We start from the raw sequence: 72,089 nt of genomic DNA, 5'->3' as shown, positions 1-72,089 counted from the left end.
CGGAAGAAGACTTTAACTATTACTTTTATATTTCTTATAACGAAACGTGAAGCAAAAATAAGAGGACTGACCATCTCGTTTCCCCCAATACCAATGGCGACAAAGACAAATAAATATGATTTGACATTTAAGCTGATGGTTGACAAATTTGCCAAACACAATTCGGGAGAAGCAGCGGACAGGAGCACCGCCACAAGCAAGCACTTCTAGCCCAAATTAACATGGCAATGTTGCCTATGACTAAAGTGTCTAAGTAGGCTAGTCCTACTAATATTACATTTGATTGGTAGCATGTTTGTAGCGCGCCAGTTTACCCATCCCCTACATCAGAACAGCTTAGAATCAATCAAAGAATCAGCTGTGTCGGCGTTAGGCTGTAGGCGATTTTCTATAACCATTTTCATTCATTTCAACAATGGTTTATTGAAACGTCGTTTGATTAATTTCGCCAGTCATCACCTTCATTTTAATGATTAAATGAGATTAAGGAGTCGACTATTGACGGATATGCGGTCTTCATCATTAAATGCAGCTGAAATGCGGGTTGAAACTTTCTGCCACCTGGTGGTTGTTTGGGTACATTGCCTTAGCCTCGAAAAAATCTCTTCGGGAGTCCCGCGGGAGAAGGTTCATTCTCAACCCGTACCCACTGTAACAAATAATCATATAGGCTACAGCTGTCGCCTATTTTGCCCCTTCCTGTTTTAACGTTTGCGAGAGGTTACTATTGGTTTTTATATTCACGTCACTATTTGCATGAGCCACGACTGAAAAGACTTCCGATAATATCAAACATGTTTGATAGTGTCGTAACGGCAAAACTAGAAAAAGACTGCCTCCGACGGACTTAAAACCGCTAAGATTGGCACCTTACACTAAACGATTTAGATGACGGGAGCGATTTTGGAAATGTAGTCACCGACTGTTAAAACAGGCCAATATCGTGCAATGTAAGCCAGCCTTAATGTGTTGAATGTGTTGAATCTTCACCGGGTTGAACAGTGAAAACGTATGTTTTTCCGTGAAATTAGGTCACGATATGAAACTGTAGACTGTATACTGTCGAATTATGTGAAAACGTGAAATTCAACATTTTAACCCTCTGCAGGCGGTTGCACCAGCTGAACATAAGGTCGATCGTAAGTTCCAGTGTAAAGTTGATCTTAACCTTACGTTCGACGTAGCTAGTTTCAAACTAGCGCTGCTCTAAATTCCAGTTGCACCACCATAACTTACGACGTAACTTAACTAGTAGTGCGTAAATGACCTACGGTCAAATAAGTGTAGCATATAATGACGTTTAGAATACATCAAGCCAATCATTAGTAGCTTACAATGTAAACAGGAAGTGTGGCAGTAGCTACACTTGCAGGGTTGCCAACTCTCACGCATTCGCCGTGACACTCACGATTTCAATCTCACGCTCTCACGCAGACTTAAAGGAGAATTCCGGTGTGATATTGACTTAAAGTGTGTTGAAATATGATACCGAGTGTGAGCGATTGTCTCAGAGCTGATCTCGACCTGTCAGCTGTTCTCCGAAACCCGGCGGGAGCTTAGAAATAGTCAACCAGGTTTTTAACGTTTGTGCCTCGGGCATCGAACTGCCGTGCAAATAAATCACTGTTTTACACCATTAATGAGGCTCAAAGTAGCTCCACACTTTATTGGTAGACTTCTGAGGGCCCTGACATTTAAAACGAGACATCGAGAACTTTGAAAAAGCACTGGTTGTTTACTTACATGACTGTTTATTCAGGCAGTCACTTTCGAAAGTTTAGCGGTAGCAGCCATCTTGAATCTAGTCACGTGACTGATTCGTGACTGGTTCACGTAATCGCTATGTCTATGCGTGCACTAGTCATGAATCAGTCACGTGACTAAATTCAAGATGGCTGCGACCGGTAAACTTTCGAAAGTGACTGCCTGAATAAACAGTCATGTAAGTAAACAACCAGTGCTTTTTCAAAGTTCTCGATGTCTCGTTTTAAATGTCAGGGCCCTCAGAAGTCTACCAATAAAGTGTGGAGCTACTTTGAGCCTCATTAATGGTGTAAAACAGTGATTTATTTGCACGGCAGTTCGATGCCCGAGGCACAAACGTTAAAAACCTGGTTGACTATTTCTAAGCTCCCGCCGGGTTTCGGAGAACAGCTGACAGGTCGAAATCAGCTCTGAGACAATCGCTCACACTCGGTATCATGTTTCAACACATTTAAAGTCAATATCACACCGGAATTCTCCTTTAAGCAATGTCACGCCAAAATCCATTCTTATTTTTCTTCAACCCGTTCGTTATCAGTTGGTGACTTGACCACATGCAGAAGATCATTGTGTAGGCAGTAGATGAATTTAAGGCATGTATAGGCTCTTTAGATGAACTGCAGGGATAGGTCTAATACCTGACTAACGTTCTCAGCGCAGAGAAATTATGTATATGGGATAATCAACGACGCGCCGTGGAAAATAATGCACGTTCGAAGTGGTAATAAGGACCCGACGCCGCAGGCGTGATTGCTCACGAAGTTCTAGTCACACTGATATGAATGAATGACTCTTGACAGAGCACAATCTTTTCGATGGTATTATAGACCTACTAGTTGCTGTGATAGACAGATCGCGAGAAAATCAACGTGAATTTAGGCTGTTGATGTACTAATTAATTTGTAGGCTAGGCTATAAGCCATTACCGAGTAATCCCGTTTTTAAATTTCACTAGGCTTTCTACTTGTTCTCCAACTTCAGGTTGTATGCGCCCCAAAATAATGAACTAGGCTACTGCTCTTCCACTTGTTTGGTCTTTTGACTACATAGAAAACAAAACATTTGGCTACTTCCACATATTAATAACTTTAGGATAGCCGAAAAGCATGACTGAAACCTATCACTCTCTTAAAGTGACAGGCATTAAATGACAATAAAGATAGGCTAAATGTAAGTGAGTATGACAATTGTGTCAAAATCTAAAATCAATATGAAATAGTCAACTTACTCTGTATTTTAGCTAATTACGCAGATCATAAATAATGTAAACTTAATATGAATTTCAAAATGTTTGAAATACAGACATGGAACCACCTTTTCACTGAGTGTGTTAGGGGCTTGTAATATCTTTGTGGGGGGGCTCCCAAATCAAATCAAGAAAATATCAAAATTCTTGACTGATTATCAATATCAAAACAATTGTGACACTACATTTCTTATCATGTATTTTTCATTGACTATGGCTCCTAACTGATAGCCTACATGAGATAGATAGGCCTAAATATATGGATGGATTGATGGATGGTTGTTTGGGTAGATAGCCAACTGTACAGAACATCTACACAGTATGATTCTGTAAATTACCTATTATTTTATTGGATGTGAGTTGTATCGGTCTACAACACCACTACAAATGACATTGGGAAAGCCATACTGGTAGGCCTATATTTTATTCACCTGGTTTAACAACTACCAGATGTTTATATGTAGTCTATGGTCTAGGCTATGGGCCCCGTGTGTCTGGCAAGGGGCCTGCACTTAAAGATTGTGCTGATATCTTCGGCACCCTTTTTTTTTTTTTTTTTGCGTGGCCCTCAAATATCTTCAAAATCTCACTCCAGCCAAACACCCGAAGTTGGCAACCCTGCACTTGTGTTGCATGAAAACTTCCAGCATCCAATCTGGAAGGATAAAAAAACATTTACATCGTTATTACTCAACGTTAGCTGTCCGATCACACACGTTTGCTGTAGGTTTGTGTTTTAAGATACTCGATGGTGTATATTTCACAATAAAGTGCTACTTAACATGAATTTGTTTTGTTAAAGCCATCTTATTGTCTGGGCTATCTAAGCTGTTAATTGTTTGTAGGCTACAGTGTGTTTTGTCTAGAACTAGAGTATGTTTTCTCTCGAGGTGATGAGTTTGGTTGTCTAGCAACAAATTTAACTGACTTATTAAAAACTTAACGTAATTTTTTTCCGAACGTTCACGCCGGACATAAGAGACGACTTATTTGCTACACTAAGGAATTATAATAGCTTAGGTAAGTTGATTGCACCTCTGACACTTTTACATCAGTAATACAAACTAGTTTAGTGTTGCTAACGTTACCATTAATGCTTGTGTGTTACATTTGTTACTTTTAGTGTGGCGTGAATGAAATGTTTGCTATGTTATCGATATTGATAATGCTAATCAGCTATAGCCTAACCCTGCTAGGATGACATTACTGTGTATCATAATCTTGCTTTTCAATATAACCTACGGTTCTTTCTGATTTAGTTTATGTGTCATGATTTAGGCTAGTTTTAGCAGTAGCCAAAACTAACGTCACGTTAGTTCAAGGCGAACTATAACCAGAGCCCGTCTACCCTTATTAGACATTCTCTGCTATAACTAACGTAGCCTATGTTGTCGTCATGTATTACAGGCCTGACTGACTGATCCAAGAAGGGTCAGGAAGAAAAACTTCACCCACGATGAAATTCTAATTCTAATCTCGAAATACAAAGACCATAAATCTACATTGGAGTCCAAATTTAATACATTCACCACAAACAAAAAAAAAAAAATATCAGACGTGGTAGGATATCACCGAGGCAGTTAATGCAAAAGGCATTGGGGTCAGAGAGGTGAAAGATGTCAGGAAGAAATGGAGCGACCTCAAAATGCAGGCGGCGGAGGACTTCCCAAAGACTGTTCCAACAGGGGGTGGCCCAAAGGCTTTGTTGGTTCTAGATATCATAGGGGAAGATTTGCCCTCTCTGATTGGTGTTGCAGGAGGTGGAGTGGAGAGTGGTATGGCTCACCAGCCAGATCCAACTGTCCGCCAGCTGGAGCCAGCAACATCTCTCCACCAGCCAGATCCAACTGTCCGCCAGCTGGAGACATCAACATCTCTCCACAGGCTGGAGCCATCAACATCTCTCCACCGGCTGGAGCCAGCAACATCTCTCCACCGGCTGGAGCCAGCACCTGCCTGCCTACTGGAGCCTACAACATCTCTCAGCCAGTCAGACCCATCACCACCTGCCTGCTGGCTGGAGCCTACAACATCTCTCCGCCAGCCAGACCCAACATCTGTCCACCAGCTGGAACAAACACCATCAGTCCACCAGCAACAAATGTTGGAACAAACATCGCCCGACATGCCGCCTCAACCGAAACGCAGGAGGGGACCCATAAAACCCAGCGGGAAGGAGGACATCGACTCCCTGAGATGCGAGTTGGTGAAAGCGGAGATCGAGAAAGTGAAACAAGAGACATTAAAATTAAAATCAGAAAAGGAAAAAAATGATTTGGAAAAACAAAAACTAAATTTAGAAATTTTTAAATTACAGGCGGAATTGAGAGTGCAATCTCCACCGAATTACTATGGAACTACTTTCCATGAGCTTTAATGTGACCAAATAGATACAGTCACACCATTTACATCATATTAACATAAAAATAACAATTTCATACTCTAGCCTATTGTTTTCTATTGAAAAGGTTCAACAGGACAAAAAAAATAGCCTACATTACATTTTATGATCGTTTAATGTAATTTCATGTAGGCTAATGTAGCCTCTCACTCTCTAGGTCTAGCCTACTAGAATTTCCTTGCTATAGGATCCAATCTTTTTAGTCTGTAGATGGCGCTAGCTGTGACTATGAAAAATGTAATCACCTCTATGCAGACAGGCCCAGTGCTTTTTAAGAACTCCTATGCACCTCTCCACCACATTTCTCGTCTTTATGTGGGCCGAGTTGTAGCGCTCTTCGTTGTTATTGGCTGGGTTGAGGTAGGGTGTCATCCATGGCGGTATTATAAGAACTGGAGAAAGTGAACAAGTCCCGTCCCCATTCATTTCAATGGGAATGCTAGGCTAGTGAAAAGTGCCAAAATTGAACGATTTTTTCAGGCTTCAACATGGCGTTTCAAGGGGCTTGTTTCCGGTGCCGTTTTACTTAGCCAATTAAGTGCCAGGTTACCGATTGACGTAAGGTACAGAAGGAGAGCTCATGCCCACACTAAGCTTGTGCATGAGCTGAGAGTGGAACAGTCACCAATCAGCATGAGGAGAAATCGGGAGAAATGGCACCAGACATGATGTATTTCTGGAAAATGGCGACGAGGAAGTGCCTTGCTAATCGGCGAAGCTAATCAGTCAAATCCTGACCCCCTGGTGTCATCAGCCATGGCCTGAGTGGATAGCCAGAGTCTCCCAACAGTCTACCTGGATAAATCCTGCCTCAAACTCGTTCCAGAGATTAGACTGCCTGAGCACATAGCTGTCGTGCTTAGACCCAAGCCACTTAATAACGCAGTTAGTGATTTTAAGATCAGCATCACACACGATCTGGGCGTTGATCGAATGATACCCTTTCCGGTTGACGAAGGCATTTTCGTGCTCTGATGGTGTTTTTATCCTGATGTGAGCCCCATCCACACATCCAAGTACATCGGGAAAGCCAGCAATCTGGAAGAACGCCTGGCGGGTGATGTTTTGTTGCACAGGCTGAGACGGGAAGCCAACAAAGGTGTTCATATGTCTGCACAATGATAATGCAACAGACCGAATTGCCCTACACACGGTGGACTTGTGCACTTGAATAGCGTCCCCAACTAGATTTTGAAATGACCCCGTGGCAAAATACCGTAGCGCTAGACACACCTGCAAGGATGGCGAAAGAGCCCCATTACTATCAGTGTTATGCCTCAAGTCATTGGCTATGAGGTCCGTAATTTTAACTATTTCGTTGCGCCGAAATCTAAAGCCACCTTCACATTAGCACAGTAGATACGGCTGCGAAATGACCGGAAGTCATTCATTTCCTATGGAGATTCGCAGACAGTGCGGTGCGAAAAGAATCGGGTCCGTTGGTCATCCGCATGCGTTAAAAAAATTGAACTCGTACGACAGCAGCGGACTGTTCCTATCCGACGGAAGTTAACGTTGCTATGGTACTGATAAACAAATTGAATTTCGCTTTTATAATATCATATTACATGCTTTTAAACGATAAAGTTTAAAACAAAAGTCATCGAAAAGGAACGTGTATGATCCATAGTGGTACACAAGTCCATCTTGTGAAAAATAAAAAGAACGGTTGGTGTAAAATAAATAATTATTTCCAAACAAAGTTTTTTGTCATGTCACTGTCTTACATGGTCTCTTAACAATATTAGGGCAGTTAGACAATTAATTTAGAAATAAAATAGCACTATTGTACATTTTACTCCCAAACTCGAAAAGCCTCCGACACTTCCAACGGTCAAGTCCGACGTCCGACGGGGGAGCACTGCGAATTACGGGGTGCCAATGTGAAGGCGACTTAAATCTCATATACATATCGACATCGTCATACAGGTCCAGTGGATTTAACCTGTCACAGAGAATGCGTGGTCTTTGCAAGATATATCGGTTTTCTTGTTTTGCAGGAGGTTTTCTATACGCTTGAAGCGAAAAGCCATCTTAACGGTTTATTTTTATATTTACGGCGGAGGTTACACCTACCTAGTACTAGGTGTAACTTAAGATGTAACTTAAGACTACGTTGAACGTAAATGGTGTGGTGCAACAGTGTAACAATTAGTAGATCGTAAACTCGAACGTAGTGCTCGAACTACAGTATTTAGCTCCTACAAGTCACACTGCACTCTGAAGGGGCTCATTGGGATCGCACCACATGGGCCAGTTACTTTTGTGTCCGCATTGTATGCTGGGTCTATCAGTGACAAACAAATTACCCGTGAGTCTGGTGTCCTCAGTGTGCTCAAACCTGAGATGGCCGTCATGGTAGATAGGGGTTTCCTCATCGATGACATTGTGCCTTGCAAGGTGTACAGGCCAGCCTTCCTCTCTGGCAGGCCTCAAATGTCTGCATCTGAGGTTATGGGGACCCAGGCCATAGCACGTCTAAGGTTGCACGTGGAACGCTCCATTCGCCGGGTCAAGGAGCACAAGATATTTGATTCAGTGATTCCCCTACGGGTTATTGGGAGCATCAATCAGCTATACACAGTGGCTTGTCTGCTTACCAACTACGAAAATGGGCCACTGGTAAAGGCTTGGGCAAAGAAGCCTGAGGTCTAAGGTCTCTCCAACAACAGAGTTGTTTTAAATATTTTGTAATATTTGTTTGTATACAGTTTAGGCCTTTGCATGCTACCTTGTTAAAATACTTCTTTGCTCAATCTGCTTTTGGTTGGTCTCATTCTTGATTACGGTCTCTTACCTTTTAAGACTTAAACCATACAAAACACTGAAATGCTGGGATCCAAGTAATGCATTAGTCATTGACCCTAAACATTACATTACAATCAAAAACACAATGTAGCAACATTTCACTGATGATGTTGTAATTTATTTCCTACACAGAAACTTCAAAAACATTTACAATGCAATCAATTCATTAGTTCGCCAAAAAGGCACTGAGGTAGAAATAAAAAAAGAAATAGTCAACTTTTTCTTTGATGGTTTGTATGACTTCCACAGGGAATTCTCTGTATAAACATGTCATCTTCTGTGTATATGACAAAGTCACACCCAGAAACCAACATTTGTCCCTGGACCTGCCAGTAATAAGGATGGGATTGTCTCAGTGTATGTGTACCCTCCTTTATCATAATGTAAGGGCAGTCCACATAGCTGGCTACATTTGTAATTTCTAACAGGCCAAACACTGGCTGCCCCACAGGATCGTACACAATCCCATCAGGTGTTGACCCCATCCATGGTGCCTCAGGGTGGATCAGGAACCCACATGGGTAGTGGTTGACCTCCCTTACCTTTCAGTACTCCTCTACTGCTATAGGCTCCAGGGCAAGACCCCGCCGCATGTCCGCAGTCTGATGACACGATCCCAGAAGTCTTTTTGCAAGGTTCTCAGCAGAGCTTTCCCCCCTGGTGTGGCAAACTTCTCTGAATTTGGTAGATGTGATGCGGCACCTCCTCAGCTGGTGCCACTCAACGGAGGAACTCTGTTCGCATGTGCTCTGTTCAATTTTGTGTGCAGTCTCCAAAGATGTCGCAAGGGATGCCAAATGATGGTGCTGATGTAGAGAAAAAACGAATGCACAGGTAGAGGGTCCCAGTCTGTAATATGATAGTGGCAGCTGTGGGGGAGAAGGGGCATCGGTGTGTGGACAGGTACTGGGGACTGTCCTTACTGGTAGCTGATAGGACAGCACACTTCCCTCCTGCACCGGACCGAACATGGACTCAACCAGAGGAACACCACTGGAGACAGCCATAACTGTGATCATGAGAGCTTCGTCTGAAACAAGCCCGTGGTACGCCTCCTTAACCTTCAGAGTGGAGATGTCTGGCAGAGGGCAGCTCACTCCTTTATACAAATTGCTTCTGTGGAAAAAAGACAAACGTGTTAGGCATGTACATAGTGTATACTGAATGTAACTAAATGAGTTTTGTGCATGTGACTGTGTGCGTGCACTCATGGTTTGCTTGTATGAAGGAGGGAGTGTGTGTGTGTGTGTGTGTACTTCCACAGAAGTACGGTAAGTATGATAGTGTGTGAGAGAGGTTACATATGCAAGTAAGCAGGTAAGTACTTCTCAGTGTGCGTAAATGTATGTGTGCAAATGGATTCGTTGTGTATTTGTGTGTGTGTGTGTGTGTGTGTGTATGTATATGTGTATGTGTGTGTGGTAGAGACAACACATGCCTGATTCCTTCTGCAAGCCTCCTCTCTCTTGGTCTGGCTGATATGATTACCATGTTATTAACCGGACCAGGTTTAATACCCTGCATCGAAATAAAAACATGTTTGAGAAACATTCAAGAGATATCCATACTTAAAATGAAAGTCATTAAAAGGCTTCCTACCATGGTCCTTGGTTTGTGCCACTTTTGTTCGGTCTCTGTGCAGCTGAACACTGGGGGAATTGATGTGAGCCTCAGCTGAGAGTAGTGCGCCGTCTGGTACAGTAAAGCTGCCACATGACAGCACAACGCTGTACCTGCCACACAGGTACACTGACATCTCTCCAACACCACCGGCTTTGAATCCCTTAGCACAATCTGTTATAACACCAAATATTGGTTAGAAGAAATGTACCAGTTAAAACTGCAATTAAAAAGAGACAGCCTTTCACACACTACATTTGTGAACTTTTGTTGGTGAAAATCTGTTAGTGAACTTTAAAATGTTTAGAGTGATACAGGGATCAATACAATTTGCCTAACCTACAGTTGACCGTGCCAAATATAATATATATCATGATTAATCTCATTTTACTGTTTTAAAAATAGCAGTACAGAATAAGTAACAAGAACTCTTCACAAAATCTTGCTTCTGTGAGAGCCATTCATTTAACATTCATTCTGGTATACACTAATCCAGCGCGAACTTTATGGGCGCTGCCATCTTGAATATCGCCATTACTGCGTGCCTGCGAGTGTGACGAGTGACACTTGTCTGTGCTTTTCAATGAAAGCATCCTGTCAGAGAATGTCTAACGAGAGGACTGCTAATGAATGAAAATGTCAGGTGAAAGGGAACATTGGATCAATGATGTCAGACTGTACCAAAACTTACCAATGAAGGTAATTTATTAACACCATAAGGTATTAAGACGTGTATTAATGACAGCTAACTTCTGCAACAGCCGCCTATGGAACCAACGGACTAATTTCTTAGCAGCCAGGCACGCAGTAATGGCGGTTTTGTGTTACTTCCGTGTTTCGCTGGATTAGTGTATACACTGTATTCATATGTCACATGATATCTCTACTATGATGGTGCAATGATGGTGTTTATCTGTATCTAATTCACAACAATGATATGGCTCACAGAAACTTGATTTTGAGAAAGAGGAACCTGTATTTTTAACCTGAACTGAACCTGCAGGATGGCTTTCCTTACACTCAGACAGTGAGGCCTCTGGCTTTTCCTCATAGATCGGTAGCACTCAGACCTAACTGTGACCTCTCCTCCTGACTCCTTGTTTGAAACTGTGATTAATATAAAGGTTAGGGTAACGCATTTTCAGAAACACAATCATTCATAACGTTAACCTATCACTTTGCTAACATTATACTATTTCCTCACTAACGCATTTTCAGAAAGGATTCATAACGTTAACCTATCACTCTGCTAACGTTATTATAAGACTTCCTGACTGTGTTAACGTTGGCTAGTAAAGAACCAAGGAGCTAGCAGCTAGTATGTACCTATCATCGTTTGGTAAACTGAAAACAGTGGCTTGTTAACTTACCTTCGTAGTTGTGTATGTAGCTGGACACATACAATTTAAAACCTTTATCTTTTTTGGATGTTGGTGTCTTTGATGTGGCCTGGACGATTCGATGAACGTCGTTTACAGTTATCCTCGGCAGATCCTGCAGCGATCTCGTAAAAAACGCCATAGCTAAGACTTAGCCCTTCTCCGATTCACTGGTTTAAGTTAGCGTCAACGTGAACCGGAAGTACTGCTGCTGGCTGACGAGTCCGGAAGCTCTAGAACGGAAGTCCGCGGCATATAGCGAATTCATACATTTAACGGTCTTGCTGTGCGTGCAATACATTAGAAATGCGACAGCACTTGTTGAAATTGCCCAAAAATGTTTTTATTATTCATTCCCATTGACCATACCCAAAAAGGGAGAATGAGGGACATTGTGTTCTAGACAAATGTCCAGCACTAAGAGACAGTTGCTGCCCTGGGGGGTATTCCATCAACCTAGCTTAAGGCTAAACCTGGCTCATTTCTATAAGCCTCGCTAATTTTAGAGAGATTTCGGTTCCATTACTCCCGCTAACAGGAATCTCAGCTGAGTTGCTGGGGTAACATATGCTTCTGAACTAACCTGGTCGGTGGCAGGCTAACTGCCGAACTAAATTAATCTGTGTTGCAAAAAAAAAAAAAAAACACCAGTCGGAAAACGACTCCCAAACCGTTGGTTCCGTCAACCTGTGCTTTCGTCACCTGTAGGTTACAACTTAAAAAATAGAAGGAGAAACTTTTTTCCGACAGTGTTGCAAGCATTGATTAAGGCTACCTATTCGCTAGTTTCAAAGAATTTCTGAAAATTATGCAACTTACATTGTTTGAACTTGATCTGTGTGTGGTCCAAGGATTCTTGCGGCTCTGCACAAAGTACGTCTTTCGTGGTGTCATGCGCAGCGTGACAGGACATCAGCCGAGATATGTTTTGCGTGTTCTCGGGTTCGGTTCCCATGCGATAAATTTACATAGGCTATGTTAACACATTAATATTGCCATGTTTAGTTACTCTTTAATGAAAGGCATCACTATTGATAAAGGGTCATGTACAGTAGCTTGTTCAGTGACAGTAGGCAGGCTGTCAGTGGGCTATACGATGAGTCAAGCCAGCCTACAGCCTAATTCTGTAAAGGCTATAATAATTAAAACCGCTTCATGTAGTCTATTGATTAGGCCTATAGTTCAGATATCAAACCAACTGTATTACGCAAATTATTCACTCGTTTTGTTCAGAGTGAAGACAATCAAAGTCCCAATTCAAACCATCATAATTACTGTTTAGCGATTTACAGTACGATTTCGTTATTCTCCTTTTTAGGCAACTATCTATTTTTTTCTCTCGTGTTCAATTTGATTACTTCCGATGAAAATCCTGTAGATGGCGCTTGTAAATCGAACTGAAATCTTCTAGATTGCCTTAATTTTACGACATGTATCCTCTTTTCGTCAATCTATGATTTTGGTCTACTTTTCTACCTCGTGCACGAGCATACATGAAGCTGATTTTAGCCTCGTTTGAATAAACGAGGGCAAGATGCAGCTAATTTGAGTTAATGAAATGAGTTTTAAAAAGCTAGACCTATTTCTAATTCATAATTTGTCAACAAAATATAGGCTACGTCACATCAACGTCAACATCCCGCGCCTTAACCTGCTGGCAGCTTTTAGAATTTGTGAACCCGTGCGAACCTGTGTGAGAAGTTGTGAACCCTGAATAGCCATGAAAAAAAAAAAAAAAAGGAAAGTTTCGGAAGAAAATAGAGAGTTTAATTCAGCGTGGACTTATTTATTTGCATTCACCGCCAACGACGCTGGCTTACCTGTATGCTTGATATGTGGCAAGAAAATATCGAACAACTAAAAATGTAACATTGAAAGACATTTTCAAAACAAACACTTAGCATTCACTGAGAAATACTCCGAGGATGAGCGAAAGAGAGCAATTTTGGAACTGCTACGAAAAGCTGAAGAGCGCAAACTATCTTTCAAGAAGTGGATCAGTCCTCCACAGTCAACTAGCACTGCTAGCTTTGTGGCAGCTCTGGAGATCGTAAAGAGGGGGAAGCCGTTCACAGATGGAGAGTATATGAAGGAGTCGTTCATGAAAATATCGGAGCATCTATTCTCCGACTTTAAAAACAAACGGGAAATTATTCAGAAAATTAGAGAAATGCCTCTCTCCGCAAAGACCGTCAGAGACAGGACCATTAAAATGGCAGAAAACATCAGCAGTAAGCAAATTGTTGACATCAATTCAGCTCAAGCATTTTCAATTGCCTGTGATGAGTCAAGTGATGTAAACGATGTTGAGCAGACAGCACTGTTATGCAGATATGTAAACTCTGATGGGCCGCAGGAAGAACTGATTGAACTCATACTGCTAAAGGGCCAAACACGAGGGCAGGACATTTGTGATGCTGTTTTGAGTTGTCTCGAAGCGAAAGGAATAAACATCACTCACCTGGTGTCAGTGTCTACTGATGGGGCACCCAGCATGAGAGGAGCACATAAGGGCTTTGTGAATTTGCTTCAAAAGTCACTGGATCAAGAGCTCATGACATTTCACTGCATCCTCCACCAAGAAGCGCTGTGCGCACAAACTTTCCCCCCTGACTGTGTGGAAGTGATGAACCTCGTTATCAAGATAGTGAACAAAATAATTGCTAACGGGTTAAGCCACTGACAGTTTTGTTCATTGTTAGAAGAAGTCGACCATGCATATTCGGATCTCCTGATGCACAACAAAGTCCGGTGGCTGTCCAGGGGAGAGGTGCTAAAATGCTTCGCTACCTGTATGGAGCATGCGAATACCTTCTTGGAAAGCAAAGGCCTCAGCTATCCTGAACTGGAAGACCTCGATTGGCTGAGTAAGTTCTACTTCATGGTGGATATGACAAGTCACTTGAACACGCTGAATAAAAATCTCCAAGGAAAGGGAAGCACAGCCCTGCAGATGCTGGAAGATGTTTTGGCATTTGAGCGCAAGATGACCGTGTTCACAAGAGATGCACAAAAAGGTACGCTCTCTCACTTTCCCTCCCTAAGAGAGTTCAAAAAAGCGAACAATCAAATAAATTATGATTATTTCCACCGTGCCATCATTACAATGCAAGCTGCATTTGGAGAAAGATTAAAGGTACATTATGTAGGATTTTAAGTGTTTTAGTACCTCAAATCAACGTCTTCATTCATAAATAGATCCTCTTTGGTGTAAAATAACATATGCCAATGGTCTGACTTGTCCTCCTGGCCGAAGAATCACTTCCCGGCATTTACATTGAGAGGGACGTTACCGGAAGTCTTCCATGTCTTTCCGGTGTATAGAAAAATATGAACTGCCGAGAGGGACATAAAACACTACCTGTTAATACCGCTAGGGAAAAACGCGTTTTTGAACACAGAGAAGCAGCGTGAAGACGGCCATTCGTACTTAACCTAGATAAGCACTGCACGTTTTGCCATCATGCAAGACCATACATATGCGGGTGCAAAGGAGAGCGAATCACCATCTAAAAAGCGGAAAAGAGAAGCTAAAAGAGAACGGGACCGGCGAAGTAACCTAACAAGGATAAACATAGGGGCCGTGTTTCCGAGGTGGAAAGCGCTAATGGCGGAGAAAGCTTTCGAAAGGAACTCAGAGCTTGCCTGCTTTCTTCTCGACAGGTAAGTCATGTTACATAGCATAACAGGCTAAATTGAAATGTGGCATTGTTTGATTGTGAAAATCATAACGTTAGCGGTATAATAGTACTGTGGGTATAGTTAAAAGCAAACTCGTTGCTGGCTGGTTACGTTTGATTAAATGCTAACAAGCTAGGGTATAGTATTTTCATATCATTGCCTAGCATCACCATCAGTATTATCTTTTTAGAAAACCGACAACATCCCGCTTATATTATTATGGTCTCCTTGAAGGGGTATTGTCAGAGACGGGTTAGTCAGTATCTTTGGTATTATTATTGTATATCCCTGAGACCTAATTTACGCTATTCAATCAAGATTGCTCCTGAATGCAAATGTATTGGGGGAGATGGATTGGGTCAAGTGCATAAAGTGCAAAGATTGACGTAGTACGTTTTAGAAAAGCAACAAGCCACTCGAGTCCGTGGTTCATAATGTAATCGAACAGAACATGTAGGGCTTATTGATGTATCATCTGTATGTTTAGTGTTATTTGTCTTATTTGGTGTCAACTTCTGGACTCAAGTTAATTGTTTGTAAAAGAAAATTCTTGGTCAATAAACCTGATATGATTTGTCCATCTAATTTGTCCAGTTATGAGAGAACTCTTGGGATTCGGAATACATCAACCCCTATGAAGTCAAACCGTTATGAAGTGCCAGGTGCTCCAATATTGTCTAGTATTTCCAGTGGAACAGAAAGGCAAGTCATAACATTGAATTAATGGTCATTGTTTGTTTTGAGTACCAGTTTCATATTAATCATGTACCTGTACCTGATAATGTGTTATGTTGTTTTTAGAGATGAGCATCTAAGCGCAATTGCAGAGGCCCCGGAAATGGACATCCTTGAGCAGAGGTAGCCCATAGACTTTCATATTGTTTTTTTTTTTTAGCCAATTGGTGTATTATATACAGTATTTCTTATCATATGCTTTTAAATATCAATTATGCTCCTAGCCTGCATGACATGAGCATTGTGGAAGAGGATCTGGATGAAGATGCCTTCAATGACCACATGAACAGTGTGTAAGTGGGCTTCTATTCTATTCTGTCATTGGTCTCTATTGAGTTGTGTAGGCTTCCCTCATTAAAGTCTGTACTGAATATGTTGTGATTAAGGATTGATTGGGCAGAAGAGGGGCCCAAATTTCACAGTGACCCGGAGGACAGCTCTGACGAGGAATACCTTCCACCAATTTCTTTGCGGTAAGTCCAAAGATGATGCTTTACCTTACTTTGTTTCACAGTTCAGGCATTGGCTCTCTTTGGGTGATGTTCCTATTTACTATAAAAGTAGAAACGTTTTACGTAAAAATTGAATTTCACCAGTGCTGTTAATAGGCCTAAATTGCTGGCGTTTTGTTGCTCGAGTGGGTGCTCACGGCTACAGTTAGAACCGTCTGTTCCCCGTCATACACCCTGTTGCCAAATTGATTCTCACCTATAGATCTAGTATGCTGTATACCCAATTCCCAATTCCCAATTCCCAGTGATGTGCCACACCCAGTGCAATGCTCTTTCATGTGGCTGAAATAAGTAATGACTAAATTAACCAAGTAAAAGGTGAACATAAATGTCTCCTACTGTTTTTACATGTAATCAGTGTGAAGTACCATTCTTCGGTGTATTTCTATTCTTGTTGACACAGACGTTTGGATTGTAGCTACAGTTATGTGCTGAAAAGTTATGGAATTTCTTTGATTGAACTGTCTATGATCCCAGATGTTCTGCTTTTCCAGAATGGGTGGTGCTCTGAAGGGAGCACAGGTAATTGATAATCTGCCAACTATTGGGATCGATGAGACTGTCCACGACCTGTGTGCCCCTGAAGTCCTTTCCAATGAGCCCTTGAGTCTTGAGCCAATTTTGCCAGGCCCCCAGAAGGTACTTCGTGAGGACGATATCGTTGGTGTGAGAGCAGCACTCCTCTATGAGAACAGCTTGAGGCAGCTGGTCTCATTTTTAACTCTGCCTGTGGACACATGCACTGGTGTCTTGAGGAATGGTGTGGTGTGTAACAGTGTTGCTCCCTTTCCAACTGTCATAAACATCAAGGGCACTGCAATGAGCGTTGAATGGGTAAGCCGTGACACTAACTTAAAATGAAAATGAATGTTGAAAGACCGCTCTGTATATGCATTGTGAATTTATAAGGTTTTTCTGACCATTAGATCTGCCCTAATGGACATTGTCTATGGCGGTGGAACTCCCAACCCATGCTAAATTTTGGCATGCAGGCTGGGGACTTTCTACTTTCCACAAACATCTTGCTGTCTGGAAACAATTATGCCAAGGTTGCCCTCCTTTTGAAATTTATGAACATCCGAATGGTCAACCCAACTACTCACTACACAATCCAGGACACATACTGTGTTGACGCTATTAAAGAATACTGGGAAGAGAAGAGGTTAGAGGTCATCAGCCGACTTCAAGGGAAGGATGTTGTGCTCTTGGGTATGTATATTTATATTTCATCTTGTTCAACATACATTTGTATAGAGTTACACAATGACACCGATTGTACGATAATCTGATAATACGAGTCATACTGTATATGAGTCGTATTTTGTATGACCATCTATTTCTAGGTGATGGCAGAAATGACTCCCCAGGGCATTGTGCACAATACTGCAGCTACACGACCATGGAGCTTGATAGCAAGGAAATTGTCTATGTGACCAGTATAGACAAGCGGCAGACAAACTGGAACTCCAATGCTATGGAAAAGGAAGGTTTTATTCAGACTCTGGAAAAACTAACCAAAGAGATAAAGGTTGTGGAGTTCTGCACCGATGCCCATGTCCAGATTGGAGCCCTTTTGAGTAAGTGGTCAACAGATAAATGTACTGGACACAAATAATAAAATGCTAATTCAGACACGTAAGGGATAACGGCCGACGAGGTGACCGGTTCGATGGAAATAATGGCTAGGTGGAGGTCTAGAACTCCGGCGACGTGCGAAGCACGGAGACGGAGTTACCTCCGCCGTGCCATTATTTCCATCGAACCGGTCGACCTCGAAGGCCGTTATCCCGCTTATCTCCCGTTTGTATTCATAACCTGTATATTTAGAACATAGTTTTATTCCACCGTTGCGTCCGTTAACATCGCTAAAACTGTCTTGACTGTGGGACTACTTTCCGCCACATATCAACTTTCTACTTGCAGGACAAAACTGCCGTTACTAGTTCTAAATGGATAGTTGCTATGGCCAAAAGCCAGTCGTTAGTTCTAAATGGCTGGTTGCTACGGCCAAAAGCCAGTCGTTAGTTCTATCTCTGCCGTTGTCAAGCGGGCATTTCCCAGGATTCTGATTAACTTTAACTTTGAAAGATCGCTACTTTTATAGCCTACATGGCATCCAACTAGCTACAATCCACCTCCGTCATATGCTACAATGTTACTATGGTTCTGCACGTCTGTATTTCAGCTTGGATGCAACGTGACAGTTCATTTAAACTTCGCAACGAGTTTGGCGAATTAATATTCAAGTGTGATACGGGAACTACTTCGAAGGTAGCAGGTTATACGAAGTTAATGGCCACCCCATTAGCCAATCAGAGAAGAGAATTCCATTGTTGAGGGAGATAACTGGAAATAATATCCCTTACTCAGGGGTGTGATTCTTCCGGTTACATGTCGGCAGTCCGACATCCTGCCAGTCCGACATCCCTTTCGTCCGACATGCCGCTATTCAGACATGGTGTTATTCCGACATGCTGCCAATCCGACACATTTTAGTACCCCCATTCCGACAGTTTACAAATCCTATTTTTTTCCACGTCAATTTAACGGACCTATATGAGCCCGACGGACGGTGCGTCAAAAAACACACCCATTCTTCTCTGTTACATTGCTCCACGATTATTAGTCACAGCGAGATGAGACCTATATTGCATGAAAGAGCTCAGAACCGGGGCTTTCCAACGAGACTAGACACGTGTCTGTACGATCAAGTATGAAAATAAAAAATAAAATCATGAATTTAAATGTATATATCATATTTACAGTCTATTGCTCTGCTTTCAGCCACGCAGCCACTGCTCTCGCTTGAATTACTCCGGGACCAGGCATCGCACAGACATAACACGCATATCAAATGAAAGAGGAGAAACAGAGCTTTCCATTGATACCAAACACATCGATCCTTTTGTGTTATAGAAATAGACGAAGTGACAAACAAATAAGAATCATATAGCTTCGGCTATACCGCGACTGTCGTTTGATTTACTCATGAAACCGTGGTTAAAAAGATACGGCTTGCATGTCAGATAAAAGAGGAGAGCTAGAGCTATCCACAGATACCAAATACAACCTTCTTGGCCATAAAACAGACGAAGTGACAGCAAAATAATAACTTAATTTAGCTCCACTTAGTCCGTGAATAATGAGACAGAGAAGAAAACTTGCCATGTCTATAGAACTGCTTTCACTTCCCCGAGTCGTGCGCGCAACAGACACATAACCATATCAAGAAGTCTTCACAATGACATTTTAAATGTGAATCTTTAGGCTATTATTTTACACAACTGGATATAGTTATGACATTAATAGCCTATTAATGACCTCATGTCGGAATGGCACGTTGTTTGAAAAAAAAGTTAAATACCGCCACTGCGACCATGAAAAAAAAAAATGTCGGAGTGGTGGGACTTTCTCCCATAAAGAGACATGCCTCCACTACGACAATTGGACGTCAATGTCGGAGTGCTGGTATGTCGGAATGAACGGCGGTAGCCGATTCTTCCGTTTAAACGGAATTCCGTTTTTTTAGGCCTGAAAATGAGACCCACGCAATTCGTATAGATCCGCTGAGTTTTTTTTTTAGGGAGGGGGGGGGGTTCAGAGGTTTATTTCTGTAGCCTAAACACAGACCATTGCTTTATAATAGGCCGCTGACAATGACGACGGGTTTGGTGCTTCTTTCATTCATATCACTCCGCAAGCCTAGTCCGTTCTCTCACTAGTGGAATTCATTGAAAGTGAAAGCAGACGGGTTGATGAATGTTTGATGCAAGTTCGATGTGTGAGTGTGTGGTAAACTATTTGTTTCTTAGCAGAAGCCATGAAACGGTAAAGGTCAAATTATTTGTTTAAGTATTATTATTAAGTTAAGTAGTATTTATTAATTCTTTGCTTCGCGTTGGCGTCCAGTTTGACGTGTCTGGATTTTCCGATAATGACGACAATCTCCTGGTGCTGATATTGACTTTTAATTTCTGCGCGTGTAAACTAGTCTAGGCTACTGTGCTTGAAGTTAGCTGTGACAGACTAGCCTACTGGTTTTCATCGTTTTCACCACAAAGCCCGTCTACCTTAGCTTAGGTCTACTAAATTGTTTAGTTAACACCTGTCATTCCGCGTTTGTCCAGCCGTTCACCTCCGTGCGCCCAGAGGTGGGCACAAATACATCAAAAACTATTTTGTTACAAAATACAAATACTGGCGTAGAAAATGTAACAAAATAAAATACAAAATACGGATGTGAAAAATGTATTTAATTAAAATACAAGTAATTAGTAATTAGAAAATACAAAAATACCCCCACAATAATCATGGTATACCAACTTTTAAAATAAACTACAAGAAATACTAGTTTTTATTGGTGGACAGAGGCCTAAATTCTTTACTTTGGGCTGAAGTAGCCTGGTCCTACCATACTCTCGTACATTCATAATGTACAGAGAGCCTGGACACTTTCCATTGCCAAGCATGAATTTACTTGAATGCGGATACTCTCCCCAGAGCCTCTCAGATCTGCCATAACCAATCGATAAACGTTTGGTCGTGAGGTGACATGCTCAAACTAGCGACCTCAACGTCATCGTTCTCAGCTACTCCCTCTGTTCGCTGATTGGACCTGCACATTTTTGTCTTGAGAAAACCTGTGAATATACCGCAGACCCAAGGTGCCTCTCATGTAAAGTTTATACGTCCTCCCTCGCTCCTCGGGCCTCGATCCTCACTGATCTACATAAAGAATGATGGGGCGGCAACAACAATAGTCTATCCCTTCATCTATCTTTCTTTATGTAGATCAGTGAGGATCGAGGCCCGAGGAGCGAGGGAGGACGTATAAACTTGACATGAGAGGCACCCCCAGACTACGTAGTGGAGTGAAATGAAAACTGAACGGAAGTATGTAGGAAGGCGGAGCCAGGCTACCCATGAAGTAGATCTAGTAAAAAAATGTAATCAGCATCCTATATCAATATAAACGATGATTGAACTGACAACAAGCAGGCTTTGCAACAGTGGAATCAACTCTGACGAAGCAAACTACCCACCATCATTTTCCGTATTCAATTAAAGTAGTACAAGAGAATGAACAGGTTAGCCTTTTTAAATTGAAATGCATTTCCCTTTTTGTGCTATAAATGCATGCATTTTGCCTTCATACATGACTGGCAACACGGGGGACAAATAAAGTAACATCCTGTAAGGTGTCTCAATATACAGAATTAATTAACTGGGAGGTGAAAACTCGAGACTGTTTCGCATTGGGGAGGTTTTTGCCTCAGTCTCCTCCATTATTTCTGCAGATCAGGACACCTTGGTTGATGCCTTACATAAATACTCATGTCATGGGGTTCACGTCCTAAAGATTCTGACCTTTGGCTCCCAGACTATGATAAGCATAGCATATTGTCATGGTTATACTGGGTAAGAGGCTATATTTAACTGTGTGATGAATTTTTGGCTAATTTGAGGGGGGAAATGATGAGATTTTTGTTAAGTATTTAAGTATTTTAAATACTCTAAATACAACCCCTCAAAGTATTTTGTTACAAAGTACATTTGATTTTTTCTAATCCTGCAAAATACAAATTACAAAATACACTAAAGTAATTAAATACGTATTTAAAATACATATAATTGAAATACTGCCCATGTCTGCGTGCGCCCCATGTCATTCAAAACATATTTCGGGATAGACATCTCACTATGAGTAAACGTATTATGATAGTGCTAAGAGATTGACACTTTGGCATTCTTGGTAAACATCAGTCTTGACTCTTGCACATAATATTGAGCTGATTTATTTTAGTGGAAATGGCCTATTGTAGCATTGTGCTGATACATGGAAAAAAGTTGCCTATTTAAAGGCACATTCTGAATTTTAATTCTAGCTCTCCATTGAGTGTGTGCACTTGAACAACTATGTAGCCTATACCAGTAGGGCCTGCCATTTATTTTAGGAGGAGAGGAGGACATGTTACCTTGGAAGGAGAGGGAGTGGTGCAATTTGATTTTCTTTCCAACTTAAATATCAATAACCTTCAAGCAACCTCTTCAATCAGCATCAATAGGCCTATATTGTACAGGACTAGACGACTGTAAGGGGGCAGGCTAAATGTTATCATAGGCCTATAGCCTACTAAATAATGTAGTCAACATTATAACTTTATGTTGGTTTAAGTTGAAACAAAACATGAACTGAGAAAATCCATAATTCTACATCATTGTTGGCAAAATGATCATGATAGCCTATATTTCAGCCATATCTGCTTTAGTCTTAAGTAGGCCCTTGACTACTTTGCTATAAATGAGTTTTCTTTAGGCCTTATAGACTATTTTGTAATATGTTATAATGTTTGAAATATATGTATCTCAGTCTATCAATAGTTCTCATAAAAGTCATCAGATGTCATCATTTAAGGGGTTATTTTTCAAAATTTTCTCCCGGGGGTGCATGCCCCCGGACCCCCCTAGTAAATTACATTGAAGTGCACAGTAGCCGATACTATAGTACCTTAGCTATACACTAGAGCAGCAGTTCACAAACTTTAGCCACCAAGGACCACTGACTCGCGTATTAAAAGGGGTGGGGGGGGGGTATATAGGGGTCGGATATATTTTCCTTTTTTTTGTCCTTTGCCAATCACACCCCTGCTTACTTCACAGACCCAGACAAAGGCAAGTATAAGGAGCTGGGGATTCACTACAGCCTGGACATATGGCATGGTGCAAAAAACCTGTCCAAGACAATTGCTGCCGTAAGTTAACTTCTAATACACCCAATTTCACTCATAATTCTTTTCTGTACCAGCATACGACAGTGGAATTATGTTATGCCTCCATGCAAAAATTACATGCATGGAATAACTTGCATTGTTTGTGCTTTGTTTATGCCCTCAAGGCAGGAAAGCTGAAAGGCCAGTCCATTCTTCTTCATTGGTTGAAGGATGTAGTCAACCATTTCTGGTGGTGCTGCAAGACAGCAGATACATTTCAGCAGTTTCTTGTAAGCAAGATTAGTACACATATTTGAGCAATTCCATGTAAAACTGGCCATAACAGCAGCACAATTCCAAAGTATACTGTAGTAAGATGTGAATGATGAGCACTTCAAATTTGAGCATTCACTCTTGCGTTGTAGAATGAATTTCATGAAACTTATCAGTGTGTGTGTATACACTATATTGCCAAAAGTATTCGCTCACCTGCCTTGACTCACATATGAACTTCACTCACATCCCATCCTTAATCCATAGGGTTTATTATGATATGTTTGTCCACTCTTTGCAGCTGTAACAGCTTCAACTCTTCTGGGAAGACTTTCCACAAAGTTTAGAAGTGTGTTTATGGGATTGTTTATAGAACACCTTTGGGATGAATTCGAGTGGATCCTGAGAACCAGTCGCCTTGTCCAACATCAGTGTGTGACCTCACAAATGCGCTTCTGAAAGAATGGTCAAAAAATCCCATAAACACACTCCTAATCTTTGGAAAGTCTTCCCAGAAGAGCTGAAGCTGTTATAGCTGCAAAGAGTGGACAAACATCGTAATAAACCCTATTGTTTTCAGTTCCATGATCCATCATTTTTTCTTGTTCATTTTTTTTTTTCCCTTAGGCACTTTGGATTGGGGTTCTGCACCATGTGTGCAACCAGCATACCTGGGCGACTGGAAGTTGCCAACATGATCACCTTGAGGACACTCATGGGAAACAGTGGATTGAGAGAGATTCCCAGAGCCACAAAGCGCTAGTGAGCATTGTCCTCAACAAACGCTGGCAGAAGAATGTCCATAAGTTTCTGCGCTTCAGGTAGTGCGGGTTCATGACCATTAAACAGAAATGTCATAGACGTAAAGAAATGTGTGGGTGAGTATTTATTGCGCTAATATCTTTTGGTAGTGAGGAAAGGGAAGGTGACTGACAGGTTTCGTTTCTCTGTGGGAGGCACCCCAATTCCATCAGTTACAGAGAAGCCTGTCAAGAGCCTGGGCAAGATGTTTGACAGTACCCTGAAGGACACCGCAGCTCTGCAAGCAACCAGCAGTGAGCTGGGAACCTGGCTTTCAGCGGTGGACAAGTCTGGGCTGCCAGGCAAGTTCAAAGCCTGGATTTACCAGCATGGCATCCTGCCACGACTCCTCTGGCCACTGCTGGTCTATGAGGTTCCGCTTACTACTGTTGAGGTGTTTGAGAGGAGGATAAGTCAACACCTGCGCAGGTGGTTGGGGCTGCCTCGAAGCCTCAGCAGCATAGCACTCTATGGCTGTAAGAACAAGCTGCAACTTCCTTTCAGCAGTCTGTCGGAGGAGTTTATGGTCACCCGGGCCAGGGAGGTGCTGCTGTACAGGGACTCCAATGACACCAAGGTCTCCTCAGCTGGCATCGAGGTTCGAACTGGAAGGAAGTGGAAAGCATGTGAGGCAGTCAAGCTGGCTGAACGGCGGCTGCAACATGGCGAGCTGGTGGGCACGGTGGCATCAGGGCGAGCAGGATTGGGAAGCTCTCCAAGGCCAGTCTACAGCAAGGCCCAAGGGAAAGAAAGGCGCCGGCTAGTCCAAGATGAAGTCCGGGCTGGCGTGGAGGAAGGCCGCTCCTGCAGGTCAGTAGGCATGCGGCAACAGGGGGCTTGGACACGTTGGGACCAGGCATTGGACCGTAAGATCACCTGGGCAGAGCTGTGGAAGGCTGAACCACACCGGATTAGATTCCTGATCCAGTCAGTCTATGACACCCTCCCTAGCCCATCCAACCTGTTTTGCTGGGGCCTAGCAGAGACTCCAGCTTGTCCCTTGTGCCAGAGAAGGGGATCTCTGGAGCATATCCTGAGTTGCTGCCCGAAGGCCTTGGGAGAGGGGCGCTATCGCTGGCGTCACGACCAGGTGTTGAGGGTTATAGCTGAGGTGATCACAGCAGCGATAGCTCACAGCCGGAAGCAACATCCAGCAAGGCAATCCATCGCCTTTGTTAAAGCAGGGGAGAAGACACAACAGCGTCCAAGTCCACCAGGAGGACTCCTGGCAACAGCACGTGATTGGCAGCTGAAGGTCGACCTAGGGAGGCAGCTCAAATTTCCAGAGAACATCACTGTGACAACACTCAGGCCAGACATGGTCCTGGTGTCAGAAACATCAAGACAAGTGGTCCTGCTGGAGTTGACTGTCCCCTGGGAAGACCGTATGGAGGAGGCCTTTGAGAGGAAGAGAGCCAAGTATGAGGGACTGGTAGGCGATTGTCGAAGCAGCGGATGGAAGACCCGATGTGACCCCATCGAGGTTGGCTGCAGAGGCTTTGCAGGCCAGTCCCTGTACCAGGTATTGAAGCGCCTGGGTGTGAGAGGGCTGCAGATGCGGAGAGCCATCAGGAGCATCACCGATGCCGCAGAAAAGGCATCCAGATGGCTGTGGATCAAGCGGGGCGATCCGTGGAAAACCAAAGCTACTTGGGCACAAGCTGGGGACTGATCACCTCCAGCTGGGTCGCCTGGGTGAGGGTGTCTGATGTTGAAAGACCCGAAACACCCGAGGACCCCAGGTTACATCACTGATGATGTGCCCAAGTTGCATCAGAAGATGTATGTAAGAACCTGTATTCATCTAGATCAACATCACATCTGGAGTCATTTCAGAACCATATCCTGATGTATGCCAGCAAGCACCTGGCCTTCACTCCACAAGGGTATCAGTCTAGAGTTTTGCTTGCTGCTCTGGACTACAATTTCCACTGCAAGCGTCCAACTTACAGGACGGCTGAGGGCCAACAAGTGTATGTTGAACAATTTTTGTTATTCCTATTGTCAAACAAATATGAGAGTTTTTGTCATAATGACTAATAATATTTGCCTTTTTATTTAGTCTTCGGAAGAAGTACAATAAAAATGCCAGAAGATACAGCCTATATGCCTTGAAGTGTGGAAAATCCTATGACTACATCCCTGAGTTGCAAGCCCGGATTGTGAAAGGAAGAGTTGGAAGCGGAGTTGGGATGCCGCGAAAGAGGACCCTACGCCCGGATGATCCAAGGCAGCTTGGTGTTGTGCCCCCAATACCTCCACCACCAATGTCTGAGTTGATACGCACACATGTTAGCAGAGGTCTAGGTAAGTGAGAAACATCTACAAGCTATCATTTCAGTTCAGTACATTTGAATGATAATCCATTATGTGCACATGACTAATGGAACTCCATGTCTTTTACAGGATCAGCCTTCGATGCTGCCACCAACATACAGGAAGATTAAGTTGTTTGTTTGTAAATACTGTAAATATGATCAATAAATGAATATTTTGTTTTTCAAAAAGCATTCATATAGTATTGTTATATATTCAAATAGTATTGTTTCTATTGCATCTTATTGTGACATGTCAATGCTTTTTTCTAAATCAAATACAGCAGCCACAGGTTCAATAACAAATATTTTATTCTTCAAACAACAATAGAACTCTAGCAAATAAAAAAACTTACAAACACAACTATTTACAGAACTAATCACCCCAATTTCAGATGCCAGGGATGTAGCCGGTATACTGTCCTTGAGGGTCAGGGAATTTGTCCCTAATTTTGTGAACACAGCAGCTGGGAATGACTCTCCTGTTCCCTGGTCCCAATGCGCCATGCTGCCAGAAAATAAAATGTCTGTATGTGTCACCAGGTGGGGGCGTCTGTGTTGCCCCCACTTAACCCAACTACTCCGAGGAGCCAACTGTACCCTTCAAATATGTTTGGACGCACAATCACGTTTAAAACAATGATATTTATTAAGTTCAAGAGTAAAAAAAAGTCTTAGAGCAGCAAAAAGGCAAAGTCCACAAAAAAGGAGGTTCCCAGTCCAGTCACTCCACTGCCCGCTAGCTGGCCGGAAGGCAACAGAGGTCTGCAGTCCCAGAGTGGTCCACAAGTGTCCGTTTGGCTGGTCGGGTAGACTTCTCGAGTGTCACTTAACAGTTAACTCAGGCGGAGCAGGGACAGCCGGGCGGCTACCAGTGTGCGTTCACTTTAACTGTTGCTCAGGCAGAGCAGGGACAGCCGGGTGGCTACCAGTGTGCGTTCACTTCAACAGTTACTCCAGTGTGTGTTCACTTTAACAGTACTCAAGCAGGGCAGAGACAGCAGGGCAGGGACAACAGGGCAGCTACCAGTGTGCGTTCACTTTAACAATTACTCCAGTGTGTGTTCACTTTAACAGTACTCAAGCAGGGCAGAGACAACAGGGCAGAGACAGCAGGGCGGCTACCAGTGTGCATTCACTTTAACAGTTACTCCAGTGTGTGTTCACTTTAACAGTTAGTCGAGCAGAGCAGAGACAGCAGGGCGGCTACCAGTGTGCGTTCACTTTAACAGTTACTCCAGTGTGTGTTCACTTTAACAGTTAGTCAAGCAGGGCAGAGACAGCAGGGCGGCTACCAGTGTGCGTTCACTTTAACAGTTACTCCAGTGTGTGTTCACTTTGACAGTTAGTCAAGCAGGGCAGAGACAGCAGGGCGGCTACCAGTGTGCGTTCACTTTAACAGTTACTCCAGTGTGTGTTCACTTTAACAGTTAGTCAAGCAGGGCAGAGACAGCAGGGCGGCTACCAGTGTGCGTTCACTTTAACAGTTACTCCAGTGTGTGTTCACTTTAACAGTTAGTCAAGCAGAGCAGAGACAGCAGGACGGCTACCAGTGTGCATTCACTTTAACAGTTACTCAGGGCCACGTAGCTCACACTCGGTCGGCAAACTAGGCTACTCAGGTAAAATCACTCCTGAGGGGAAAAAGGCACTTTCTCAGCGCGGGCACTCCAATTACACACTCTGCACACAACCACAGCAAACGGCTCAGTGCGAAGTTCACGGCACACAGTGTAAATAAACTACGGAGCAGTTCGCATTCCAATCGAGCTGGTTTACGAGGTACTCAGTAACAATGTGAACGGGTAATAGTCTCTACAGCCGCTCAGGTGAGGGCAGGTTCAGCCAAAAGCCAGGAGAAGAGGGAGAGGGAGAGCCAGAGAGAGAGGAGTCGGGGGCTGCACAACAATAGTCTTGGGAAGTAACTTCCTAGTGGTGGCCTAGCCACGAAGGCAGAAGGAGCAGGCACTTAGCTTAGCGAGGGGCGAGCGTTCTCACCCCCCTGACATCCAACAAGGCAGGTCAACAGGCTTAGTCCAGATCACAGGCTTTCATCCAGCGTCTGCCAGCTCGGCTTCCAACTCGGCTCCGTACGTCTCCAGGTGGCCCAGGCACTCGCTCGTCGCCTTCAGCTCCTGCGTTCACAACGAACTCCACCGGTTGCTTGTTTCTCCACCCCGAACTACCATACAGCTCCGTATCTGGACATTAAAAGCTCACACACACACTCTGTGCACCAATCACCAACACTATTCCTTCCCGCTCTGCACCTATAGCTAATTAGGCTTGATTGCAATGAATGAAGGTGTTTGTTTACTACCGGCACTGGAGGCCGCCATGTTAGCCCCCTAGTGTGCTGCTGCTAAACGTTCCCCCTTGGCAGTAGATCCCCATAACTTTGGTTCCCTCCCCCCTCTGAACCTAGTCACCCCGTGACATATGCAGCATGTCTATATTCCCTGTTGTCATCGCCAGGTTCTCTGAGATCACCAAAGGCAGTGAGGTCCTCCCGGTACTGCCTATGGATACGTAAATTTCCCTCATCCAGGCAGTACTGTGTGAAGTGAGGTAGGAGGCTTACACAGTAGGTAGGGTCTTGGCCACAGCATTTCAGCTCCCTATCTGTGGGCATGTCCCTGCAGTGGCCACAGGTACACCAAGGTACCCCTGGCACAGCTGCAGATGTAGGAGCACCTTGTCTTCGCTGATGCTCCATCAGCAAGTCAAAGATCAGCCCCGGCTGCCTCTCCAACATTCCCACAGCGAGACGCCGAAGGTCTTCCAGATCCATCTCCAGCATAAGTCTCTGAAGAAATTAAAGAAAATGGTTAGAGATGCGGTTAGGCATGTACAGGTAGGCATGTAGCCAACAGGTTGAACAGCATGTTTCACAGTAGGCTACAGTGCACAGAGGGTGATGCAGTGTAAAGGTTCTCACTTCAATCAATGGTGACAGAAGACAACCTCATGTGCAAAAGAAAATCTCTTTGCCCCTGACACTAAAACACTAAATTACAGTGGCTCATGTTATGACTAGTTTCGCTACATTCATAAGACTGGGCAACCGGATGGAAATGTTTTATAGTAGCCTATAATACACAGAAGGCAATGCAGTGTAAATTCTCATCTGTACTGATATTGACAGAGGACAATTTCATTAGTGTGCAAAAGATAATGTGATTGTGGTTTCGCTACTTAGAATTGCATAGAATTGGACAGAGAAAGGATATCCATAACCTGTTCATTAGCTGCTACATGTAGTCATATAAATTGTACAAACCTCTGTAACTTCTCTTCTCTGCCTTTGGAGACCTTCAATCCTTTCACGATCCAAGGGATCGCTAGCTGCCGTACCTCTTCCTCGACGTTGTTGTGGCACCCGTTCCCCTCTTCCTCGTCGTCCTCCTCTTCCTCCACGTCTACCTGACCCCCTGCCTCTACCTCTCCCTCTTCCTCTCGATGAATCGCCCGATGATGATCTCTAAGAATGCACGGACATTGAAAAATAAATGACTGAAGAATATATTACGAATTAACACATAGTTCATGCCTTTAGAGCAATACAAGCATTAGCCTATACTGTAATGTCAAGTTGTTAGCTGCTGCTATGCTAATATTACGATAGTAAGCTAATGTAAAAACAACATAAGCATGAGAACGTAATTCACTATGTTGCTCGAGGAGTAATTACTCATACATGATCATACAAATTATTCAAAGAACTTTGGAATAACTTACATCATCACCGGAAAGAAAACTCGATGAAGAGGTCGACGACATCTTGAATGAATCTCGACCCATCCAACTTCCCGTAGTTCTAGCCAGGTTGCAACGCACATTTGAAAACGCGTGGCGCTAGAGAGTGCATGCAAAATCAAATTTAACCACTAGATGGGAGAAAAAACTACATAGTGTCCGTTTAAGTGATTTCAGAAAGGAGAAGCCTATACCCTCTCTTTCCCTGTCACACCGCTGGACATCGACCCATCCCTGCTGAACACAGTTGCAATCACCGGCGTAAGTAAGCCTGATCTAGAAATTGAACTGGCCGACATAGCGGATAAAGATATATGGGTAAATAAGTTCAAATCACTGACGGCGGATATTGAAGAAGTCGCCCGTCAGAAGGCTACACTCGTTAAAGAGGAACTATGCAGGATTGGCGATTTCATCAGTGGTTTCGGTTTCGTTTTTCGTTTTCGCTCGTTTTATGCTTGCATTTTCTCTGCAGAGCTTCCCCGACAGCTTTAGCGTGTATATTTATACATGTATAGGCTATATTTAAATATATAAATTGCAAGCGTGGTTCTTCGTCTCAGACTTCCAGATGTAAACAAGGAGCGATCGTCTCCTGCAGAAAGTTGCATAGGGTCTCTTTAAAGAGCACAAATGGAGTGATATGGAAAAACTTGTTTTTGAAACATGGATATTAACATGAAAAAGTATGCATTTGGAGTCTTGTCCATCTTTGGCTCAACATACTTATGCGAGCAATTGTTCTCAAGCATGAACTTCATAAAGAACAAACACCGTTCCCGCTTCGTAGATGAGAGCCTGTAAAAAAAAATCCTGTTAAAAAACAGGAATCAACTGGCAGCAGGGTTTCCAGGCAATTCCTGTTATTTAACGGTGGCCTGGTATAACATTAAGTTCCTGTAAAATAACAACATTAACTTAATGTAAATTATCAGGAAACAACTGTTAAGATTTCCAGGAGCTTCCTGTTATTTAACAACTTTCTTGCGGAATTTGTAAAATTACAGGAAATAAGTGCCATTTGACTACTGTCAAATCAGCATATTAAAAGGTGTCTTTACTATTGTAACCTTGAAGAATACAAGTTGGTTTAGCAATATTAGACTATGTTCACAATAAAGCTGGATTTAGAAACATCAACCTGACATTATAGCCTAAAATAAAGGTCCAGCTCTTGCATAATTGTGCTCTTGCACAACGGTGCCAAAGCTGAAAATAGTAAAGAAATGTTAAGGGAATATCTGAAGCATATGCCAAGAATAATAGACAAAGCATAACTAATTAAACATTTAACTCATTTTATTACATGTCAAAGATACAAATCCATTTTTTCCACATCAGTTATCATTGTTTGTTGTTTAATTGTTTATTTGTTATTTAACTGAATAACAAATTTAACAAGTATTTTATTTCACATCACAAACAGCAAATGTAGTAGTACATAGTGATTAAAGCAAATGTAGATTTACTATAATGATATTTTTAGTATCAGTGAATAAAGCACAGAGGTAGGTAATTAAAAACAAAAACATTGCATTAGGCTCATGTATGAATGAACAGTATGTATGTGTATAAAATAATAATAATTATTATTATTATAGAAAACATCGCATTAGGCTCATATACAGTATATTGCCAAAAGTATTTTGTCACCTGCTTTGACCCCCATATGAACTTCAGTCACATCCTATTCTTAATCCATAGGGCTTAATATGACATTGGTCCACCCTTTGCAGCTATAACATCTTCAACTCTTCAGGGAAGGCTTTCCACAAGGTTTAGAAGTGTGTTTACGAATGAATTAGAGCACAGACTGAGAGCCTGTCCAACATCAGTGTGTGACCTCACAAATGCACTTCTGGAAGAATGGTCAAAAATGCCCAAAAACACACTCCTAAACCTTGTGGAAAGCCTTCCCTGAAGAGTGGACCAGCGTCATATCAAACCCTATGAATTAAGAATAGGATGTGACTGAAGTTCATATGGGGGTCAAGGCAGGTGACCAAATACTTTTGGCAATATAGTGTATGTACAGAATGTATGTGTACGTACAGTATGTATTTAGAAAAATAATTATTACAGAAAACAAAAACATTGCATTAGGCTTGTGGCTATTGTGTGCTATGTGGTTCTGTATGCAATCCTAAAGAAGAACCCATCAAGTAACATTCACTTTACTGTACTTTCTGATTGTACATCTCTTCTGGGCCTTTTTTCTGCATGAGAGAGGGAGAGAGAGAGAGAGGGAGAGAGAGAGTTACTAAGACTGATGGAGTATATTAGGATTCAAGCAGGGAAAAATTTCAGCTTCCTAAAGCCTACCTTACATTGCCAGACTTTGCAAAGATTTGGAAAAGATTTTTGAAAGACTACAGTCTCAGACCCTCTCACATCTAAAGACAATTCATTGAGTTTTTAGTCACAGACTAGTCACAGGCCAGTCTCAGATTAGGATTTTGCAAAGACTGTGGTCACTATTTACAAGACTGCTGCTAGATTCCTTCAAATTATTTCCATCGTGCACTAGGCTATACGTCATCAACAGGAACTCACATGATAGGCTACTCATATCAAAGTAATTTTTTTCGCGTTTCTGCAGCATTGTTTGATAGTGTGACATCACTAACAGATATAGAGTTGTTCTGTCACGTAGAATAGCCGACTAATAAATTATAAGAAATGAAATAACAAATAATCATACAGGCTACTACTGTCGCCTATTTTGCCCCTTCCGTTTTCGTGTTCGTCGACCGAGGTCACTATTGGTTTTTAATGTTCACGTCACTATTTGCATGAGCCACGACTGAAAAGACTTACGATAATATCAAACATGTTTGATATTGTCGTAACGGCAAAACTAGAAAAAGACTGACTCCGACGGACTTAAAACCGCTAAGATTGGCACCTTACACTAAACGATTTAGATGACGGGAGCGCGCCGAGATTCTAGTACAACTGGCAAGATTTCCGATTTTGGAAAAGTAGTCGGCGACTGTTAAAACAGACCAAAATCGTGCAATGTACGCCAGCCTTAAGGAAGGCAGTTGTGTCTTGGAGGTGTGTTCTTAAAGCAATATAACACTCATGGTCGCGGCCTTGATAACGGATAAGTAACCACAGCCTTGCAAAATACACTACGCTATATTCCTTTTATACAACAGTCCCATTGCCAACTTACATACTTTTAAGACACAAAATAGTATTTTTCACTGTTAAGTGTTTATTTCTGTTCGTTCATCCTCCACCTCAAAAAATAGTTCTGGACAGCAGATTCAGACTACATTGTGTGCTTACATACTTGCAAAAGTGTTCGGCTGTTGCAGAAAGAAATGGCCCACTATTAACAACTATTCATCCAATGCTGCAAAAGCACATTCTGTTTACTACTCTAACATCATTTTAAAAGGCTAACTGAGAAAACATTGAAAAACCCTTTTGCAATTATGTAAGCACAGAATGTAATCTGAAAACTGCTGCCCTGGGTAAAAAAGCAATGCAAATGATATCAGTTGGTATTCTGTCTATAATGGAGTGGAATAAAAAAAAAAATCTATGCGTCTCCAAACCTTTGACTGTGGTGCTACATGTACTTGACACTTACCTCAAACATGGTGTCTGCCTTGAGAGGCAATTGCCACCCCTGTCCCTGGCACCAATCAATCAATTTGTCATGGAATGTTTCTTTCAGCTTCCTGCAAGAAAAGGTTTTATAGATCATTTAATCGTTTAAAATGTTATAATATAGCCTACACGTCTACATTAATGGCTGCTGTAGAAAATGCATTGTTTCACCTCTTGGAATTCTTGATTCCTTGACTGGGAAAAATAAAACTATATCAAATTTTAATTGTAGATATTCATATAATTTAGGACCTTACCTTGCTCCAGAAATCCTGATTAAGCCTACCTTACACTGACAAACTTTGACAAGATTTGGGAAAGATTCTTGAAAGATTGTAGTCTTTTGAGTAGCCTAAAACTTGAATGAGGGGCATTATATTAGTTAAAAGACTACAATCTTGTCAAGAATCTTTCCCAAATCTAGTCAAAGTCTGTCAGTGTAAGGTAGTGCTAGGCTTTGCAGCTCCATCCAGTACACCACTACGTTCCTTGATAACCTTATTGGAAAAAAATAAGGACGTTAACACATAAAAAACAACAACAACAATGAAACATTCCTGCAAACGGCAAGCTAAAACCTGATCAGCGGATATATTCACCTGTATTGGCAACACAACCTTCGAAATTTGACGTTCAAATTAACGTAGTGATGGTGGGGGCGAACGCTAACTTTGAACAGAAAAGTTCGTTGACTTTTACAGTTTTTCACAGTTGCTCAAACACTAAACCCCATTCTCTGAATCAAATTCTCAAATGTCTGAACACATTTATTGAATTGCTCCCTTTTTTGGCAAAACCATAGACTACTTTCACCCATTTCACCCATTTTACCAAACTCATTAACCCTTTTTGCAAAACTGTGAACACATTGTGCATTCTAATGCACTTCTTAATTATATTGATAGCCAAACAATGCAGAAGTTGAACACAATTAGTGCACAGTTGTCTCCATTTGAACACTACCACTCAAAATTGATAACACTTCTGTCTAATGATGTGACAACCAATATAAGTCAGTTCAGAGTTGACAGAGACGCAGGGGACAACAAGTGTGTGTTACAGTAGAAGTGGGGTACAAGGAAGAGGAGGGTGCAGGTAGGAGGAAGAGGATGAAGAGAAAGACAGAGTCCCAAGAGTTGCAATACTGTAAATGATGATATTTGGGCAACATTCATTGACCATGTTCTGGTTCATGGAATGCCAATGAGAGAAGCAGGACTTCATGGTCCAACCCAACATCAGTGGTTTCTCTGTGGCGTCAATAATCCAAAGATTCAGACTACAGAAGAGCGTAAATAGCGTAAATGTCCATTATCATACAGTACAGTAATCACTGAACATCCACTGCTACACACTTACTACCCTTTGAGCTCAACTCTGAGAGAGTGAAAGAGCTGAGTTATCAGGATGTCCAAGTAAGTCTAAATTTAGGCACAATACAATATTACAGTATTGCATACTTACAGTACTATCAGAGTCTGTGGCATCACAGTACAAATCATATTCAGTACAGTATCAGTCTGTCTTTCTGTTCACTTACAAAACTATTGATTTATATCTTCATATAGGCTAGAGGATATGAGTAGAGAGTGATATAAGTCCTTACCGTATTCTTTATTTTCATTGTGATATTTTATTTTTCAAATTAGAATGAATACAATTCCTCCAGGAGCCATAAACCCTGCCCTGAAAACTGTGTCTTCCATTGTTTGGTGTATTGTCTTATCACTGCTCTGCAGGAGTGTAATTTTGCCTGATGTGTTCAATGATTTGAGACCATTAGTTACTTTTGAGCAAAGTTAAAAGTGTTTTGAGGTGATTGTTCAGTTTTGCAACAAGATTGAAGGGTTTCGAGAATGTAGTTTGAGAAATGAGTTTTGTGTTCACAGTTTTGAGAAAAAGGTAAAGAGTTCTGAAAAAGGTGTTCTAGCAATTGTGAAAAACTGTAAACGAGATTGCTAACCATTGACGTTATGCTAGCGTGCTATCAGAAACTTCACAGTAGGCTAGCTTCTTCATCAACCCAGTCTCTTACAGAAAAGTAAAACATGTCCAACGCTTATATTTCCTAATTCAATCATGACCGGCGAATCCCAACATTTAACAGAAAAAAGAGTTTGGCCAGCTTTGATATGGCATGCTAAAAGTTGCTAGCTAGTGTGCTAACGATAACGTTACCAGCTAGCTGTCCCGACACCTCGTTAACCCAGTGCTATACAGTATCCTCAGCACAAACGTTAAGTTTAGACATAGACGACAGGAATGATTAAGTTACTCTAGTAACTATTCAGACAAACTACATCTTACATTGTCAATCTTACCTTTTGCCGAAGTCAGACAACCGTTGACAGGCAGCCATTGTTCTCCGGGGACTTCACTGGCTTCACTCCAGAGACATCCGACGACGTAGGCTAATGTCATCAGATGTGAACCCGACAATTGACAATTAACATATAACCCGACAATTTGAAACAACAGTGAATTTAAAGATAGACATTGTGTGCTATGCTATCTTTCAGAATAACGTTATTCAAACATGCCAGCGATCCTCCAAAAGTGGCGTGGTGTCTGTGTGACACTGGTGTGACACAGGTCCGGTTGGCGAATTTTTTTTTTACAGGATGGTAGGGGAAGATTCATGAATATTCATTAGGGAACTGCCGGTGAATGCGCTAACGTTCTGAAGAATGCTCTAACGTTCTGAGAAACCATGGTAACCCCAAACTGAAACGTCAGATCGCTGTGTTTTTTTATTTACAGTCTAGCACTAGAGTAGACTATCGTTGGTGTATTTAAAGCAAACTCCCACATGACAACTGACACTTAATTATTTATTTTTTTATCCTCCTTGATGGATGTGACACATCACCTTCTACGTGACAACGGACAATTCAGTGTTGTTTTCTGGCTTGGTTAATGGATTTGATGATTGCCGTCAGTGTTTTTGGAGCATATACGTAGCGGTGTTTACCCTCTCTTGCGTTGTGTTAGATGAAGCGTTGAATTTCTCCTCAGACACGCACTTTTGTTTTGAGAGCTAGTTTGCGTCCAGCTAACAGTGGTGAACTATTACACTGTAAAGCTAAACCAAAATAAACCAAACAAAATGGTCTATTATATGAAATGAGATGCCTCCAGTGTGAAGGTAGCCTATGCATACAAGCATATTATTAAACAGGCTGCTGCAGACGTGTGTAAGAACTTACCCTAACATTTCCCTACGACTCGCAGAATGTCACCAATAGACGTCGCTCATGTTATAGGAAAAAAGCCTGACTCAGGGAAACTAATAGCTAAATTAAAAAAAAACCTATGGAATTTGTTTATAGATTAAGCAAGGCTGTAGTGGAAGCTAAACACAAGTAAACATAGTTTACCTGCACTAGGCTACACAAAATACGTTTTGTATCAACCAATTAAAATGAATTCATACATTCAATTCAAGAAATGATTAAGTCGAAATCTATCATGTGAAGCGCCTTGTGGTTTTACAGCCAAATACCTTCATTTTGTGAAACAGTAAGCATTAAAATATGGGGTTTACAGTACATGAAATCAACTCTGCTACACTACAGCCTACAAGTTATCAATCAGTTACAAACTTTAACTCCTTCATGCAATTCCTAAACAATAGAAGACATTGTCACCGGCACCTCAATGCTCAATGAAATAAGTACATTTATAGACAAATACATAATAAATACATTGAGCAGATAGGCCTAATAAAAGTAAAATGAAATGCAACCATAAATAGTGTCAAACATTTTTATTATTAATTAATATTTAGGACATGCTTCAAAACACAGATAATCTTCAAACCAGACCATTTTTTTTCTTAGTTGGAAATAACAGTAGCCTGATCTTTTTGGGTAGGGATGCTGACAGTTAAAACACATTTAACTGTTTTTCCTGTTTGCTGGGCTGATTGAACTGCTGTACTGAATCAGAAGCCGCTGCACAGGGCATGACTCTCACAGCATCTGTAATCATACAAGCATAACAAAATGAGTTACGTTTTGGAAGCACATTAAGTACATAACTACCTACTTTAACTGAATGTCAGCAACATGAATATCAAGGTACTACCACCAGCAGGCTGCTGTACTGGTGACACAATCCACCACCTGTAACAAGACAGCTACACTGGGTCCGCAAGTGAAGCACTCTGTTCGCAGAGCGTGACAATAGTTTTAGAAGACTAGTCTATTTTTTTTCTAGTGTAAAGAGTTCCATTGATTACAGTGTTGCAGCAGATGCTCTGCAAACAGAATGCTTCAGTAACGGTGCGGTCACACGCTTGCGTCCGCCAACGTTCGTCCGTTGTTTTCCCATTCATTTTAAGCCGCACTGAATTGTGGGTCCGATGCGTTGCCTGGGATATGTTGCCTCCGTTAAAAAGTTGAGAAATGTTCAACTTTTGACGGATCGCGTAAGCACTAGCCAATGAAATGCAGTTTATGCAAATTTTCAAACACTGACAAACCAATCAGTACGCGTTTATGGAAATATGCTGCTGTTGATGAAAATGATGCATACGTTGGCGGACGTAAGCGTGTGACCGCACCGTTATGTGCACCGTGTAGTCTTCGGGCTAATTTTGGCCAGTTTTGGCTGACCTGACATGTAGAGTCGGCCAGTGTCCGTCGGCCTTAATTACCAATCTGATTGGTTGAGTCTACCCTTTGAAACATCTAGGTAGCAGAGTTCACGCACGCGCAGAACGTACAATCGGTGTCGGCATCGCTTCGGTGTGTGCAGTGGCACTTTTTTGACCGACCAGGGGAGACGAGAGCCCGACTGATAGTCCAACTGCTTTTCTGCCGACGGTCGGCCGGTTGGGTTGGTGTGTCCAGGCCTTTAGATGCTGATTATAGAGCTTTGTAGGTACTGGAAATTAGGAATTTATCAAAGCAAAAAATATTGAAATATATCTGCAATTCATCCTTACCTGTAAAAGCAGCTGCAGAGGCCTTTAGTTATTTCCCTTCTGAAATAAAAAAATATGTTTATCATTAGAGAGCTTTTGAGGTAGAAGGTGGATTTTATTACAGCAGAGAAAGGCATTTATGTATGTTGACATTTACCTTCAATTCATCCTGAACTGGTAACACCAGGTACAAAGGCATATGGTTATCTTATATGACTAATGTGTGGACCAAAAGTCAAATAAATCAAATATAAAACTGTATAGCTTACTTTATTGGGTAGCAGGACATGATGAGAAAGGGTAGACCCCCAAACCAGACTGGACCCACTTGTGAATGACCTGTAATACATACACATAAATATGCATAACATTTATCATCAGGGAAAAAAGCCAAATATTTATCATTACCAGTATTACACCCCATTAAGAGATTTAATGATGACTGTATACGCCTCCGTTGGCTGCACACACACACAACACTGGAATTTACTCCGAGGGACGAGGGACGAGGGACGAGGCATGTGAATTGAATTGGTCCTGAGCCAGGATGTGCTAAGTGTGAAAGGAATTTGTGATGCACTGTAGCAAAGCGATGTTGTGTCATCATAAGAACAGCATTATATTGGGATCCAGAGAATATGGTGTTGATCAATTTAGCTCCTCTTCCCATTTATTCTAAACTTTAAAAAGAGTCTGGTCTGCATTTTTGCAAAGCAAAGCGAAGATATGCATCAAGTCAACTAGTCAGCAACTTTCAGCATTACATGACCTCATTGACGGCAGTATTTCTTCATAAAACAAATGGCTTCGGTATTTGTGCCCTTATATTTTATGAAAGTTAACGAGTAATCTCTACTAGAGAAAGTCGCCAGGAAACACGCCTGAAAACGAGACGTATTAGATTGAATAGTAGGCCGGTTTCTCGCTAACCTGTACGTAAGGTAAGGGCACGAATCCCGAGGGTATTTCTTGCTGCCATCTAGGAGTTCAAAAAGTCTCAAATATGTCTGAGCATGTGCGTGACATGGGGCATAGCTTGCATTAGCTGCCAGAACTTTGTCGTTCATAATTTAAAATCAATAACGTTATCTTATCCAGGACAGGTAAACAATGTGATATCAGCCTCCTTCCAAGAACGAAATGAGATGTAAACACATCCAAGTCTTCTGAAAGACTCCCGAGTCCAAAATCTAATCTTTCATTAACGTTAACACAAACTAGTTTTCATGACAGTGTAAAGTTATCGTTAGCCAACAAGCTGGCTGACGCAAACCATCTTGTTGTTCACAGGCAAACATAAAGTTAGCGTTCAACCAAATCAAATTCGCTTAATTTTAACTCAGTTTTGAGTTTAGCTTTGATTAAAAATGTAGCTTTGATTAAAAAGTTGGACAAGATTTAGCCAAAGATCCTCCGCTTTAATCCTCTCTGATTTAGCCCTGTCTAGTGAGCTAAATTAGCTTGCGCGAGCTAAATTAGCTTGCGCAAGCTAGACGTTGCTGCTAAAAGAAATATTGCGTTTGGTGGACACAGCACCTATATCAGCAAATAAACCTAAATAAGTAGGTAACTTGTGTTATGGAGTACGTTTTCAATGGATATACAAGGTAGCAGCTGAGCTAAATGCATAAATAAAGCATACTTACAGTGAGCCCTCAGTCACCGCCGTTTCAGCACTCCATCAGCGAAAAAACCGTTATCCGAGGGATCGGAGAAGTCGTAGCAGCTAACTGTTGTTGATAGTGGTATGAAGATAGTGCTACCAGCAGAAGAACCAGCAGCTGGCTACATAAATGGTGGCAATAGTGTTTCAATGTTCAGTACTTAAATGATTTCGACCGAATAACAACTGCCGGTGGCTGTAGCGTGTTTACATTCACCATAACTGAACTTTACTTTGAGCAGACTACACCTAGAATTTTAGAGCTGACTGGCCAATCAAAGACACGTTCCCTAATGAATATTCATGAATCTTCCCCTACCATCCTGTAAAAAAAAAATTCGCGTCCGGTTGTAGGATAACAGGAAGTGTCTGTGTTCCGGGGAAAACATTAGCCTATGTTAAATAACAGTATTTTAGTGAGATTTAACCCACTCATTTTACCAATGACAGGAAAGTCATGTTTATTCAAAATAACAGGTGAATAATGTTGGAATCTGGCTGTAAATTCACAGAAACTTTTTACAGTGTACAGGCCTGTATGAAGATCATAGTCACATCCTACAGCCCTGACATAGGGAAGATCTGCAGTGAAGTTCAGACACAGAAGTCACATTAAACAGGTAAGAATTAAATATAATTTAATAAGCTATTACTTTTCCTGGAAAAAAAAAAAAAATCAGACTCCGAGCTGATGTAGATTTTTTTTGTATGTTCAGGTGCTTCAGTTTATTGGTGGCTGAGTGTTAAGTATTGTAGTTGAAATGAAGAGTCTGTGGCGTAGTCTTTATAACTTTACTAAAGTATTTCATTGAACAACGGTACAGCATGGCATTCAATCATACTTCTTCTTCTTCTCTTTCTCCTCTCTAACTCTCCTACCCATTACCACAGTATACAGAAGCACAATAGCCTGACCCCTAGTGGTACAGAATACAACATATTCCCCTCTTACTTAAGAATAATACGTACAGAACTTAATCAGGCTATCAGTATCAAACGGCAATCAAGAAGTTTCTTACAATCTTAAAATCCTGCATCCAACGTGGTGGTTGTCTCACGCGAGCTGGAACCTCGGCTAGAACAGGATGAATATCGTGAGGAACATCTGGCTGAAGATCTGCAGGCGGGTCTTCAGTAGGCAAGTCTCCAGTAGGCGAGTCAATGACGGGAAGGTCTGAATTAACCGGCCTTGCAGGGTTGTTGGACAGCGTTAAGCGAGAAGCATGCCACTTCTTCCCATCTTGTAAAAGATAAGTGGCGGGACCGACTTTTCGTTGGATCTGCATTGGTTCTGTGAACCTTGGGTGCGCTTTTGGCACATGTGTCGGTTTCCGAATGCGCACGCTATCTCCCTCTCTGAATGTAGGAGTGTGCGCACCTCTTCTGAAGTCTGTGTAGGTTTTCATTTTTCTCTGTTGAGCTGACACTCTCTGTAACAGGGCTGAATCATCCTTAGAGGAGGACACTAGTGGCAGAACATTTAGGCGAGTGCGCATCTTTCTCCCGATGAGTAATTCAAATGGTGAAATCCCCGTAGTTGAATGGGAGGTAGAGCGATACACCTGAAGGAATTCATTGACAGTCTTTTTCCAGGGTTTCCCCTCTAGGATGGCAGATTGAATGCAGCTCTTAAGCACACGATGAAAACGCTCAATAGTGCCATTTGCAGCAGGGTGATAGACAGATGTTCGTATGTGCTGTATGTCTCTGGATTTTAGAAATGTAGCGAACTCTGAAGACGTGAACTGGCTTCCGTTATCGGTTAGGCCTACTATGCTACTGGGGTTTCCGAATCTGCTGAAAACTGATGTGAGGAATGTTATCACATTGTCAGATGTAACAGTGGCAGTAAAAGCCACCTCTGGCCATTTGCTGTGGTAGTCCGTTAATGTGATTGCATATTTGCAGTCCCATGGAGCGACTTCGAACGGGCCGACTATATCCATAGCTAACTTCTCCCATGGCTGAGATGGGAACGGCACCGGCTGGAGTGGGGCAGCTGCAGGGGTAGCGGTCTTGTCGCATGACTGGCATAACTGGCATCCTTTGATTTGTTGCGTGACTTGATCGTCCATGCTTGGCCACCAGTACAGGTCACGGAGCCTCTGTTTCGTCCTGACTATTCCTTGATGACCCTCTTGCGCTAAAGTGACCAGTGTGTTACGCAGAGAGAGTGGAGCAACAAGGCGAGTGCCTCTGAACACATAGTCATTTTGCACACTGAATTCGTCTCGCAAGCGAAAGTAAGAGCGCACACAGTCAGGGAGTGTATTGGAAGTGCGAGGCCAGCCTTTAGCAATCTGTGATCGCAGGGCAGTAAGTTCTGGGCAAGAGGCAGATGCAGATGCAAACTCAGCGGTAGATACAGCATTCATTGTAGTAGACAACATTGCAACGAACTCTGGTTCAGTGTCCACGCAACCGTCAGCAACCGCAGGGAGCGGTAAACGTGACAAGCAATCTGCAGTGTTGTTTTGCGAACCAGGCCTATATAGTACATTGTAAAGCTGGGTTATTTTCCATATACGAGTTTATAGAATAACCTTATTTTTCCCATACATAAGTCTATAGGAAAAATTACTTCCCCAGGCATGAGTCATCTTGAAAGACGGGAGAGACAACCTCACAGCAGGGACACTCCTTTTGTGTTTAGGTAACTTGTTTGCATTGAAATACCCCATTGTGTGAATCGCCATTTGGCCAGGGAGGCTCTGACCATGGCGGACACACCTCCAGTTTTCTCCTGGAAAACCCATGCTGAAAACTAAAATGTATCTGTTTCATGACAAATGATAATGTATCTATGTTTGGTATCATTTTGAATGTCTCAACGCGAGAAGTAAGAGGGTCTCAGTGGTACAATTGTAAAATAAGTGTAAATATGTTTTTCTGGTGATCTAAGCGAAATTGCCAAGAATTGGATGGGTAACCTCCCATCCTCCTTTTGTAATGATAAGATATACCCTGCGGTGAGCCAAGGTCTTCTACAATTGTTATAGAGTCTATATGTTAATTTCTAAGGTGGAACCCAGCCGACAAACCTCCTGTGTCTAGATGGATATTTAAGAGAAAACAAGGGTGACTCTGGAGATTTTTGCTTAACAAAATCTCCACTAGCGTGTAGCTCTGGCTAGCAGTAGACTCTGAGCTTGGTTTCCTAGAGTTGAAACCTCTGCTAATAGAGTTCCACTTCTTTAGTTAATGCTACATCAGGTATGATATCTTGAACTTTATTTTAGGTTGATTGTTTAATTCTTTTGCTACTTTATTATTATCTGTATCTTTATACCTTTATTGATTGTATTAGAAAAGATTACAAATAAATGTGATGTTAATTGGTAATCGGTAATATTCTTTTCTTGAGATTAGAGTCCGAATCGAGGCATTTGTTTAATCAGTATCTTAGCAAACGAATTCTCAGTTAAACTACGTATCTTGTGAGGGCTAGTTATACCACTAGGAGTCACTGCTCTAATTCAGTTTTCGCACCAAGCCGTGGAGGTCCGTGTAACGCTTATCAGTTAAATTTTCTTTCCAAAACTTAAAAATCAGAAATTGGAAAATGTATTTCAATTTCCTAATATTGTGTTTTTTTTCGCCAGGTAAAAACGTCAGTAAGATTTTGGAGTCGTGTTTTGTATTTTGCATATGTGTTGAGCTTGGTAGAAAATTGGAAAATTGAAAACATAGAAAATCGGAAAGGTTTGTTGTTTGCGCCTCTAGGCTGCTGGGGAAGCCAACCCCGCGCTATTCCCTGATCAATGGCTGCGCGTAGAAAGCGCAGGCGACTTGTTGCGTTTCCTATGGCTTTACACGGGCGAATGTTTAGTATATCAGCTCATATACATTTTGGCTGGTAGTTGTAAAATGTAGTATGTGTGTGTGGGGGGGGAGGGGTCCCCCACTTCTAAGTGACGTAGCTGGTCCCTTTGCGTCAAAAGAAATGCGTGATGCTGAACCTTGGGGGCTGTTTAAGCCCTCCGAGCTCAATATGCTCCAGTATATGTGTGAGTCAAGCAGTAGTAAGTTAATTCATGTCTCTCACTTAGGCCATTCATCCTGTATGCTACACTGGCTGCTGATGTTGTCACTCTGCTCTGCTTGTGAAGCTCAAGCTGACCCCAGGGGGATTCAATAGCATGGACTCGGCAACAGTTGCAACATTAATTCTGCATTGCAATTGTCTTTACAACAGGCAGAGGGGCATGACCACTGTAATTGCAGAATTAATGTTACTATTGATGTTGAGAAATGTCCACACTTTGTATTGTTACACTCAAGTGAACCCTCCCTGTCTTCTGGCCCAGTTTATGATCAAGCAGTTTTGTGTAGGCCCTACATGACAATCAATGTGATATTTGCACCAACACGGGACCTATTAGAGGTTGATGTTAGAGATTATTTACAAGAATATACAAATAATATCTTCCATAATAATGTGTGTTAGAGTACATACAACAATAAGTCATCGCAAATGTAAATAAATACCAACAGACAATAGGGACAGGTCGAACTAGGTGTTTTTAATGGGCCAAACATCATGTGTAATGTTTGTGCATAGACAGTTTGATAAGAATCTCACTCACGCCTCTTAACAAAACTAATAAGGTGCCAAACATTGTTGACTCGCACAAAAGACAATCATCATTTGTTTTTATGTACGTCTGCTTTGGCATTTGGTGACAGTGGCTTCTGCAGCCACATTTTGAATCAAATATTGCATGCTTTGCAGTCACCTGTGTGACTTTTGCATGATTTATTACTGATGATCCAAATCTGTCATTACCTGATGTCCTGTTTGCTAACAACCTGCAAACATCCAGAGTACCTCTGGAGCTATCTCCTCCTGCTGAAGTTGTGGCAGCACATTACATCCCTGAAGGCAGGTACCTGACCCAACCCACAGGCATGACCCTCTGTATGGGAGTGCAGACTTACAGGAGCTGTGGGACATTTGCTTTTCAACAGTTTATCCCAGCTTTATAGACATCTTTTACAGCACAGTCATGTGGGACAATGTTTTTTTCACACCAGCCCTGTTTTCATACATTACTGTAACATTACAAACAGACTCAGTAGGAATGACCTTTAAACTTTCCATGAAATATGTCACATCTGTTGCAAGAGAATTAGCTGGCGGTGGATGCTGTGGGGGACTGTGGTCAAGCTTTTGAGCTATGGTCATCACAATGGAAAAACGGAGGCAGGAGCTGCCTTCACATTTTATTTATTTTATTATTGAGCTTAAATATACATCATTACATTATATCATGTACCATCTGCATCAATCAGATCAGTATAAAGGTCGGTAGTCAATAGTTGTAATGGAAAATAAGGGGAAAGACAGCAAAAACTTCCAAGGCTTAGCAATAGGGTGCATGCTTACCACCCAACTATCCGCCGGCCTAAATGAAGAACTAAGGAAAAGGTTAAGGCAGCTCATGGTTATGTCAGGTAGCTGGGTGATATTACTCAGTTAAAGGGTTGGCACCCAAACTCCAACTCCAACACCAAAGGCCCACAGGCTCAGAGGCCCACAGGCTGTCACACCAACATTGAAGTTTCACCCCCCCCCCCCCCTCTTCCCTCCTCAACACACACACTAGATCAGGCCACATCAATACCACCAGCTAATTCAACAGATGTGACATAGTTCATGGAAAGATTAAAAGTAATTCCCACTGAGTCTGTTTGTAATGTTAATGTATGAAAGCAGGGCTGGTGTTAAAAAAACATTGTCCCACATGACTGTGCTGTAAAAGATGTCTTCAAAGCTGGGATAAACTGTTGAAAAGCGAATGTCCCACAGCTCCTGTATAGGTCTGCGCTCCCATACAGGGGGTCAGGCCCAATGTCCATGGGTTGGGTCAGGTACCTGCCTTCAGGGATGTCATGTGCTGCCACAACTTCTGCAGGTGGAAGTAGGTCCAGAGGTACTCTGGGTGTTCGCAGGTTGTTCGCAAACAGAGCATCAAGTAATGTTGCACACAATGTTGTATACAGTCCCTTTAATTTTCCACAGCTTTGTTTCCTTGCTCTAACACACATTATTATGGAAGATATTATTTGCATAGTCTTGTAAGTAATTTCAAACATCAACCTCTAATTCACTAGGTCCTGGGTTGGTGCAAATTTCACATTGATTGTCATGTACATAAAACTGCTTGATCATCAACAGTTTAATGATGAAGTTAAACTGGGCACAAGGCCATGAAGACAGGGAGGGTTCACTTGAGAGTAACAATACAAAATGTGGATATTTCTCAACATCAATAGTAACATTAATTCTGCAATTACAGTGGGCATGCCCCTCTGCCTGTTGTAAAGACAATTGTAATGCAGAACTAATGATGTTGCTGAGGGGAATCCTCCTGGGGTTAGCTTCACAAGCAGAGCAGAGTGACAAGTGAGAGACAATCATGAATTGACTTAATATTGCTTGACTCACACATATACTGGAGCATATTGAGCAGGGAGGGCTTAAATAGCCCCCAAGGTTCAGCATCACGCATTTCTTTTGACGCAAAGTAGGGACCAGCTACGTCACTTAGAATTGGGGACTTTTATGTTTAATGCAGCGGTAGGCCTACACCGCCCCCCCCCCCCCCTCACACACATACTACATTTTACAACTACCAGCCAAAATGTACATACATGAGCTGATATACTAAACATTCGTCCGTGTAAAGCCCACGGAAACGCAACGAGTCGCCTGCGCTTTCTACGCGCAGCCACTGATCAGGGAATAGCGCGAGGTGGCTTCCCCAGCAGCCTAGAGGATCAAACAACAAACCTTTCCGATTTTCTACGTTTTCAATTATCCAATTTTCTATCAAGCTCAACACATATGCAAAATAAAAAAACACGACTCCAAAATCTTACTGACGTTTTTACCTGGCGAAAAAAAACACAATATTAGGAAGTTGAAATACATTTTCCAATTTCCGATTTTTAAGTTTTGGATAGAAAATTGAACTGATAAGCGTTACACGGACCCGTGGAGGCCTCTGCGTGCTAATGCCGGCCGGCCTGATTAGCCAAACGAATAGTGGTCCCTGAACTGGTAAATCAGTAAACTTCACAGGTGCTGATAGTCAATGAACTGATACTGCTAACGATATAGGTTGGATCTCTAGTGATTAATCAAATCAGCCTTGTAGAGAGATAAAGTTTAGAAGTACTTGTTACTTGTAGACTGATATTTCATAGTCATCAACAGTGTGACTATACCTTTCATCTATGGAGTCAGATGGTCAAAAATAATTTAACTTGTTCAACACAATCTCATTGGTGCACCGGGTAAAGACAGAACACGTATAAAAGCAGGAATATTGATAAATATATTTCCTCCTTACAATGTGGTGACTTCCCTCAGGTGATTGATATTATTTCTGTGAATCAGAACTTTCAAGTACGTCGCTCCGGTGCGCCGCACAATGAGACTCGAATTTCCGCTCGCAATTACCCTGGTTCAACTGTTCCTTTGGTGAGTATCTTTCCTTTTATTTTTTGAATGTTAAGATTCAGGGAAACAAGTTTGCATTCCATATAGACACATAATATAGAACGGATCGACATATCCATTTAGATCGGAGACCGTAAAAATCCGATTATGGGGGGACAAGTTTCAACAGAAAACACAAGTCAGGGACAGCTCAGTGTAGATGAGGAGTTGATGCAATCAGTCGGTTCACACGTCGAACAGACCTTAGTTCGCTTAGACGACCTAGGCGTTAAAACATATTGGAATAACGAACAACTACTACAATGGTATGCCACGGAAGGAAAACAATTACAATCAAAAGCAAAGTTCCGACCTATCTACCGCAATTATGTATTTGCTTAGACGCAACGACGTTAACGCAATAAAAGAGAGTCAAGAGACTCTGGATAACGTTCTAACTCTAGAAAGATATCGCTCAGAGGAGTTGAAAAAACTAAACGCACAAATTGATGCATTTGATTATGAGAAACATAGCTGGGCAAAAGAGAGTCGAGCAATGGAGAAAAAGATTAACAGGCTAGAACGCAAATTAAACCAAGGACAACATGACACGTCCTCTTCGGAAAGCTCTGTTATATCTCGCAAAAACTCTGCAATTAGTGCAATTAGCCTAAACAGCGACACACAAGATGATAGCACAGACGAAGACACAAGTCTAATCGACAGTTCTATCAAAACTGAAAAACGAAACGCCGCAGAAAAAGCTTTAGTGAAAACAGCGACCTCCACAGCCAGGAAGGGCAGGCGAAGACATAGACTTAACTATAGTTCGGACGAGAGTAGCCTAGGCCTAGTTCATGGCACAAAGAGGTCACACCTAAACATCGTAGTCGAAGCCCACAAAAGAAAACCCGTCTCCAAACAGGCACAATTCCCAGGAAAACGATAAAAGTAGCAGTGTTAAAAACAATAACCGCTGCGAACAACGAAGTTACAAACATTTCCCGACCATTATCATGCGACGAATGCTCTAGACATAAACAGATAGTGGGAATGATGCCCAGAAAAGGACCATTTCAAATATATTGGGACAAATTAATGGAGCAAGCGTCGATATACAAGCTAGAAACCCGAGATGTATGGCAAATATTGCTGCTCACAATCCCCGACGAATTGCGTCCAAAAATGACTGAAGACCTCAAAACAGGCAACATTGCAGTGAGACAACATGGCGAAACTGAGGCGGACGTGTTTGATAGAATCAGGCTAAATTTATTAGACATGAGAGGACCACAACGAGTCGAATGGAACAAAATTATAGACGTTAAACAGACCAATGAAACATTCGAGTCGTTTGCAGAACGTATGTGGGCTGTTTTCAGAGAACATGGCGGTATACCTGATTGTACCCGTGACAACGTAATTTTACTCGACATGCTTCGTAGTAATGCCGGACCACACATTCTTAATGCGTTAGCCATGGGCGGAGACCCGCCTGAGGATACGTTCAGGTCGCTAGTAACCTGGGCCACAAAAATAGAAGATAGATCCAAAATCCACAAATCGCAACCAGTAGCCGCAACTCAATGGGTAGCCGAAGGGAAGGGGGTCGTTCCAACTAAGAGGTGCAATTATTGCGGCAAACTAGGCCATAGCCAGGAAGATTGTTGGAACATCCGCAGACAACCTCGCTCACCGAAACAAAACAGGCGCTCACCGAAACAAAACAGGCGCTCACCGAAACAAAACAGACACTCACCGAAACAACACAGAGACTCGCCAAAACAGTATAAAGAAAAGATACATAACTCCAACACACCCAGACCCGATTTCAGAGACAACTCGAAGCTAAATAGGGTAGAGTGGGGGAAAACGCCCCCCTTAAGGGAAAATGTGGCATTACTGTGAAGCAAAAGCTAAATGTGTTCTGAATTATCATCATGGTTATAAGTGGCAATGACATTAATTATAAACCAACTATGAAAACATTCAAGATTTCATATTTTATTAGATTTTTAACAAAAATAAAATGTGCACAAAAGGGGCGTTTTGCCCCACCAGTGGGGTAAAATGCCCAACAAGGTGGGGTAAAATGCCCCCTTTCTTAGCAACCAGTCTGCTTCATATATCAACACCAAAATGAACAGACTAACACTTTTTAATCTCTAAAACTAAAAGACAAGTAATTTATCAACAATAATATATTAATATTTATTTCAGGAATGTCCAAAGTAGCACATTTTGTAACATGACATATAACATATGATTAAACCACGCAAACGACAAATATGTTGCCGTTAATAAATACATATCTTTAATAAATAGTATATATGTACGTGTGGGTGTGTGTGATAAATAAGTAAATAAATAAACACTCATAGCTATTCACTGTTTATCCATGCAAATTTCACAGATGAATTCACCTCGAATCTCATTGGAACACTCTACATGTGCCCACTTTTGGCACCCCTCACACCTTATCCATTCCCCCCCACTAATTGAAAATAACTCCCCACAGTAGAGGCATTCTGTGTCATCATCATTCTTTTTCTTCTTTGGAGTTGCACTTTTGCTTTTTACTTTTTTTGGTATGCCTTTGTTTTGTCGCGCAGCTATCTTTTCTTCCAACATCTTTTTGTATGGCGAGGACGTCAGCACAGCAGATGATTCACTTGCCCTCTTTCTTGGCCTCTTGTGTTGTATTCGTGGCCTAGGGCACAGCTCTTCTATGATAGTGGAGGGTGACTGACCCTTTCCTTTAAAAAGGAATAAGAAATACATTAGAATACTGACCCCCAAAACCTGTCAAATGAACACACATACACATACAAACACACAATGTGCTGATGACAGTAGCCTAACAGTAATTGAGGTTGTAATACAAATGAAAGCTGGAATGCGTCTTCGAGTTAGTGAAAGGTTACATAAATTTTCTTACCATGTTCAGCTGGCCTCTGGTGACTTGTCCCAGGTCGTGGTTGGGAGTGAGCACTAGTGCTGGGGACAGCAGATGAACCACTGGGGCCTGTCAAAAGAACACACACACACACACCATTTAGGGAGGATGAGGATGAGGGCGATGACAGCCTAACAGTAATTGAGGTTGTAATACAAATGAAAGCTGGAATGCGTCTTCGAGTTAGTGAAAGGTTACATACATTTTCTTACCATGTTCAGCTGGCCTCTGGTGACTTGTCCCAGGTCGTGGTTGGGAGTGAGCACTAGTGCTGGGGACAGCAGATGAACCACTGGGGCCTGTCAAAAGAACACACACACACACACCATTTAGGGAGGATGAGGATGAGGGCGATGACAGCCTAACAGTAATTGAGGTTGTAATACAAATGAAAGCTGGAATGCGTCTTCGAGTTAGTGAAAGGTTACATAAATTTTCTTACCATGTTCAGCTGGCCTCTGGTGACTTGTCCCAGGTCGTGGTTGGGAGTGAGCACTAGTGCTGGGGACAGCAGATGAACCACTGGGGCCTGTCAAAAGAACACACACACACACACCATTTAGGGAGGATGAGGATGAGGGCGATGACAGCCTAACAGTAATTGAGGTTGTTATACAAATGAAAGCTGGAATGCGTCTTCGAGTTAGTGAAAGGTTACATAAATTTTCTTACCATGTTCAGCTGGCCTCTGGTGACTTGTCCCAGGTCGTGGTTGGGAGTGAGCACTAGTGCTGGGGACAGCAGATGAACCACTGGGGCCTGTCAAAAGAACACACACACACACACCATTTAGGGAGGATGAGGATGAGGGCGATGACAGCCTAACAGTAATTGAGGTTGTAATACAAATGAAAGCTGGAATGCGTCTTCGAGTTAGTGAAAGGTTACATAAATTTTCTTACCATGTTCAGCTGGCCTCTGGTGACTTGTCCCAGGTCGTGGTTGGGAGTGAGCACTAGTGCTGGGGACAGCAGATGAACCACTGGGGCCTGTCAAGAGAACACACACACACACACACACACACAATGTAGTGATGATGATGATGATGATGATGATGATGATGACACTAACCTTATATTAATAGTAGTTAAAGTTATTTACCAGCAATCTCCTCCTCAATCTCCCTACTGTCCTCGAGGGCTGGATCTGGCTCCTCAGTCACCTCAGCTCCTTCAAAATCCTCGTCTTTGAAGACGGTCTTGTCAACAGGCCATATTCCACAGGCCTTGAAACCCTTCTGGCCCTTCCCCACATTCGCTGAAGCTGAGTAGGCTTTACTGAAAATACCGCACACAGCATAAATATCAATTCGCTGTCCTGGGTGAGAGGTCATCCAATTGTCTGCAGCGGTGTTATAGTTAGACTTCAGCGACTTGAAAAAAGTGCGGCCTAATGGTTGCATCTTGTGGCTGCAGTGGGGTGGGATGGTAATCATTACCACTCCATGCTCTCTTGCCAGCAACACAGCCTCCAGGGTCTTGTGTGAGTGGTGGCCATCAAGAATCAAAATGTTTGGTCTTAAGGGAGTGCATCCAGTGGCGTTACAAAAATGCCTTAGCCACTGGAGAAACAAAGTGCTGTCCATCCATCCTGAGTCCGTCACTCCACCAATTGACCCCTCAGGTGCACCACTCAGCAGACGCTCGTTCATTCTCTTTCTTGGAAAAATGAATAGTGGTGGCACAAACTGCCCAGCAGCACTCATAGAGCAGGCAGCAGTGACTGTGAACCCTCTTTCAGCACTAGTGACTCTTGCCACCTGCCTCTTCCCCTTTGTGCTAACCACTTTGTTTGGCTTTTGGACATTCTGGACACCCACCTCATCCATGTTCCACAGACGGGTGGGGCCAAGGTTTGCACCAAGCTTTTGAAGTTCAGTTTCATAAATGCTGTAAAAGAGGTCCACCTTTGGTCGGTTGAACCCCACCATCCTGGACACACTTATTGCTTGTGGAGTCCTGACAGACAGGGTTCCTTGTCTTTTCAGGAAACCGTAAAACCAGTCTTTTCCAGCCATCTTCCGCTCCGAATTAAAAGAATGTTTCAGGCCCAACTTTTCAGCCAGCTCATAGGCCAGCCTTCTAACATCTTTCGCTGTGAGCCCAAACAATGCCCTCTCCATTGACTGGATGTGTTCAGCCAAGTCAAGCTCAAAAGAAGAAGTAAAAATAGCTTTGCGGCCTAAAACCTTTACTCCAGGCTCCAAAACTGTTTTGTCCCTATGACGCCTCAAAGTCTTCGGGGGGATTCCAAATCGAACAGCCACAGCCCTCAAAGCTGATCCATCTGCACTATCTCTAAGGGCATTTTGTAGAGCTTCCTCTGAATACGCACCACGGTTTGTCTTCCTCTTGTATGTACGCATCTATAAGGAGAGAAAAATATGTGAATTGAGATTTCTACACTAGGCCTATATGGGGTATTTAATGTTCACCACTATCAGTAAGACAAACAGAAAACCCTAAATAAATATTAAAACTTATAAATTAGTATATTTATGTAATGAAATATATTCATTAAATGAATTTAAAAAGTCACTATTGTTTATCATTGGTTCAGCAAACCACTTCCATTAGTGAACTAACTGTGTTAGCAGGCAAGCTAGCTAGCTAGCTAGCTATTGTTCACTTGAGGTAATTATTTCATGTTATGTTAAAAATATTTCGATTTTACCATCTAGTTATACTACATTAGGTGTAAAAGAAAGAATTTGTTAGACAGAAATGTTGTTATAGTAATTATGACAGCAGGAAACTATGCCCCCTGGGGGGGCGTTTTACCCCTCACCATAGTGGGCGTTTTACCCCACAAGCTATGGCTTTTTTAAAATTTGTTTCATTCTTAAAATATAACTGTATTCTTTATAAATAACATATGCCCTGAAACTACAGTCTTCCCTATTTATCAATCATACATCACTGTGATATCTTGCAGAACAATATTCTCTTAAACACTTATTTAGTAATATCTGAAAATTATAACACTTACCATGTAAATCTCTTCTCATCAAATTACGTCGCTGATGTGCGCTTCTCCGTGGAGATTTGTATATCCCCGTTGTCAACGAAGTGCATAGCAACAGGTAAAATGTATCTTTACTCCCCCTAGTGGTTAATTTGGGAAAAACAGGTGGGGGGCGTTTTACCCGATGGGGGCGTTTTCCCCCACTCTACCCTACACCGAAAAGCCCATATAGCCCTGCACATGAACAACTACACCATACCCTCACACAAAATTATGATGAATAGGGATGCGTGGCCTCCATTGCAGTCGGGAGCATAATTTCTAGTGGAAACCGCGTAAAGATAAAATCTAATTTAGGGGGCCAATTAGTAGACGTTCTGATCGATACCGGCGCAGCTTGCTCCTGCACAAACATTCCGCTACCACTAACAAACGAGACAATCCAAATACGAGGCATAGGCGACAGATTAATGACTGCGAATCGTACAATACCAGTGTGTTTAGACTTAGGTGCAATAGTCCTAAGCGAACCATTTTGGTATTTACCGGAAAACAGCGAGGGCACAGTGTTAGGCATGGACATTATGGAGAAACATGGATTTGTAATTGACTGTTTGGAAAAACAAATTGAAATAAAAACCAATAGAACTACTAAAAACAAGTCACAGCAAAATTACTCTAAAATCATGTCCATCTCCACCACTGACCCAGTACAGCAGTTAATCGAGAAACACAGCGACGCATGGGCCAATCACGAACATGATTGCGGCCTCATTGACTTTGAAATGAGCGTTGAAGGAAACCCTCCGCTCCCACAGAAACAATACCGAATCAAACCCGAAGCAGAAGCTGCGGTACATGATATTGTCAAAGAGCTAAAACTACGAGGCATAGTCAGGGAATGTAGCTCCACTGCTAATTCACCATGCTTGCCAGTTCCCAAACCAAACGGTAAATGGAGACTTTGCATCGATTATCAACGTCTAAACAAAGCATTACCAAAAGCAACAGCAATCGTTGCCAACCCAGCGACGATAATGACCCAAATTCCCTCCGATGCGACTTTGTTTTCTGTCTTAGACATAAAAAACGGATTTTGGTCCATAAAGATAAATCCCAAAGACCAATGGAAATTTGCATTTACTCTAAACCAGACTCAATACACGTGGGAAAGGATGCCCCAGGGGCTACACAACAGTCCGGCAACTTTTCACAAAGCATTGTCCAATATACTCAGCCCATATACTAACACAGGAGAAGTAGTTAGCTATGTGGATGACATCCTAATTTCGACGAAAGGGCCACTACAAAAACATTTACAACTCGTTGACAATGTACTTCAAACCTTAAAAACTGCCGGCTTCAAACTGAACAAAGACAAAGCCCAAATCGCATTGCAGGAAGTTCAATACTTAGGGTATACACTTTCTCAAAATCACCGATCCCTGACAGAGGACAGGCGGAAATGCATAGCAGAACTGCCAAGACCACATACACTAAACGCGCTTCAAAAGGTGTTAGGCACTGCTAACTGGCTAACTGACTTTGCTGGAATTGTCTCGCCATTGTACGCGTTATCAAAAGGAAAATCAAAACCCTCCGACGTCCTCGACTGGGCGAAGGAACATGACAAAAGTTTCACTGAACTAAAAGAGCGTCTCTGTGCTGCGCCAGCCTTAGGCTTACCTAACCCATCTAAACCGTTCCACATTCAAGTCGATGCTTACGAGAAAACACTCAGTGGGATATTAGCTCAAGATTATGGGGGAAAACTAAGACCAATAGCCTACTACAGCCGTAAAAAGTCTGTTGTTGAAACTGGTTTTGATCGATGCACACAGCAAGTCCTGGCGGTTCATTGGATGTTAACCACAACAGAACCCATTGTCGGTTTCCAACCTGTTGTGGTTCACACAATGCACACGCCGGTTCAGATGTTGTTGCAAGGCCGAATCAAAGGTGTCTCGTCTCAAAGACTTGCCAGATGGTTAACTGACATTCAAGCACGCGACATCACAACAGTTAATGACCGCATCTTGCCACACCTACTTGGCGATGTCGAGGGCCACCCACACATGTGTGAACCAAAACCGGAAACAGAAAGTCCAGTATTAGACATTGAATTACCCCAACAAACCAAAGTATACATCGATGGTTCCCGCTATTGGGACAATGGTAATTATCATACTGGTTGTGGGTATCCGCCGTTCATTCCGACATACCAGCACTCCGACATTGACGTCCAATTGTCGTAGTGGAGGCATGTCTCCTTATGGGAAAAAGTCCCACCACTCCGACATATTTTTTTTTCATGGTCGCAGTGGCGGTATTTAACTTTTTTTTTCAAACAACGTGCCATTCCGACATGAGGTAATTAATAGGCTATTCATGTTACAGTTATTATTTTCCTGTCACTTCGTCTGTTTTATGACCTAGAAGGTTGTATTTGGCATCTGTGGATAGCTCTAGCTCTCCTCTTTTATCTGACATGCAAGCCATATATTTTTTACCATGGTTTCACGAGTAGCCTAAATCAAACGAAAGTAGCGGTAGCCGAAGCTATATGACATTCTTATTTGTTTGTCACTTCGTCTGTTTTTATAACACAAAAGGATCGATGTGTTTGGTATCAATGGAAAGCTCTGTTTCTCCTCTTTCATTTGATATGCGTGTCTGTTGCCTGCGATGCCTGGTCCCGGAGTAATCCAAGCGAGAGCAGTGGCTGCGTGGAGCAATATAGACTGTAAATATGATAGGCCTATACTTTGATTTAAATTCATGATTTTATTTTATTTTCATACTTGATCGTACAGACACTGTCTAGTCTCGTTAAAGCCCCGGTTCTGCTCTTTCATGCAATATAGGTCTCATCTCGCTATGACTAATAATCGCGGAGCAATGTACAGAGAAAAATGGGTGTGTTTTTTGACGCACTTTGCGTCCGTCGGGCTCATAGGGTCCGTTAAATTGTCTTGGAAAAAAATAGGATTTGTAAATTGTCGGAATGGGGGTACTAAAATGTGTCGGATTGGCAGCATGTCTAAATAGCAGCATGTCGAAATAGAGGCATGTCTAAATGGAAGCATGTCGTAGTGGTGGCATGTCTGAGTGGCAGCATGTAACCCTGGTTGTGCTGTGTGGACCCCAAACAACTCTCTCACAAATGAAAGCCAAAAATTACTTTTCAAACTACCAGCAAATGTATCAGCACAGGAAGCCGAACTTGTTGCCTTGCTACAGGCTATCAAAACGCACCCTGAACCGCTATGCATTTACACAGACTCTCGTTACGCGCACGGTGCTGTACATGACTATATGGCACAATGGCAATTACCCAAGTTCCTCACTTCAGCAGGAACGCAAATCAAACATTTTGATACAATCACATCAATATGGCAAGAAATCAAATCGCGAAAAATCCCCATGTCTGTAATCAAAGTCAGAGCGCACATCGTCAAAAACCCGACCGTACACGAACAAAACAATAACATTGTTGATGAGTTAGCCAAACTAGCAGCAATAAATGGAGAACCACTGCAACACAACAAACCCAATGTTTCTGCAGTAAGTTCAATCCAAGTCACACCCATCGATTTAAAACAATTCCAAAAAGAGTTATGGACTTCTGACGAACAGCTTATACCAAAACTACAAAATGATGCACTGATTGAGGTTCGCGATGGCATTATTATCAGAGCAGATAAATATGTTATTCCGGAAGCACTCCAAAAACCAGTCATAAAAATGTATCATGAGTATGCACACGTATCTGCAGACAAAACACTACAATTGATTAAGCCACACTTCTGGTGGTTCGGCATGGCCACAGATGTTAACAACTGGTGTGACACGTGCCTGGTGTGCGCGACAGTCAACCAAGGAAAACCGGGACGCACAAATCTCCGCAGACCGAGTCCACCCAAAGGCCCATGGGAGGCATTACAGATAGATTTCATTGGTCCTCTTCCCAGTGCCAAGGGGGGATATCGTTATTGCCTCGTCATAATTGACAAATTCTCAAAATGGGTTGACGCTATTCCCACTCGCAATAACAATGCAAGGACAGTGGCACGGGTAATAGCGAACCAACTCATCCCTTTATATGGAGCACCAACTCAGATTGAATCAGATCAAGGCACACATTTCACCGGTCAAGTCATGCAAGACATGTGTAAAATGTTGAATATCAGACAGAAATTCCATGTTCCCTACAGACCACAGAGTTCAGGAATGGTTGAGCGAATGAACCGCACAATCAAAGAAAACATTGCAAAACAAATTGCCCAACACCAAAATCAGTGGATTGATGCTTTACCCACAGTTTTGACAGTGTTGCGAGCCACCCCTTCCAAAGCCACAGGTATCAGCCCACATGAACTCATGACAGGACGAATCATGAAACTTCCCATTGACCCAGAGATCTCGGCAGCAGATCTGGGCCACCTCACTGTGGCTAAACAACAGACTGTACTGGTTCAGTTGCAAGATCGCCTCAAGGTGCTGTACGCACAGGCCACACTAAAGCAACAACAGTCTGACCTAACTAATGACACTCATTTTAACCCAACCCGCGAAACAAAGTTTGCTGAGGGTGACATGGTAATGATAAGAGTGTTTGTCAAACAAAGTGCATTTGCTCCAAGATGGCATGGGCCATATGAGATTAAAACTGTCTGCAATAGCTGTGTTGCTGTGGCCATAAAAGGAAAAGTGAAATGGTATCACATGACTCAATGCAAATTATTCAAAGTTTCACCTGATCAATAATTGTATCTGTTTGTCTTTAATTCTGCGTACTCAGGTCTGCCAGCGCAAACCCATGGACTCCAGATGCCAGGAAAGTGTCTGGACCAGCATGCATCCGGCTGGGCCAACGAGTCCTACTCACTGATAACAATAGATGTGGGAGATGGGTATGGAAATATTCAAAGGGGCCACACACACCATACATCACAATTCCTCTAAAACAGTCAGCTACATGGCCTCCCGGACTAGCACCGGAACCAAATTGTGAAAACAAGATTTGTTGTAGAGAGGGATCCACCCATCTCCCCACTCAAAACATAACAGGTTACATGATCTACCCACCAATTTTCCATAACCTCACAGCCTGGTACCAGCTTAAAGACACACCACATTCTAACATTGGAGTCATGAATTTGATATACCAACAGCCAAACAAAGGACTAGATCCTAAAAAGTGTTACAACACAAAGGATCTAGAACCAGCCACATACAGATGCACACATTCAGCTCCACATAATCACACACACATAGCGTACACCGATATGCTATTTAACCTCACTTCTTCAACAGAGAATCAAGCAAAACCCAAGTCATTTATATGGACAACCCGGAGGGAAGGGATGTACTGTATTGGATTATGTCAGCACAATTTAAATGATTACACCAGTGCACAGAACTGCACCTGGACTGGTCAGAAATGTTTTAAGTTAACTACTTGTGGATATCACAAGCCCACACAGTGCCCTAAGACTCATCCCACCCCTCCGGGAGGTATTATCAAGGGAAATGTAAACAAGACTTTGTTACACGATGTCAATTTAGTGATGACACATGTTAGTTATAATATCACAAATGTTTTATCTGCTTATCTAACCCACTGTAGCGATAAAGATCAAACATATGCATGGCTACAGTCACAGATTGATGATTTAATCTCTGATTACAAAGACAGACTCGCTGTCCAAGTTCCACCCGCTAGATTTAAACGAGATTTATTTGCTGATGTAACTAGTCTTTTTGGTTCAGCTAATTCCATTGCCAACTCTTACAAGATAACTGGACAATCACAATATTCATCATGGTTGGCAAATCAAGTAGCCAATGGTTTCCAACATCTCACCAATAGTAATGAGAATATTATCAAAGCAGTCAAGTCTGAGGCACAGGCGCTTCTAACCGTTAGTCACTCATTTTTCAACCAGACCCGCACCCTTGAACATGACTTAGCCTGTAGAACATATGCACGGGATTTATTCGCCACAGCCAAACAAGAAATCCTGGATCTCCGTCTGCAAAAGACCCCTAGGCATGTCCTAAGTGATTTGATTGAAATCTTAGACTTGCATAGGTGGTCTACGTCAGAAAAAATGAAAGACATTAACTATTCTGAATTGTTATCGACTTTAATGATGTATACTGGTACTGAATGTGCAAAATGTATTGGTTTCTTTGTCACCTTTCCACTTATCCATCCAGAACAGGTATTCCCAAATTCAACAACCATAAGATCCATTGGAGTAGTGGTAAAAGATCAAGTGATCAAATGGGACCATCTCACAGGGTATATGACTTTAGGTAACACTGAGACCTTGTTCACTTCTCGCACTTGTTGTCATGAAACATCCAATTATGTAATTTGTACCTGTAATACGCTAAAGCCTTTTTCACAGAATGACTCTAAAATCATCAGTGTTCAATCTCTACATGGGCATTCTGATGCCATTCAAGTTTCACACACGCAGTGGTGTGTCACCAGCGAAATGAACTCTTTCTCTTATGGGGGTTTGACTTGCCCCTCGAACCACAGTTTCTGCCTGGAAGTCACAGAAGACTTCTCCATGGGTCAGATCAACATCTTGGGGAGGGTCCCACTGGACTTAGACCTCTCCCCTTGGTGGGACGACACATTCTACGAGCAGGGCACCCAGGCTCTGACGGATACAATGAGTCTGGTGGAACGGACCGTTCGGGACACGAACTACCACATCACCCAAGCACAGGTGCAGGCAAACCTAGCCAAGAAGACGGCCGAGATCCTGTCCAGCTCCTCCACACGATCTGCACAGTACGCATACACTTGGTGGGACTGGGTGTTCAGAGCATGTGTACTCGCTAGTATCCTCACATTCACTGCCACCCTAGTCCAGTGTTGCTATATGCGATGTGCCATCCGTTCCCTACGCCGAGCCACCCACACAGCCCTGGTATTGAGTCCGCTACAACTGCCAGGACCGCACAGACTGAAATAATGGAATGTAATATGGATTGCCAGCTTTCATTTTTTGACACCTCTGAGACAATGACTTCACGGTGTCAACTGGGCGACTGTAAAGCTGGGTTATTTTCCATATACGAGTTTATAGAATAACCTTATTTTTCCCATACATAAGTCTATAGGAAAAATTACTTCCCCAGGCATGAGTCATCTTGAAAGACGGGAGAGACAACCTCACAGCAGGGACACTCCTTTTGTGTTTAGGTAACTTGTTTGCATTGAAATACCCCATTGTGTGAATCGCCATTTGGCCAGGGAGGCTCTGACCATGGCGGACACACCTCCAGTTTTCTCCTGGAAAACCCATGCTGAAAACTAAAATGTATCTGTTTCATGACAAATGATAATGTATCTATGTTTGGTATCATTTTGAATGTCTCAACGCGAGAAGTAAGAGGGTCTCAGTGGTACAATTGTAAAATAAGTGTAAATATGTTTTTCTGGTGATCTAAGCGAAATTGCCAAGAATTGGATGGGTAACCTCCCATCCTCCTTTTGTAATGATAAGATATACCCTGCGGTGAGCCAAGGTCTTCTACAATTGTTATAGAGTCTATATGTTAATTTCTAAGGTGGAACCCAGCCGACAAACCTCCTGTGTCTAGATGGATATTTAAGAGAAAACAAGGGTGACTCTGGAGATTTTTGCTTAACAAAATCTCCACTAGCGTGTAGCTCTGGCTAGCAGTAGACTCTGAGCTTGGTTTCCTAGAGTTGAAACCTCTGCTAATAGAGTTCCACTTCTTTAGTTAATGCTACATCAGGTATGATATCTTGAACTTTATTTTAGGTTGATTGTTTAATTCTTTTGCTACTTTATTATTGTCTGTATCTTTATACCTTTATTGATTGTATTAGAAAAGATTACAAATAAATGTGATGTTAATTGGTAATCGGTAATATTCTTTTCTTGAGATTAGAGTCCGAATCGAGGCATTTGTTTAATCAGTATCTTAGCAAACGAATTCTCAGTTAAACTACGTATCTTGTGAGGGCTAGTTATACCACTAGGAGTCACTGCTCTAATTCAGTTTTCGCACCAAGCCGTGGAGGCCTCTGCGTGCTAATGCCGGCCGGCCTGATTAGCCAAACGAATAGTGGTCCCTGAACTGGTAAATCAGTAAACTTCACAGGTGCTGATAGTCAATGAACTGATACTGCTAACGATATAGGTTGGATCTCTAGTGATTAATCAAATCAGCCTTGTAGAGAGATAAAGTTTAGAAGTACTTGTTACTTGTAGACTGATATTTCATAGTCATCAACGGTGTGACTATACCTTTCATCTATGGAGTCAGATGGTCAAAAATAATTTAACTTGTTCAACACAATCTCATTGGTGCACCGGGTAAAGACAGAACACGTATAAAAGCAGGAATATTGATAAATATATTTCCTCCTTACAACATCATAAGTAAAGCACAGTAGACGCGCAGCCCAGCGCGCGATTCTCATGCCTGTGCGATCAGTCCCCTTTGAAGTGAGCAGCGTAGTTAATGCTTGGTGATCTGTGCGCAATGTAAATTTACGTCCCCACAAGTAAGTTCTCCACTTTTCCATGGCCCAGACGCATCCGAGTGCCTCCTTTTCTATGGTGGAATACTTGCGTTCAGCAGAGGACAATGTCCTTGAGGCGAAGGCAACAACGCGTTCTGTCTGGCCGTGCATTTGAGTAAGGACAGCACCTAATCCGTAGTTTGACGCATCAGTTGATACGAGTGTAGGCAGGTCAGGATCGAATAAAGCTAGAACTGGACTGTCTAGCAGCAGTGTTTTTACAGCCTCGAAACTGCACTGAGCCTCCTCTGTCCACTTAAACTCTGAATCTTGACGCATGCAAGCGCGCAGGGGTTCGACTACTGTGGCGAAATTTGGAATGAATTTGTTATACCACGATAACAGTCCTAAGAAGGAACGCAGTGTGTGTGCATCAGAAGGCGGTGGTGCGTGTCGAATGGCTGAGAGATGGTCATCAGTTGGTTGAATCCCTTGCGGTGTAACTGTGTGTCCAAGAAAGCGCAAGGTGTTTTTGTGAAACTGGCATTTGTCTTTGTTAAGCTGTAGGCCTGCCTCTTGTAAGCGCTGTAGTACAGAGGCAAGAGTGGCATCGTGCGCAGCAGGTGTTTTTCCCCATAGAATTATGTCGTCTAAGTAATTGGCTACATCAGGCAACCCTTCGAGCACTGTAGCCAGCATCTTTTGAAATGCGGATGGGGCTGAGGCTAACCCATACGGAACCCGGCGAAATCTGAACAGCCCATCGTGCGTAACAAAAGCTCTCAGGTCACGACTGTCTTCGTGTAAAGGCAATTGGAAGTATGCTGCCTCCAAGTCAATCGTAGAAAAGACAGTAGCGCCTTTGAGCAGTGACAGCAACTCATCAATGTGCGGAAGTGGGTAACTATCTGTAACAACAGCCTTATTCGGCTCTCGCAAATCCACGCACATTCTAATGCCTCCTGACTTTTTCTGAATTACCACGATGGGGGACACCCACGGTGAAGCATCAATTTTCTCTATAATCCCCTCTTTGAGAAGTCTGTCGATTTCCTTACTCACTGCATCTCGTACTGACAGCGGCAAGCGACGCAACTTCTGTCTCACTGGGGTAACTGCCCTCGACACTTTCACTTTGTGCACGAAATGTTTTGCGCAGACCAGTGTGCAAGTTATACCACGGTCTCCGGGGGAGCCGGGGGGCGGGGCGTTTTTTTTTTTTTTTAGGGGGGGGGGGGGGGGGCAAAGTTTAAATGCCGATCCTGCAACAGCATAGGCATAAGCCTATTATAAAGAGAAAACTCGTTGCACACGGGTGCGATAGGTCTACCAGCTATATAGCCATATTTAGACGAAACACCCTGATGGATCACGTCAACAGATTTCCCGAATGGGCTACGCAAACTTCAGTGAACTTGATAGTAAATAATCTACGGACCACCAATAATGTGTCTTCTGACTGATTAATTGAATCAACTTATTATTATCATAAGTATCACATCACAGCAATCCATAGGCCTACAACACAGCAAAATGTAAGTAAAAACAGGTATTACCTAATACAGAAGCGACCACAGCGCCCTGGGTTCAGCTGCTTTTGCTCGAGGTCCAGTAACCCATGATGTGGACAGGCGATGACCTGATTTAAGCCAAGATGTGACGAATGGCATTGGATCGAATCTCTCCAATGGAGGTCCATTAAGGTCCACAAAAAGTACTGATGAGATGCTGGCTTCACACAGTCTATTGCGAGTCTTAGAGTCAGTGTCATTCACAGCTGAAAAGCCTCTCTCGCACTCCGATGAAGTGGGCAGGTATGTTCTGCTTGCTATGGACAGCTTCTCCAGCGTTTTGCCTGGTGCAACACCATCTTGCAACTTCCAGTCGCGAAGCTCCTGCACTGCTTCACTGGCAGATTCACCGAGTGTTTTCGCAAGAGCCCGTATTTCTTTTTCTCCATAGAGTACAAGTGCGTTGCGGTCCTTTGGCCAAAAGCGCTTGTCGAGGGGTTTGAGCATACTAACGAGATCTGACTCTGGCATTCGCTTTTTAAGATTGTCGATCACAGACTGATAGAACTGACCCCTTTTAATCTTACCGCTGCTCTCAATTAGCTCCAAACCTTTAAACAGTCCTTCTGTTATGCGTTCCTCGGCCTTCTGTGCAGATTTGCCTCCACACTCTTTCATAGCGGAAAGTACATCGATGCACATCTGGATCTGACAATTAGCGCTCACTATATCCATGTCCCTTTGCTGCAACCGTAGAGACAAGGCCTGCAGCTCACGAAGCATGTCTTTCATGCAAGCCAGATCAGCTACAAATCCAGCGCTTGATAGTTGTTTATGGAGCCCGAGGAATTTCTTCCTCTCAGTGTCATTACGAGATGGATCCTCACTTGCGACTTTAAAGTGTCTTGCTAAAGCAGGGTAGTTGTTCCAGACTGCTTTCACAGTTCTAAAACTGCTTGACACCCACCTTATAGTAAAAATCTGCCCGATTTTTAAAAGCTGCACGTTCAACTCCTCTGCTGCCTCCTCGAGGAGTCTGACATTCTTTGCTGACTGGTTGTACAAAGTGTACAACTTTGAAACAAAAATCTCGAAATGGTTACATCCAGCAACAAGTTTTAGAGAGTCATGAACGGCCAGCTCTAATCGGTGGCAAAGGCAGTGTATTGATTGAATTTTTGGGAAGTCCTGTTTTAGGCGAGTGATGACCCCACTGCGTTTGCCAGTGAGGACAGAAGCGCCGTCAGTGGCTATACTGATTAGATTGTTAATCAAAAACTCATCATCAAAACTTGCACCACGTAGAGTCTCTCTCAGGCTGTTGTAGATGGACTCGGCGTCTGTGCCCTGCGCTAACTCCTTGATGTCTAAAAAGACATTATCCACATCTCCCTTTCCTGTCACGTCACATCTCACATATATAATCATATATGCACGTCCGTGCACTGTGCTCTCATCAATAGTGATGCTTATTTTTGACTGGGCCTTTTTGACATTAGAAACAAACCTTTTCCGCATTTCGTGTGCAATGTGGCCAATAATTTCAGCACAGGATTTGTCTGATCTGTGTACAGGGCCTACCTTTGCGCCATTCATCTCTTGGAGCTGCATGACAGGTGGGAGTTTTCTAAATGCCATCCTTTCCTTTGCTACCATATACGCGGATCTGAAAGCATTGGACGTTTCCTCTAACAACTTTGCGTTGATTGCGAGAATCTTGTTCGGCAGTATTGCTTGTTTTCTTGTTTCTGCCAGTTCAACTGCCCTGTTGTGCGCCACAGTATCCCGATGCTTGTAGATTTTCTTACGCAAGTTGTTCTTTGTTTTACTGGTTACGTCCCCGTTAATCCATTGTTCTGATAAGTGCGCTCCAGTTTTATCAGTAAGGAGAAGGCGTTTAGCATCCCTGCAAAGACTACAGCCTATACATCCATCCTTGGAGAACAGCCATGGGAGGCGTGTGATCCACTCACTCCACTGTTGGCTGGTCCAGCCAACCGGGACCACAGCAGCAACTTCGCCTCCCCCATCTCCAGCAGCAGGCAAAAAGGAAGAGGAGGAACAGGTGGGGTGGTGATCATCAGCAGCATCATCATCTTCTTCCATATCTCCTTCGACCTCTACTATGGTAGTTGAGTAAGTCATCTAGCCTCTTCTCTTGGCTCGTCTTCTGGTGTCTCTTCAGCCGCCAAGTTAACGGTAGCTGTCAAGTTAGCACTATCTCTAACGTTAGCTGCCTCCTCTCTCGGTTCTGTTGTAGCAGCAGTCACAACCTCCAATGTGCTAGGCCTACCACCAGCTACAGTTGGCTGGTCTTCTTCATCAGGTTGTTTGGACTTTTTAAAGAAATAACCCAAGGTGAGTTGCTTTTTTCTTTTAGACATTCTTTTCTTTTAGACATATGTGCTAGTGTGAACAAGCTTGTGTGAGTGGGTAGTGGGTGGAGCTGCGGGCAGCGTCCCCACGTTTCAAGCGCGAAAGCAGGCACTTTTTTAATGAATCATGAACTCAAAATACAATTTTATTTATCTGATTTTACACCTTTGAGGGAAAACCATGGTCAAAATATAATTTATTTGGCAATCATTAATATTTTAGAGCTCCCCCAAAATTTCACAAACCATGTTTCCAGGGGAGCTCAGGTGGCCACTAGGGGAGCCATGGCTCCCCCCTAACTCGCACCCTGCCCGGTGTTGTGTTTTCCGGTGTTATGCATCAGTAAAAGATTTTGCATGTCTGCTTTTCCCCAACTACTGGTTTCTTTGCGCATGCTCGCGTTGCTCACAACAGCTGCAGGAGTTTTCTGTGCCATCACTAGCCTACACTACAACCACTCGGACGAAGACGTGAAATATAGGCTGCTATTTTAGCAAAAAGTGGACCACAACTTCATTCACAAGCAGAGCAAACAATTCAAATTAGAAAAACCTAGATTGTCAGCTGAGGGGACGTTTAAATAGCCTATAGCCTAGGCTAACCATAGTCTTTAGGTTAAACTGTGTATAGTTATATTCGCACTGGTCTGACAGAAGCAGCAGCTGGCAGTTGGAAGTCAATAAATAATTTCCGGGGTCACAGCAATTGGAAAAAAAAAATATCAAAATCAATTTTGTCCCTTAGTCATTTTTTAAAATGTTATTCTTTTGATCTGACCACGAAGAAAGTCTGAAAAATAAAGGGTTAATTGCTTCTTCGTATCACATTCATAAACACATAATGAAATAACAAGTCATTTTTGTATTTTTTGATTTTTGATTCTCAATTGAATATCAAATGAACAAAGCATACACGGACCTGAAAGTAATACTTTTCACTCATGTGGCTGTAAAATACTTGTATTTGTCGTTAGGGAATGTATAGGCCTATTAAAAATGCATTTGAGCATGAAAAAAAATGAAATGTATATACTTTATGTTATTGTCACATGTGTGAATATTTTGATGTAGTTTTATAGTCCTTTTGCTGTGTTTGTTTTGTGTGCAGTGTCATGAGCCACGTGTGTTTTTGTGTGCTGTGCTTTATCTCTGGTGTTCCCAATGTGTCTGATAATAAGGACTAATGGACCCATTAACTTTCTGCCAATCCTGGCGAGCTGGCTGATTGGACTAGATGTGGGACAGGTGTATGCGGGGGGGATGTTGTGTACTTTATTCGCAGACAGCGATGCACAAGCAAGGAAGGACGGCAGTGACAACAGCGGTAGAGAACCCCAGAGTGACTACGGGGCCATTAGCCACGGACGAGAGGCCGCGATCGGATTCCCACTGTTGGACAAGGGTTGGGCGCTCACCACGTTTCCGGGTTACAGATTTTGTCTGTGCCCGGCCTAAGTAAGTGACTATCCGCTCTATTTGCATTTGGTCTATGCTAGTCGCTGGCCGCGCTACACTTCCTTCTCTGCCGCCGAGTCCTTTGTCTTGCAGTGTCTGCACCGGAGGCCTGGCTATCCGACTGACGACTCGCCCTCTGCTTGCCGAATGCCTGTGTGGCAAGTGGTAGTAACGTGTTAGGTACTACTTGAATGTTATGCGACTACGCCACCCTGGGAGTTTCACCCAGGGAAATGTGTGTACTAAGTTGCTCAAAAAGGCACCCAGGTTCATTAACTGTCAGAGACGTGGTTTCATTCAAAGTAAAACAATAGTTTATTGGCAGAACCTAAAATTGCACTCCAGTTCTCTCAAGTATACCAGACATACAAAGGGGGGACAACAGACAATAGGAACTGAGGCTTACCAGCGAGGGGACTGGCTAACTAAGGAGGGGGGCGTCCTGGAAGAGGTCACACCACTGCAAAAGTGTCCAGGCACTCACACACACACACACAGCAAAGGTCAAGTCGGCAGCACCCGTGAGGAATAGTAGCACACCAGAAAGGGGACACCACTAGGAAGACAGCAGCCCCTCCACCGTCAGCCTCAGCTCCTGGAAAAGACAGAACAAGGGAGGACAATTAGTTTAACACTGTTTAACCACACACACGCAAGTACAATAACTTGGAGTAGGATATAGGCTCTCAGCAGCTGGATAAAGGGCCTTCTGACAATGTAACATAAACAAACAAAATATAAAATAAAGATTTTCCCCAAAAATAATAAACAGCAAAAACCACAATAATGAAATAACAATAACAAACACTAGCACACTGGTGATCAGCAGCATTTGGAAATGGCCTCCTATCAGTGGCAAATCAAAAGAAGCAAACCAGAAAACCAGAAATACATTACAAAGTAAGAGGTGTTGGGACACTGGTTATCAGCAGTGCAGGGGAAATGGCCTCCTGCCAGTGGCAAAGCAAATCCAAACTAGAAAACCAAAGAGTTACAAAACAACAGGTGTTGGAACACTGGTTATCAGCAGCATATGAAATGGCCTCCTGCCAGGGGTAAAGCAATTCACAACAAAAGAGTACAAAACCAAACAAAGCACAAAATCAAAACATAAGTCAGTGGTGGAGGTGAGAGTGTTAGACACCTTAATCAGCACAGAGTATTGTCAAGAATGACACTTATGACAACGTCGAGTCTAACGTAACGCTAAGCCTAATAGCTAGCCAGCTAGTGAGTTTGGACGGACACTGTAGGCTACGGTCGCTTGTATGCGCCGACAACACAACGCAACCAACACAGTAGGCTGAACAAAGGGACAATTTACTGCATTCGGTGTGGTAGGCTAAACACAGCTTGAGAGATCAACGTCGTGTAGACAAAGCAGCAGCGATCACACAGCAGCACGGCGGTAGTTCCCCATCCTGTTGTTAACTAACTACAGTTCTCATAGGTTCGCGTTGCAGAGGGAAAAAGTGCGGTTATGATGCGATTCCAGCAACAGAGATGGGGACGGATCCACAACGAAGCTGTGTGAGTAGACTAGCGGAAATTGGGTGAGCAGCGACCAGCCAGTCGGACGTAAAACAGGAAAGGGTAGTCACTGAGAATATATACAAAAGTCCTACCAAGCCATTGGTTGACCAATTACCTGCTAGTATACGGGCACTACAGACAGGAACTAAATTCCGTACTGCTACACCTGGCTGACTGCTGTCGCTTATACTACTACTTCGCTGAGGGACGGCTCGGCTGCTACTGTTGCCTGTCTCGTCCTGCTACTCCCGCTTCTGTCTGTGGCCTGCTTGCTTGATCCTGCTACTGTTGCCTGTCTCGTCCTGCTACTCCCGCTTCTGTCTGTGGCCTGCTTGCTTGATACTGCTACTGTTGCTGTGATCGCTACGCCTGTTGCTGGTGGGTGCCTGGGCTTTGCCTGCTAGCTTGTGGCTGCCTCGCTGCTATCGCTCTGAACTGTTTAGATTTGGGTTCGTCGCCCGCTACTTCTCTGCCTCTAGCTTCGCTGTGGTGGTTTGGAACGTATAGCACTCCTAGTGGCTGGTGGCAGTAATTGCCACTCGGACTACTTTAATTGAACAGACTGTTTTAGGGTATTTGTGTGTGGTTGCATAATGAACTGTTTGTCATGACATTATTTTAATAGTATATTGCCAATGAAATAACTTATAATAAAAACTAAATTAAGAGTATAATCCTTGTCTTGGAGTCATTCGTCTGCCCACCATAATTCCCTGTATATTGGTAAATTCTGCCTGGTCACGGGCAATCCAGTTAGTGGACCGGTGTGACATTTTGGCGCTGACGAGCAGGGTATTGTGGGTAGCAGACGAATTAATCTGAGTTATAGGATTCTTAGACATTGTTTAAACTGCCACTGTTGTATACGTTGTGTGATCCATTTATCTGCCTCTGTATATAACTTGTTTTCACCATGATGCCAATTTTTGCTGGGGCGCCTTGGGTTCCAAAATTTGATGGGTCATCACAAGGAATGAAGTATCTAGAATGGAGAGAGCAAATATCAAGTTTAATTGTTGCAGCTGCAGTTAATGAGGCTCAAGCTGTTGATCTGTTATTGGGGGCCCTATATGGAGATGCCAAACGTGAAATATTAGTTTTAGATGAGGCAGATAGAGATGAGGCTGCCAAGATATTTATAGAACTAGCTAAACTGTATGGGGACCAGTTGCCTGTGTCTGTGCTGCGGTCAAAATTTTTCAGTTGCCGTCAAAAACCTAATGAGCCACTGAGGGCCTATGCCCTGCGCCTACGAGAACTACATAGACAGCTCCATAACAGAGCTGAAGACAATGCCCCCTCTGACCAACAACTGCGGGACCAACTGCTACTTGGTTTAAAGGAAGGTAGTCTGTGTCGTGCTCTAAAGACATTTGTTCGCAGGCATCCAAGGGAAGCATTTGCAGGTGTGTACAAGGAGGCGTTGTTCCTGGAAGAAGAACACCACCAGCTGGAAGGCCAGGATGCTGCATGCGCATTAGTAGGTGAGTCCCATGCCCCCAAGTCCAGTTCAAAGGAGCAGCACTGGAAACAAACCCTTAAAGAGGAATTGATGGGGGACCTGAAAGCCCACCTGAAGGAGCTGACACAGGAGCTCTGGAGTGACCGGCCGCCTCGAATGCAGCCTTCTCTAGGTATTCCACCTTATGAAAGGAGACGGGCCCAGTCACAGACACGCTTCATGTGGGATTCTGAGGGCAAACCAATCTGCCACCGCTGTGGTCAGCCTGGACATATTGGACGTCACTGCCGTAGCCGCTCAGCGTCTCAGCCGGCTTTAAACGAGTAGACCCTGCCGCTGAGGTCCAAGCAGCAGGGCATGTGACAGAACCTGGTAAGACGAGGGCCAAGAGTGCTTTTCTGGGACAATGCCCGACCGTTCCTGTTAGTATTAATGGGCGTAATTTAGAGGGGTTGCTGGACACTGGCTCCCAAGTCACATTAATGGACCAGAATTTGTTTGACCTGCATTTTGCCCACCAGGTGGGGCTAGACCCAGAACATTTCCTAACGTTAAAAGCTGCCAATGGCCTCGATATCCCTTATGTTGGGTATGCCACCCTAGACTTTGTCATCGAAGGTGTTCAAGTGCCGGAACGGGGGGTTGTAATTGTGAAATCAGGTGGACTGACAAACCGATTAATTATTGGCATGAATGTTATTAGCGCCTGTTGGAATGCTGTGTTCCAGAGACCTGACCCTTTCTTGTCTTCCCCACACCATGCACAGGCCCGGAGGGCCTGGACCCAAGCCTTTGCCGTTTGCCAGCGAGTTACCACCGTAGCCCACGAGGAACCAGTGGGACACATCTGGCCTGCTAGCAGAAGACGGATATGCCTGCCAGCGCGAAGTGAGGTTGTCGTCTGGGCATGTGTTCGTCAAAGCCGGGGTGACTCCCCCTATTGTGGCCTGGTCGAAGCCCTACCAGAGACCTCTTCCTTCGGCATAGCGCGTGCGGTGGTTGAGGTAAGGAATGGGAGATTCCCTGTGCGCCTGTGTAACCTGAACCCCTATGATGTCCCCTTAGGCCGTTACCAAAAGCTGGGCCGGTTATGCCGGTTGGATAAAACTGAAATCCATGGCCAGTGTGACCTGTCCTTGGCAGCCAACGAAGAGGGAGTTATGGAGGTTCGGGTGGTCGAGGCGGGCTGTGACGAGCCACCGGCCCACTCGTTAGACGAACTTGCCAACCGTCAGGACCTCACGACGCAGCAACAAGGTGAGCTCCGTGCCTTACTTGCTAAATGGAGCCTGCTCTTTGCACAGGGGGAGGCAGATTTTGGAAGAACTGATGCAGTGCAACATCGCATCCCTACTGGAATGGCGGCACCCATTAGAGAGCGATTCCGGCCCCTGCCTCCAGCCATGTACAAAGAGATGCGGTCGCTTCTAGCAGATATGCTGGAAAAGGAAGTCATCCGTGAGAGTGCAAGCCCGTGGTCAAGTCCAATAGTGATGGTGCGGAAGAAATCTGGTGATTGGCGCTTTTGCGTTGATTACAGAAAATTAAATGCCGTTACACATAAAGACTCATTTCCGCTACCCAGGATTGAGGAGACGTTAACCACCCTAACTAAGGCAGAATGGTTTTCGACCCTAGATCTTGCGAGCGGATATTGGC

General features: G+C 42.9%; 3 protein-coding genes and 2 long non-coding RNA genes across 5 annotated transcripts; 2 read left to right on the top strand and 3 right to left on the bottom strand.

Moving 5' to 3' along the window:
- The first annotated feature begins 15,341 nt into the window (after window positions 1-15,341).
- On the top strand, window positions 15,342-26,403 carry LOC134065820 (uncharacterized). Its single transcript, XM_062520908.1, has 13 exons — window positions 15,342-15,601; window positions 15,701-15,757; window positions 15,859-15,927; window positions 16,021-16,107; window positions 16,641-16,980; window positions 17,073-17,355; window positions 17,490-17,723; window positions 22,807-22,898; window positions 23,042-23,146; window positions 23,757-23,950; window positions 25,739-25,903; window positions 25,993-26,237; window positions 26,337-26,403. Exons 1-13 carry the CDS (start codon window positions 15,468-15,470, stop codon window positions 26,375-26,377), a joined length of 2,046 nt encoding a protein of 681 aa, XP_062376892.1. The 5' UTR covers window positions 15,342-15,467; the 3' UTR covers window positions 26,378-26,403.
- Window positions 26,404-33,611: 7,208 nt separating this feature from the next.
- LOC134066483 (uncharacterized) lies at window positions 33,612-36,073 on the bottom strand. Its single transcript, XR_009936449.1, has 3 exons — window positions 35,944-36,073; window positions 33,880-34,119; window positions 33,612-33,693 (listed from the first exon to the last, which is right to left on the bottom strand). It is a non-coding gene; the product is annotated as an uncharacterized LOC134066483 (long non-coding RNA).
- Window positions 36,074-37,384: 1,311 nt separating this feature from the next.
- LOC134066288 (uncharacterized) lies at window positions 37,385-40,553 on the bottom strand. Its single transcript, XR_009936405.1, has 4 exons — window positions 40,196-40,553; window positions 38,819-38,888; window positions 38,571-38,609; window positions 37,385-37,602 (listed from the first exon to the last, which is right to left on the bottom strand). It is a non-coding gene; the product is annotated as an uncharacterized LOC134066288 (long non-coding RNA).
- An 18,593-nt stretch (window positions 40,554-59,146) lies between these two features.
- LOC134065656 (uncharacterized) lies at window positions 59,147-60,571 on the top strand. Its single transcript, XM_062520630.1, has one exon. It carries the CDS (start codon window positions 59,147-59,149, stop codon window positions 60,569-60,571), a length of 1,425 nt encoding a protein of 474 aa, XP_062376614.1.
- A 3,079-nt stretch (window positions 60,572-63,650) lies between these two features.
- LOC134065819 (E3 SUMO-protein ligase KIAA1586-like) lies at window positions 63,651-65,711 on the bottom strand. Its single transcript, XM_062520907.1, has one exon. It carries the CDS (start codon window positions 65,709-65,711, stop codon window positions 63,651-63,653), a length of 2,061 nt encoding a protein of 686 aa, XP_062376891.1.
- Window positions 65,712-72,089: the final 6,378 nt, after the last annotated feature.

The sequence above is a fragment of the Sardina pilchardus genome, chromosome 19, assembly GCF_963854185.1.
Source record: "Sardina pilchardus chromosome 19, fSarPil1.1, whole genome shotgun sequence".
Taxonomy (NCBI): Eukaryota; Metazoa; Chordata; class Actinopteri; order Clupeiformes; family Clupeidae; genus Sardina; species Sardina pilchardus.
This window is presented reverse-complemented; position numbering and strand designations above follow the sequence as displayed.

Coding starts and splice junctions, on each gene's coding strand:
- LOC134065820 (XM_062520908.1), top strand. CDS start 15,468: ATGATTTGTCCATCTAATTTGTCCAGTTATGAGAGAACTCTTGGGATT. Junction 16,108..16,640: donor CTTCCACCAATTTCTTTGCG/GTAAGTCCAAAG, acceptor CTGCTTTTCCAG/AATGGGTGGTGCTCTGAAGG. Junction 26,238..26,336: donor ACATGTTAGCAGAGGTCTAG/GTAAGTGAGAAA, acceptor TGTCTTTTACAG/GATCAGCCTTCGATGCTGCC.
- LOC134065656 (XM_062520630.1), top strand. CDS start 59,147: ATGACACATGTTAGTTATAATATCACAAATGTTTTATCTGCTTATCTA.
- LOC134065819 (XM_062520907.1), bottom strand. CDS start 65,711: ATGGAAGAAGATGATGATGCTGCTGATGATCACCACCCCACCTGTTCC.